Source organism: Apium graveolens, chromosome 5 (genome assembly GCF_009905375.1).
Source record: "Apium graveolens cultivar Ventura chromosome 5, ASM990537v1, whole genome shotgun sequence".
NCBI classification, from domain to species: domain Eukaryota; kingdom Viridiplantae; phylum Streptophyta; class Magnoliopsida; order Apiales; family Apiaceae; genus Apium; species Apium graveolens.
Window position 1 is genome coordinate 237136929 of NC_133651.1, and position 60948 is coordinate 237197876.

At 35.0% G+C, this 60948-nt stretch overlaps 2 protein-coding genes across 2 annotated transcripts in view; both read right to left on the minus strand.

Annotated features, from left to right (window-relative positions):
* The window catches only part of LOC141660809 (magnesium protoporphyrin IX methyltransferase, chloroplastic-like), a 16027-nt gene extending 5410 nt beyond the window's left edge, over positions 1-10617 (minus strand). Inside the window, exon 1 of the mRNA XM_074467792.1 lies at positions 10574-10617. Within this exon, the coding sequence (XP_074323893.1) occupies positions 10574-10617 (44 nt within the window). The remainder of the gene's footprint in view (positions 1-10573) is intronic.
* A 25300-nt stretch (positions 10618-35917) lies between these two features.
* Positions 35918-36283, minus strand: LOC141660810 (uncharacterized). The gene has a single exon (XM_074467794.1). It carries the CDS (start codon positions 36281-36283, stop codon positions 35918-35920), a length of 366 nt encoding a protein of 121 aa, XP_074323895.1.
* Positions 36284-60948: the final 24665 nt, after the last annotated feature.

Sequence of the window (60948 nt, forward strand, 5' to 3'; positions counted from 1 at the left end):
ATATATATATATATATAATTCATAAATAGGAAGGGAGCAGATAAAACTTGCATTGTCTCCAACAATTAGCGCACAAGCAGCAATATTCACCCTCCCGTGTTATATAATCTCACTTCGGATATTTTCTAAAATAGTAAATCACATCAAAATCATTTTAGTATAAAAAATTGAAAATATCGTCTCTCATAAATCATAACTCGCATTATTTATCTCGAGAAATTATTTAGTATTAAAATGTCACATCCCGAAAATTAACCTAAAATATAACAACTGAAAAATATAACTTATTACAAACGGTTGTTTACAACAAATCTAAGATCGCAAAAGGTTCAGTATTTGAAAAGTCCAACACTAACAACTAATACCACTATTACATAACTACCGGTCCTCACACAGACGCCAACTATACTACCTGAGCTCTCACATAAGCCTCAGCATCTCCAGTGGACTTACGAGCAGTCTGCTTGAATCTAACCATACTTGCTAGCTGAAATAACATGGATAAATAGCAAGAAGTGAGCCAAACGCTCAGCAAGATATATCATAAGACAGGAATTAACATCATAGAAATTCATAATTCGAAATTGGGGTAGATGGCATCATTATTCAAGTCAAAATATTTTTAACCAAATCATTGCTCAAAATCATTTTATGACGCTACGGATTACAACCGGTGATCAGCTGCGAACTAATCACAAACCTCACTGGGTTCTAAAAACTTTTAATTCGGATCCCTAGGCAACTTATAAGCCTAATATAATAAGTGTGAAAGAAACTTGTGTCTTATTCCAATCCACTAATCTAAAGAAAACATTCTTTTGTTTGTATAGAAATTATTTTTTTTAATACTGATGCTAGGGATAAATTACAAGGATTCCAAACAATAGAGTTTAAATTATAAGTCAAGGATTGGAGTTATGGAACTCTTATCATAAATGATTTATCTTCTCACTAGCAGGGTCATCAAAGATGAGTATCAATGGTTTAACGACTAAGGAAGAAATCATTGAAAAGAGTCGTAACGATAATCAACAAAGGTAGGGATCTTCAAATTTGGAGTGTAGTATGTTAGGAATATGTTGTGAACTTGATGACAAATTAAACAAAACACCTTAGTAGATTTAACTTAGTGAATTTTGTAGCACTCGACGGATTATCAAATATAGTCTCGACGAATGATTTAATATAGTCCCGACGGATGACAATTTGACATCCACCGGGTGAGTAGCTTATGTAACAAATAAGTATTGTAGCACAATTCTGCAAACAACTTTGTGTAGATTTTGTAGGAGTATATGAGTCATGTTGACTACTAGTGAATATGCAGAATAGGTTGATTAATTGTAAATATAGGATGTCTTGTAATTCTGTATAAGTGAAATGAAGTCAAGTGACAAATAGCTACCCGACGGATGATCAACAAAGCTACTTGACGGATGATCAACAAAGCCACCCGACGGATGACAAACATGTATCCGACGGATGATCAAATTCAAATATCTATTGACAGTGACAACACAGTCATATGTGTTGGGTGTTTGCAAAAGGAATATGGCAGCCTGTTAAGCATGAATTTGAGAACAAAGAAGCATTACCATTTCCATGCAATTGTGAAGATATTCAAAGATGCTGGAATAGAGTAGTGAAGCAACATGGAGTTAGACTAGATATGTTTTGTTTTATTATCTTGTCTTATTGTCACGTAAACTTGGTGATATATAAACCAAGTGTAGCTAGTAGAACATTCAACTAAGCAAATATATTTCAAAGAGAGATAGATAAAGCTGTACTTGTCAAGAATTTCTCTGTAGTTTGTTTGTTCTACTTGTAAGCAGTTGTAAGCTAGTCAAGCTTCACATGATTCTCATTCAATATATATATATATCCGGTGGATACTTTCAAATCCACCAGAAAGTTTTAAAAGCTTATGTTTTTATTACTTTGTGTTTTGATTTATATAACTACTTCATTCCGTAATCTGCAAATCAAATAGTTATATATTTTTGTATTGTTAGGGAATAACAATTGGTATCAGAGCAAGCTCTTGAAGTACAAAGAGTGTAAAGATCACAACAAACAGCAAGATGAACAAGAAGGATGTTGGAGTCAAAATTCCATTTCTGGACAAAGATAATTATCATAACTTAAAGCTAAGAAATGCTCTGAAGTTGCATGGAAGAGTATATCAAACAAAAGACTCTAACCTCAAGTTCCTGAGATCTCTTCCAAAGGAGTGGAAACTAATGACAGTCTCATTGAGAAATTCTCAGGATTACAAGGACACTACACCAAATATGGCCTATCACAACCCCCTCCAAAGATATGTTACCCAAATATGTTTCATTAGCTATGCTATAGATGGTCTAATGTAACATTGTGATTTTTGTGTTACCTTAGCCAAAAATGTGATGTTACATTAGGTAGAAAGTGTTGCATCTTGCAATATTTTTGTGAAAGTGTTACCTTAAAGTATCAAAATTTAAATATATAAATTTTAAAATTAAATATTAATATGAATTTAATCTTACAAGAGTGTTGTATGAATACTCATATATATGTTTCAAAAATATATAATAAGAAATATTATAAATATTTAAATTATAAAGATAATTATATTTTTATTTTTTCTAACAAATTTTATGATTAAAATTTATAAAAATAAAAATAAAAATAAAAATTTAATTTGGGACTTGCACAGCTGGACAATATATTGGGCTCCAACCCAAAATTTGGGCTCCAAATTTCAGTCTTAAAATTTTAGGACAAAAATTCCCTCCCTCCCCGCTCTTTCCATATCTGATGACTTCACTTTCCTCTGACCTCTCTCACCTCTCTCGCCCCTCTCACCCCTCTCACCCCTCTATCTGCTTAATTTCGCCGCCACTCTTACCAATCTCAACATAGTAGTTAAGGTGTTCATTCAATTAGGGCTTCCAGTGAAGGTGTTCATTCAATTAGGGCTTCCAGTGAAGGTGTTCATTCAATTAGGGCTTCCAGTGAAGGTGTTCATTGCATTTAGGGCTTCCAGTATGGCACCCTCCAAACCCGGGTCAGAAGTTTGGGGTCCACACATACACACATCTTATTTATAACATGCTTATAACAATAATAAAGATAATAATAATATGCAGTGACCCTACTTACCAACTACCACGGACCGCAACAGGTTAAAGTATGCACACAATCCAGACACACACATATATTACAAACCGTTTAAATCCCAACTATCCAAACTCAAGACTGAGTATTAAACATTATTACAAACTTTTACAAACTTAAATTACTCCAAAAGGTGCCTACTCGCTTAACTTGATCAACCTGAACCCCTAGCTCTTGTGTTGGACTGGGAATCCTCGTTATGAACCGGTTCCTTCTTAACTGGTAAAGAACATAAACAATATCGCAAAAATGAGCTAACTAGCTCAGCAAGTCACAATGACAAAACTGAGAATAATGATCATCAAGTGAAAAGGGTTATGGTACCAAGTGAACAATGAATTATGATTTAGAATTGGATATTATATTTTTCATTAATAAAAAACCAAAGTTAGGCTGCTGATCAGTCACGCACTAACCCCGAGCAAAGCACACAGCACTGCTCTAACTACTGGATCCAAGGCACACATTGGCCTAACTTGACCATTAATCTGGTCTGACCACGAATCTGGTCCATAATTTTATAAAAACAATCCAATTCTAACATAATAACAGAATAAACAATGTAAAGCAATAAACAGAATCATTAACAACATTGGGCGTTCAATAATGAAATAGTTTCAATCGTCATAAGGATCAATATGGCATTTTCAAAGCTTGGATGTTAGGTAATGAAAGAATTGGATAACAAATGAATCAATGTTTCAGGGTTACCAGGAATTGGTCTTTCAAATCATATGGTACAATGGTTTGAGTATATAAGTAATTCGGTTCAGTGTTTTGTATTTAGTTTGTATGTATTTGTGGAGTAGTATCGTATATTTATGGTTCGTATCTGGGTGTACAATAATCAATGGTTTAGAAATAATAAGGTTTACGGCTCAAGATCAATAACTGAAATCAGGGTTTAGGGTTCAGTGCTTCAAAGCACTTGCAATATAGAACAGGACTATCAATCCACTACAATATATCTTGAGAAAGTTCAGAACACTTGCCTGGTACTAGCTTGTTATAATGCACTCACTTTCAATCACAACTATCTTACTCCTCGACTATCTGTTTCCCTTTCCTACGCCTTTCCTTTTCTGCTCACATATCACAAGTATCTATCAATATTTAACTCATACGATTCTATTCGAAACACACTTCTATCTACCCTTCGTTTCACCCAAATCCGATTAACGGATTGAGAGTTATACTATAAACAAGTAAACATCGAATATATAGACCGACAATTAAACAAAAAGTCACATATTAAACATAACACATCAAATAATCAATGATATATCATTTATAAAGAAGTCACGGGTCATAAACAGGCTTTCGGGTATTTAAAATGATTTTTAAAACATTTTTTGGAATTAAAACGGGTCATTGGATCAATTTCGGAGTAATAAACAGGGTTCGGTTGGCCAATTCTAGCTTTAAAACAATTTTATAATAATTATCGAGCCTTGAAAACAATTTAAAATAATATTTTAAAGCTCGAAACTATTTTTCGGAATTTTTAAATCATTTTTAAATAATTAAATCTAATTAAATAATTAATTAAAATCAATTAATAATTAATTAAATCAATTAATCAATTAATTTTCGAATTAATTGACCAGTTAATCAATTAAATATTAACTGAAATTAATTAACTAATTAATTCAGATTTATTTTTGATTTAAAAATAATTTTTGGAATTAAAATAATAATTTTCGGAATATTCAGAAATTAAAAACGAATTTTTATAATTAAAATAAATAGAAAATATGATTTTTAAATAATTTATAAACAGGAATCCAAAATATGCAAACTCTAGAAACCTGGAGGACTAAACTGTTTCTTCCCCAAAAGTCCAGGGGCCTATTTGCAATTTTGCAAACCCCTGCCGTCGACTCGCCGGAGTGTGGCCGGAGAACACGATTTCGGCCACCTCAGGCCACCAAACTATCCAGAATTAAACTACAGGCTACCAGCAACTTGTACATGCAATCAAAACACATCAATCATCCCTGTCCTGGCCGGAAAATGGCCAAAAACATCGCCGGTTTCCGGCGAACCTACGAAAACTTCAAACTATAACTCCCTTTGATTCAGACATCCTCTGTTAACGAGCTATATACCAATCGATTGTAAATTTTATAAGGAACACAACCCACTATAAATCAACATCTACTAACCCCTAAATCAAAAAGCCCCAAATTTCAATTAAAAACATTCATACGGGTTATAAACCCTCATTTTGAAATTCGAAAATCAAACTCAATTTTGAGCATGTTATTGAACTCCAAATCAGACATATGACATATGAAAATCATCAAGAAAATAAGCTCTACAGCATGCAATCATCAAATAATTCAAACAATCATCCGAACAAAAATTCATATTTTTAATAAAAATAATTCGAAAATAAACCTTGATTTATGCAGGTATATGGTTCACAGAATCTGATAGTACACCTCAAGACCTTCATTTTGAGTACTCGAGCTTTTCAAACGGACTCCAGTAACACCTCCGGTTGTTGGTTTGATTCTCAGAAGTTTTTAAGAATATAAGAATTTTCTCTGGAAATTTATATAATTACTGACTGCAAATGATTTTTGATACGGAATAACATACGCTAAAGGCTATTTATAATTACGGAAAATTAGTATCCCGTTTGATCATCCCGGATATAAAATGGTACGTTTATTTATAAAAACTGATCCAAACGATACCGGTTTTCGAGATAATTATCCAAATCAGTACAATTTGTACTGCGGTCTTGGTCTCAGCGCCTGGTTACACGTATTACGAGGTTATAATTGTGATAGTTTAATAAAAAGATCCCGTTTATCGAAAATACGAGTTTTATTGATTTACCGAAACAAATAATGTATCGAATATATTGCGCCGGGACCCGCGCAGGACAAACCGTACGCCGGATTAAAAAGTCGAAACATGGAAAATGCTCGAAATATTGCAATTAGGTTAGGAAGGAGTTCTCGGAAGAGTTTCGGGTTATAAAAACGTAAAAACGGATGACGTCGGTTGGTTCCCGATTGTATAAAATAGTTTTTAGATACTCGGAAAAAGATTTTATAAAATCCATATATTTCTTATAAAATCATAAATCAACATAAAATAATTAGGAAGATATGACAATTATCTATATTTTATTTTGGACATATAAAAATTAAAATACTCAATTAATATTATTTTTAAACATCCAAACACATTTAACGCTTAACAAATAATCCATAGAGTAAATACTGAACACATATAATAATTATTTATTATTAGCAAAAATAATTACACGATATATCCCGGATATTACATCCTTCCCCCTTAAAAGAATTTTGTCCTCAGAATCTCCTAAGAAAATAAATGAGGGTACTTTTCTTTCGTATCACTTTCAAACTCCCAGGTTGACTATTCAACCTTTGGGTTTCTCTACAATACTCTTACTAACTTTACCACTTTATTTCTTAATACTTTCTCTCTTTCCTCTAGAATCTCTATTGGACTCTCTACATATGACAAATCTGCCTGAAGCTTTATTGGCTCATATTCTATTACATGTCTGGAGTCTGGATTATACTTCTTAAGCATCGATACGTGAAGAACATTGTGAATGTGTTCCATGTGCGGAGGTAACACCAACTCGTAAGCTACTTTGCCAACGCGCTTTCGAATCTCAAAAGGTCCGACATATCTTGGGCTCAGCTTTCCTTTCTTTCCAAACCTCATTAGTCCCTTCCACGGTAATACTTTCAGTAATACCAAATTCCCTTCTTCGAATTTCATGCCTTTCCTTGACTGATCTGCATATTTCCTTTGACGGTCCTGTGCGGCTATCAATCTCTTCTGGATAACTTCAACAACTTCCTTTGTCTGCTGCACTAATTCAGGTCCAAGTATTTTGCGTTCTCCTACTTCGTCCCAACACACTGGAGATCTGCATTTGCGTCCATAAAGGGCTTCATAGGGTGGCATCCCAATACTGGCGTGATAACTGTTGTTGTAAGCAAATTCTACCAGAGGTAAATGCTCGTCCCAACTCCCTTTGAAGTCAATAGCACAAACACGTAACATATCTTCAATTATCTGGATCGTTCTTTCACTCTGACCGTCCGTGTGTGGATGGTAAGTTGTACTCATATTCAGTCTTGTTCCTAAACATTCTTGAAAACTCTTCCAAAATCTTGAATTAAATCTTGGATCTCGATCAGATACAATAGACATAGGAACTCCATGACGTACTACAATTTCCTTCAGGTACATATGGACTAACTTGTCGAACGAAACTCTTTCATTTATAGGCAGAAAATGAGCTGACTTGGTAAGTCTATCCACTATAACCCAAATGGCATCATAATTAGCCCTTGTCCTTGGTAATCCAACTATGAAATCCATGGTAATATGTTCCCACTTCCATTCTGGAATCTACAATGGCTGTAGCAATCCACTTGGTCTTTGATGCTCTACTTTAACTCTCTGACATGTATAACATCTGCTAACCCATTCCGCAATTTCCCTCTTCATATCTGGCCATCAATAATTTTCTTTTAAATATCTGTACATCTTGGTACTCCCTGGATGGATTGAATACCTTGAATTATGAGCTTCCTGTAAAATTTCATTCTTCAGCTCTGTCACCGGTGGAATCTAAATTCTAGAAGAAAACCTAAGAATACCTTGATCGTCCTTTTGCGTACACAATTCTTCACCTACCAAACGATTTATATCTTGATCCATTACATATTTGTGACACTTCTTTATCTTCTCTAACAACTCCGGCTGGAAAGTCATACTATGCATTTTTGCTTCATCAGGCTTGAAAACTCTAATCTCCAATTCCAGTTTCTGAAATTCTTTATATATTTCTTCGGGTACTGATAACACATTTAACTTTTCTTTCCGACTCAACACGTCTGCTACAACGTTCGCTTTACCAAGATGATAATTAATCATGCAGTCGTAATGCTTGATCAATTCTAACCATCTCTTTTGCCTCATATTAAGCTCCTCCTGTGTGAATATGTACCTCAAGCTTTTGTGATCCGTGTAAATCTCGCATTTTTTCTCCGTATAGATAATGTCTCCAAATTTTCAAAGCGAAAACTATGGCTGCTAGCTCCAAATCATGAGTAGGATATTTCTGTTCGTCTGGTTTCAATTGCCTTGACGCATACGCAATCACCTTATCGTGCTGCATCAGAACACATCTGATTCCTTTATGAGAAGCATCACTATAGATTATGAAATTCCCTTGATCGTTTGGTAGTGACAAAACAGGTTCCGTGATTAATCTTCGCTTCAATTCCTGAAAATTTTCTTCGTATTTATCGTTCCATATAAACTTTTCATTCGTTCGTGTAAGCTTTGTCAATGGTGTTGCAATCCTTGAGAAATTTTGAACGAATCGTCGATAATATTCCACTAATCCCAAAAAACTTCTTACCTCTATTGGTATTCTCGGTCTTTCCCAATTTGTAATTGCCTCAATCTTTGCTAGGTCCACTTTGATCCCTTCATTACTGACTATGTGTCCTAAGAACTGAACTTCCTGTAGCCAAAACTCACACTTTGAGAATTTAGCATATAACTTCTTTTTCCTTAAAATCTCCAAAGTTGTTCTCAAATGTACTGCATGATCCTCTTCCGTCTTTGAATAAATCAAAATGTCGTCTATAAACACAATAACGAACTTGTCCAAGTATTCCTTGAAAATTCTGTTCATTAGGTTCATAAACGTTGTCGGGGCATTGGTTAATCCAAAAGATATCACTAAAAATTCATAATGTCCATACCTTGTCCTGAAAGCTGTTTTTGGTATATCTTCTGGCTTAATCTTCAGTTGATGATATCCCGATCTTAAATCAATCTTGGAGAAGTACTTGGCTCCTTTCAATTGGTCGAACTAATCATCAATTCTGGGTAACAAATACTTGTTCTTGATTGTAATCTTGTTGAGCTCCCTATAGTCGATGCACAGTCTCATGCTTCCATCCTTCTTTTTAACAAATAGTATCGGTGCACCCCACGGGGATACACTGGGTCTGATTACTCCTTTCTCTAATAACTCTTGCAATTACTTTGCTAGTTCCTTTATTTCAACGGGCGCCATTCTGTACGGGGCCTTGGATACTGGTTCTGTTCCAGGTGCTAAGTCGATTGCAAACTCAATTTCTCTATCTGGGGGAATTCCTGGTAACTCATCGGGAAACACATCTGGAAATTCATTGATGACTGGAATATCTTCAAGTTTTGCTGGCTCCTGACTTTTATCAATCACATATGCAACGAAATGCTCGCATCCTTGCCGTAGTAACTTCTTAGCTTGAATCATCGTTAAGAACTTCTTTACTTGCTTCTGGCCCTTGAACGGTACTATCCTCTCATCTGGCGTCTTCACCATTACCTTCTTATTTTGACAATCTATCTGGGCATCGTGCTTAGATAACCAATCCATGCCTAAGATAACGTCAAATTCTTCTAACTTAAATGGTATCAAATCTACACAAAACTTACTACCAGAAATCTCAACCTCATAATTCCCAAAAACTTAATTAACAGATATACGTTCTTGATTTACTAATTCCACGGTCATTATTTCATTTAAATACTTAACTGGACAATTAAGCTTACTAAAAAATCCTTGTGAAACAAACGATTGAGTTGCTCCCGAATCTATTTACACTTTGGCACATACAGAATTCACATTAAGCGTACCTGCCAGGACATCCGTATCCTGGATAGCATCCTTCACAGACATCTCAAAAACTCTAGCCCTTGGAGTCTCATTCACTGCTGGGGTAGATCCCATAATCCTCAATGCATTACTGACTGGGGCTGGTATCTTGCAATCCCTGGCTATATGTCCTGGCTTTCCATATTTTAAGCACGTAAATCCAATGGCTGAAACCTTCACTGCTGGATTTCGGATAGGCTGATCCTTATTTGCTGGCTCTTTTGCTGGCTGATTTCGGCACTCCCTTGAATAGTGCCCTTTCTGCTTGCACTTGAAATAAACCACATTTAACTTATTACAAACTCCTCCATGTTTCTTCCCACATACCTGACAATCTGGAAAATTAACCTTAACTGATTTGGCTGATTCGTATTAACTAGACAGTTGCCCTGGCCTCCGTCGCCTGCATTTTGTATCCTGAAATTAGAATTTCTCCCTGGCTGAAACTTGCCCTTCTTAAAATTTGGAAGCTTCCTTGGTTGTGACTAACCTTCATTTCCCTCAAATTTCCTTTTCTTGCTTTCTTTCTCCTTCTATGACATCTCGCTCTTTGTCTCTGCGATCATGGCCTTCTGTACAACTCTTGCATAGGTATCCAACTCAAAAATGGCTACCTTCCCTCTAATCCATGGCTTTAGACCTTGTTGGAATCTTTTAGCCTTCTTTCTGTCAGTATCCAAATATGACGGTACATACCTTGACAACTCTTCAAACTTGCTTTCGTAATCCGCCACCGACATATTTCCTTACTTTAATTCTAAAAACTTCAGCTCTATCTGATCCTGGAAAAACTGGGGAAAATAATTTTCAAAAAACAATTCCTTAAACCTCTCCCAAGTAATAACATATGTACCTTCCAATGTCTTCACCATCTCCCACCAATAGGTAGCCTCATTCTTCAAATAATAGCTCGCAAACTCAACTTCTTGTTCTTCCTTTACCTTCACTAAGGCAAATGCCTTCTCTATTTCCTTTAACCAAACATTTGTTTCAATCGGTTCTAAGGAACCCTTAAATTCTGGTGGGTTTACTGCCTGAAAAGTTTTGAAAGTTACATGGGGATTGGTCTGTCTTTGTTGTTGTTGTTGTGCCAGGTGAACTGTTTGTTGGGCCAAGATTTGGGGAATCTGGGCTATTGCTGGGTCTATGGGTCCTGGGTTTGCATTCTGGTTTGTATCATCTTGGTTGTTATTTTTTTTGTTGTTGGTTTCTTCATTCTGGGTGTTGGTGCGGGTATTTCTTCTGGGAGGCGTTTTTCTGTAAAGAATCAAACAACTTATTTAGCTTTTAAATCAAATCCTTTCCATAAAAGAAAAGTTTTGTAAAACAGAATTATCTCTTTTTGAAAGTAGTTGTAACAGTTGAACTAAGTAAATTGCATGCTTCTTTACAGAATATAAACAGTTAAGGGAACAGGGTACATGGTATCACAGGGGTATAACTGGTGCAATAAATAAGGTGAAGTAAAACAGGTGCAGTAAAGTAAATGACAATGCTGGAAAGGGAAAAGGTACTAATATATATAGATCAAAACTATTAGGTAGTACAAGTGTAAAGACGCTTCACAAGTAAAAGTAAAAGGGTACAATAACCTACTCATTAGTCAGCATAGCTAGTCTATAAATACAACTCAAAAGTCTACTGATACACACTACACACTACTGTACATACTACACAACCATAACAACTCTAATCAGCATCTCCATCTTTGGATCTCTGACTCATGGCAAGTCTGGACCTCCAATCTCCTCAAGCTCCTCTAGAACCCACTTAGCCCACTCCACTAGGAAATCAGGGGTGATGTCCTCATGTATAGCCTCAGCAATCCTCACAGCAGCTGTTCTACGAAACACCTGGAGCCTCTCTCTAAGTCGCCTCTCACCACTCCCAACCTCTCTGGTACGCATGATATGCAATAACTCCTGAATCTGACCCTGTAGGAATCGCTGCTCCATAAGGTAAGCCTCAAACTGATGATATGGGACAGGATAAGAAGAGAACTGGAAAGGTACTCCTGTAACTGAATGACCTGTAAATCCTGAATCAGCAGGTGGGGGTCCTCTGATAGGTGGCCTCATGCCTGGGGGTGGAATAGCCAGCAGTGGTACGGGCTGCAACACCAGTGGAGGTAGAATAGCCAATACTGGTGGAACAACAGGACGTGGATCTGAAGATGGTACTCCAACTGAAGGCGCTAAGTGATCAGCTGATACGGGGATGAAAGAGTCGGTCATCTCTGCTATCTGAAATCATATCACCATATAAGAATGTCGAACCACGACGCGAATCATACTAGTACCGGTTATACCGTAGCACTCAACCTCTTAACGTTCTATCTTTCTATTCCTTACTTCTAATCCTAACCCTCCACCCATTCCTGTCAACCTAGGCTTGTGTCAGTGACTTATAACCTGTAGCTCTGATACCAAACCTGTGGCGCCCTCCAAACCCGGGTCAGAAGTTTGGGGTCCACACATACACACATCTTATTTATAACCTGCTTATAACAATAATAAAGATAATAATAATATGCAGTGACCCTACTTACCAACTACCACGGACCGCAACAGGTTAAATTATGCAAACAAGCCAAACACACACTTATATTACAAACCGTTCAAATCCCAACTATCCAAACTCAGAATTGAGTATTAAACATTATTACAAACTTTTACAAACTTAAATTACTCCAAGGACTAGGGATCCTCGTTACCAACTGGTTCCTTCTTAATTGGAAAAGAACATAAACAACATCACACAAATGAGCTAACTAGCTCAGCAAGTCACAATGACATAAATAAGAATAATGATCATCAAGTGAAAAGGGCTATGATACCAAGTGAACAATGAATTATGATTTAGAATTGGATATTATATTTTTCATTTAAAAAAAACCAAGGTTAGGCTGCTGATCAGTCACGCACTAACCCCACGCAAAGCACACAACACTGCTCTAACTACTGGATCCAAGACACACATTGGCCTAACTTGACCATTAATCTGGTATGACCACGAATCTGGTCCACAATTTTATAAAAAAAATCCAATTCTAGCATAATAATAGAATAAACAATATAAAGCAACAAACAGAATCATTAACAACATTGGACGTTCAATAATGAAATGGTTTCAATCGTCATAAGGATCAATAAGCTTGGATGTCAGGTAATGAAAGAATTGGATAACAAAGGAATCAATGTTTCAGGGTTACCAGGAATTGGTCTTTCAAATCATAAGGTACAATGGTTTAAGTATATAAGTAATTCGGTTTAGTGTTTGGTATTTAGTTTGTATGTATTTGTGGAGTAGTATCGTATGTTTATGGTTCGTATCTGGGTGTACAACAATCAATGGTTTAGAAAGAATAAGGTTTACGGCTCAAGATCAATAACTGGAATCAGGGTTTAGCGTTCAGTGCTTCAAAGCACTTGCAATATAGAACAGGACTATCAATCCACTACAATATATCTTGAGAAAGTTCAGAACACTTTCCCGGTACTAGCTTGCTATACTGCACTCACTTTCAATCACAACTGTCTTACTCCTCGACTATCTGTTTCCCTTTCCTACGCCTTTCCTTTTCTGCTCACATATCACAAGCATCTATCAATATTTAACTCATATGATTCTATTCGAAACACACTTCTATCTACCCTTCATTTCACCCAAATCCGATTAACGGATTGAAAGTTATACTATAAACAAGTAAACATCGAATATATAGACCGACAATTAACCAACAAGTCACATATAACACATAACACGTCAAATAATCAATGATATATCATTTATAAAGAAGTCTCGGGTCATAAACAAGCTTTCGGGTACTTAAAATGATTTTTAAAACATTTTTCGGAATTAAAACGAGTCATTGGATCAATTTTGGAGTAATAAAAAGGGTTCGGTTGGCCAATTCTGGATTTAAAACAATTTTATAATAATTATCGAGCCTTGAAAACAATTTAAAATAATATTTTAAAGCTCGAAACTATTTTTCAGAATTTTTAAATTATTTTTAAATAATTAATCTAATTAAATAATTAATTAAATCAATTAATAATTAATTAAATCAATTAATCAATTAATTTTTGAATTAATTGACCAATTAATCAATTAAATATTACCTGAATTTAATTAACTAATTAATTCAGATTTATTTTTGATTTAAAAATAATTTTTGGAATTAAAATAATAATTTTTTGAATTTTCAGAAATTAAAAACGAATTTTTATAATTAAAATAAATAGAAAATATAATTTTTAAATAATTTATAAACAGGAATCCAAAATATGCAAACTCTGGAAACCTGGAGGACTAAACTGTTTCTTCCCCAAAAGTCCAGGGGCCTGTTTGCAATTTTGCAAACCCCCGCCGTCGACTCGCCGGAGTGTGGCCGGAGAACACGTTTTCGGCCACCTCAGGCCACCAAGCTATCCAGAATTAAACTACAGGCTACCAACAACTTGTACATGCAATCAAAACACATCAATCATTCATGTCCTGGCCGGAAAATGGCCAAGAACATCGCCGGTTTCCGGCGAACCTACGAAAACTTCAAACTACAACTCCCTTCGATTCAGACATCCTCTGTTAACGAGCTATATACCAATCGATTGCAAATTTCATAAGGAACACAACCCACTATAAATCAACAGCTAATAACCCCTAAATCAAAAAGCCCCAAATTTCAATTGAAAACATTCATACGGGTTATAAACCCTAATTTTGAAATTCGAAAATCAAACTCAATTTTGAGCATGTTATTGAACTCCAAAGCAGACATATGACATATGAAAATCATCAGGAAAACAAGCTCTACAACTTACAATCATCAAATCATACAAACAATCATCCGACCAAAAATTCATATTTTTAATAAAAATAATTCAAAAATAAACAAATTTCCAGAAAATAAACCTTGATTTATGCAGGTATATGGTTCACAGAATCTGATAGTACACCTCAAGACCTTCGTTTTGAGTACTCGAGCTTTTCAAACGGACTCCGGTAACACCTCTGATTGTTGGTTTGATTCTCAGAAGGGTTTATGAATATAAGAATTTTCTCTGGAAATTTATTTAATTACTGACTGCAAATGATTTTTGATACAGAATAATATACGGTAAAGGCTATTTATAATTACGGAAAATTAGTATCCCGTTGGATCATTCCGGATATAAAATGGTACGTTTATTTATAAAAACTGATCCAGACGGTACCGGTTTTCGTGATAATTATCCTAATCAGTACAATTTGTAATACGGTCTTGGTCTCAGCGTCTGGTTACACGTATTACGAGGTGATAATTGTGATAGTTTAATAAAAAAATCCCATTTATCGAAAATACGAGTTTTATTGATTTACCGAAACAAATAACGTATCGAAAATGTTGCGCCGGGACCCGCGCAGGACAAACCGTACGCCAGATCGAAAAAGTCGAAACATGGAAAATACTCGGAATATTGCAATTAGGTTAGGAAGGAGTTCTCGGAAGAGTTTCGGGTTATAAAAACGTAAAAACGGATGAGTCGGTTGGTTCCCGATTGTATAAAATAGTTTTTAGATACTCAGAAAAAGATTTTATAAAATCCATATATTTCCTATAAAATCATAAATCAACATAAAAATAATTAGGAAGATATGACAATTATCTATATTTTATTTTGGACATATAAAAATTAAAATACTCAATTAATGTTATTTTTAAACATCCAAACACATTTTACACTTAACAAATAATCCATAGAATAAATACTAAACACATATAATAAATATTTTTATTAGTAAAAATAATTACACGATATATCCCGGATATTACATCCATCCTTCATTTAGTTAAGGTATTTTTCAATTTGCCCTCTCTCCGTGTGCCTTCTCTCTCTTTGTCTTTGTGTGTATGTGTGTGTTTGCATGTTTGCGGTTGTGATTATGGTGCATGTTTGGGTATGAAAATTATCTATTGTGTTTGGATTTAATTGATGAAAATTATCTATTGTGTTGTCCTAGTTGTTTTCCTAATTTTCTATTGGATTTATTTGATGAAAATTATCTCAATTTCTTTCCTAATTTCTTGTAGATATTTGGTTGTATGCGTTTTGACCGAGTATTATTTTTGCACAAATAGGTCCATGATCTATACTTTAGGAAATGTTAGTGTTTGGATGCTTTGGGTAGAGTTTAGGACTGTTAAAATGGTGTTTGGATGCTTTCGGTAGAGTTTAAGACTATTAAAATAGAAATAAACAAATAGGTCCTAGATCTGTTTTTGTATCCACTCTACGTTTTGACCGAGTACTATTTAAATAAAGCAGGTTTATATTTACTACAGGGAGAACTACCTAATTCTTATAAATAAAAAAGTATAAACTCAAATGTACTAGGTTTAAATGAGTATGCATAAAATAAATGTTGTCCATTATGACATTCTGAACTTTCTTAATTGTAGTGATGGACGACATGCATGAAATTTGGATAAACCTTCCAAAGTTGAGTGAAGGGTATATCAAGGGGATCAAGGCATTTATTAAGCATGCCTTCCCCAAAATGGCTGTAGGCGATGAAATGACATGCCCTTGCAAAAATTGTAAGAACATCAAGTGGCATTGTCAAGATGTTGTCTACGATCATCTTATCTACAGTGGTCCTGATCCATTGTATGCAAACTGGATCGTAGAAATTTCACGAGTCGGCATCCCAAATTCTATAAGTACTGAGGATAGTGGTCGTAACTTAGGTAACGATATATATTTCAAAGATAATCTAGAAGAGATGTTGCATCGTGCTAATGGACCAAATGCAGATGCTAGGAAATTTTATAGCCATCTGGAAGAGGGAAAACTTCCCTTGTATCCAGGTAGTAAAAACTTTTCTAGATTAAGTTTTATTGTCCGACTATATTCCTTGAAGTGTGTTCATGGAATTACGGAGTCAGGGTTTGGGGAAATATTAGAGCTGATCAAAGAAGCATTTCTAGAGGCAAATATTCCCTTATCTTTTAGTGCTGTGAAGAATATAATTAGAGATTTAGGTCTCGATTATAAAAAGATTTACGCCTGTCCAAACGGTTGTATGCTATATTGGGGTGAAACTGAAAAGGAAGAAAAATGTAGAACTTGTGGTCTTTCAAGGTGGGTTGTAGTTGAAAAGTCAAACACGAATGATGATAAAGCGCAGAAGATACCGCGCAAAGTCCCGGAAAATGTGATGCGATATTTCCCACTACGGCCAAGGTTACATAGATTATTCATGTGCAAAGATTATTCAAAACTGATGGTATGGCATGCACTACAGCTACAACAGCAGCATAACAAAAAAATGAAGTTGGTTTCAAATAAGAAAGGGCCACTAGAAGCAACTCGAAAGTCACCATGACTTCATAAATTGGGAGAATGCAATGAGAGACCTGTGACTTGTAAGCCTTCAGCTGCCAAAAGGAAATTGGATTTATGCAAACCACATGTAACAGAAACAATGGGAGAAAATGAGGTTCCGGTTAGATATGTTCCTATAGTAAATTCTCAATAACATATAAAATAGTACTTTCCGAATAAAAATATGTGACAAAACTTTTAATTTTTATATGCAGAGTGAGAGGACCATTCTACCCCCTCCACCACCTCTAACAGACTATGAAAGAGACAGGGCAGTCAGAGTGAAGATGAATAATGAAGTTCTATATGCTCTGAAGTTGCCTACACTGTCAGCGGGATTAAAAAGATGCAAGGGAAATGAGAAATCCCAAGATGGAAGTGAAGATTATGATCCAAGAAAGGATGCAGGACACGATGCGGTTAGTGAGGGTGAAGCATCAGTGACTCCACCAAAGGTTTATCGTAGCCATAGTTCTTTATTTTTAAGTTTCTGCATTATTATTCGATTATTGGGACGTAATAAATTTTATTTTGCAGGGTAAAAAGAAGACAAACAAGAAAAGCTGTTAATGGGACGTGGACTAACAACACGTTCCCAAGCCAATTCAGCCAAGCCTGCAACTCAGGACGCAAGTGAGAAGGAGGACACATGTCGATCTGTACCTGTAACATCTCCAGCTCCTATAGTTGACTTACCAGAAGCAGATGACGGAAAAGGTTCAATGGCCGCTTTTTGGGCTATGCGAAAATGACAAAAGGAACAGGATGAAAAGGGAAAAGCTCAACAAGAAATAACTGAAAAGGAAAAAGTAGCGTTAGTGCAAGTAAGAATATTGTCGAGGAAAATATAATCCCTGATATTGATTTTCAGGAAGGCGCTGAGAAATTCATCGTTCTCATAGGCTGTAAAATGACCTGCCTTAATTCGACTCTTGTACGTCTTCCAACATGAATGAATTATCTCGATCACCCAATTTTCTAACTCATCGGGAATTATATATCGGGCCTTGTAAACATTAATGAGAATAAATTAAAAAAATAGTCCTCCCTAATTAGTTTTTCATAAATTATCCTTATAATTATAAATGATAATAGACCTATGAAACTAATTATAAATGATAATTAAAACTGAACATAATTTGTCCCTACCTTGACAGAAATAAAAAGTAAAGATAAATAATGATATATAGTCATAAATACCTTGACGTAATTCCACAAAGTCTCCCTCAACTATATCGGGACATGGTGCCAAGTAACATAAGTTAGTGACACACATCGCTTATCAAGCATTCCAATGAAGCTACTTAATTCTGATAATATTTTATCATTTTCTGCAATAGGCTGGTAATCATCATTCATCCCGATGACAATTCTCTGCTCCAAGCTTCTCATATGAACTTTGTCCATCCTAGTTTTTCCTCTCATCCTTTGAGAAATTACAACTGCATTTTTTAAAATTTTTGTATAATAACAGGAAGGTAGGACAAAATTTGAAATTTAAAATGAAAAGAAAGAGAATAGGCTAACCTTGCTCATCACCTTCCTAACCGCCGATCTTTAAGGTTAAGGTATGAAGACACGAACACAACACTACTTTTATTACATTCTCAAATTCATAATCTTTCAAAAATCTATTTATTACAAACCAACTAACGAAACATGTTTTAAAAACTAAGTTCATTTTATTCAAACACACACAACATCTATCCACACCAAACCTATTCTGGTAGCTCAAAGCTCTCTTCCTGAATGGGGATTAGCATCCTTCGTGCTAGAGGGTCCCTCCTCTTCACTCGCTTCTTTACTACCCTGGTGTGGATAGGCTTCATTCTCAGCTTTTACTGAAAGACAAAGTGAATTACAACAAAAAAGTGAGCCAAAATTGCTCAGCAAGTCCATAATATGTATATAGTATCATAAGAAAGCCAAGTGAACCTGGTATGAATAGATAATCAGATATTATATGTATCTATATATTTCTGTAAAAGATAAAGAAGGCCACTGTCGACGATTATCAATAAGCTATACTGGACACAAAAACCAACATATGCACTATAACCTCCTAATCAGTCAGGAGATAATGGTTTTTGCATAAGACAACGTTTTTGCAATTTCCCATTATAAGAACATGCCTTTTATATAGAAACCATTGTCTCATTACATCCATAATCCACTACTAGAAATAGTAGATAAGACATCGGTGTTTAGACATCGGCACGTAATGCACCCGATGTTAAAAGTTTTTTTAACATTGGTTTTTAATTAAGTGATGTTGAATAAGAATTGACATCGGTTTCTTATACTAGCCGTTGTTTATGTTTGAAAATAAAAACTGCCAAATATATGTTTTTAACTTTGACATCGTTCATTTTTACACACCGTTGTCTATGACCAATATTAAAAAATTTAAATTAACTTGTCCTTTTCCCCCATTTCTGTGCCAAAATTGCCCCCCCTTTTTACAGAAAAAATTATTGCCCCCCTTTATACATATTTTTTCCCTCTGTCCGAAACTATATCCCCTCTTTTGCTCACACCCCCGATTCTCTCTTTCAGATGGCAAATCTCTCTCCCTCTCTGTGAAACCTCAACTTCATCTCAAACCCTCTGATTCTCTCCCTCGTCTCTATGATCTTTCTCTCCTTTCTCGCCATTCCTTTTTATAAACCCTAATTTAGAACTAGTACAAAAACCCTCCTCTCTCATCGTTCTCTCCTTTCTCACCAATCTCTCTTACAAACCCTAATTTAAAACTACAAAAACGACACTGAAATTTGACATAATTAAGCATCAAATCCAGCATCAAATTGGTAAGCTTAGTCCTTGATAACAGCTTTAGACTTGAAAGGAGCCCTGGGTTTCGTCCGATTAAGTTCCAATTTTAAAATTATTTTAGTAAATTTTAATTTTATAGATGTCTATATATATATATAGTTGGTTAATTTATATGTTTACCCCCACTCTTACCTTCTTTCTCCCTCGTTCTTTTTTATTATTTTTTACTCTGTCTCTCGATTGTTGCAGGGAACTCTCTTCTATATGGTTTCGAGAAGCTGTCATATGGCTCTGACAAGTTAGAAAGAATAAGTCTATACGGGTCAGGTGTTTTAACTTTTTTTGTGTAAATCTGAAAATTTTGTATGTTTATTGGAGATATTGATGCATGATTTATTCACTTGATATTCATAGTGTTGCTGATAAGAGGAAAGAGGCGGTCGAAAGTACTCTTAATGTTTACAAGGCTGCTTAGTAAATATGTTTTATGTTGTGTATTTGAATTTTTATGTATATGTTTAAATCATTAGTCTTTAGGATCTCTAGTTATTTATAATGTTGTTAATATTGTGACACTAATTATTTTGAGGTCACAGATGAGGAAACGACAATGTAAGTACAATATTTTACCGATATAGCTGAAACAATATTTCTATACTTGCTGTTTTTATCTCCATTTTGGTCTGTATACTGGAGCTACATATATATATATAAATTGAAACTAAGAGTAAACTAGAAGTCTATTTCCACATTACTATTAAATCCTCTCTCAGAGCAAAATTCATAGTTGTTCAACTTCAAAAGGTATAATCCACATGCAATGTTTTTATTAGATTTTTTCATGTCACTTCAATTACTAAACTATAGTTTAATCTTGCGTGGTTCAATTTTATATGATCTGTTTGTGGGCTAAGGTCTATGTGCAAGTTTTGTTAGTTATGGAGTTACTAATAGACTTTGCATGTGTTAAATCCTGATTAAGTACTGTGCAACATGTTGTTTTTTGTATTATTTGTTAAAAATTACTTTGCCTTTTCAGATTCTATAAGTATGTTATGTTTCTTTTATCCAGCACACATTCAAAAATGTTAGGAATTAGCATATACAAAAAGGGAACCAGTTATGTGGTTTTGTAAAATTTGGTTTGTAGGGGTAAAAATAGCCTCCCCTTTATGCAATGGAGGAATATTTGGTAACTATTAGAGTTAATGAGATTGGCAGTGTGAGATGGATTATAATGCATGAGTTGTGTTTTTTTTCTTTTGTCCAATGAAATCTTCGTGTTCGTAGTTGAGTGATTTTGTTCGCAAAAGTGCATGAAAGGCAGACTCCTTTCACTTTAGGTGGTTTCCGGCTAGCCTAACTTCAAATTTGTTGCAATTATTTTATTAGATAACTTTCATTAGGAATCATGACCCTCCCTGTTGTGAACCTTAAAATGAATCAGAAATTGCACAAGTTTTTAGTCCTCTGTTGTTATACTTATGTTCTCAACATTGAAATCTTGTTCTTCATTTCCCTGGATTATTTTTTCTTTGTATAAATTTGTGGATCTGACTTGACTTTGTGTTGTAATTTTTTTGTTTCAGGTAGTTTTTTTCTTAAAATGGGTGGAATTTCAGTTGATGACGAACGAACCTGGTATTAGTTGGATACACTGGCAATAGGAAAGTGCAACAGGCAACAATATATTGCAGGAGGATGCATTTGTATCTGATGCTGACTCATCTGGTGTTACTCGCACCTATGAGATGCGTACAACTGTCTTAGAAAACGGCCAGACTTTTAATGTTATTGACACGCCCAGTATAGTTTCTTTCTAGTTGTCTAGTTGGACTTCCATAGTTCTCTACTACAACAAACAGATAGTTTCCTTTAAGCCTAATTTGATCTAATAAATCTTACACAATACATATGGCAGTTTTATTTGATTGTTCTACAGAAATAGAATCCACTCTAAAAGCGATTGCTAAATATAGATGGTTCGGGATGGTATTCATGTTGTTCTTGTTGTTCTTTCGGCCAAGAGTTGTTTCTCATAAGGAGAAGAGACAGTCATAAATAGCCTGAGGACTCTGTTGCAATAGGTGGAAACAAGACAAAGTCTCCTAGTGCTACATATATATATATATATTGCAACAGGTGGAAACAAGACAAAGTCTCCTGCTGCTCAGTCTGCACTTCGTGCACTTGCTCGTTTAGGAATAAAAATTGGTCGCATTGGTAATTCTTTTTTCCCGATTTGCTTATGAACTTGGAAATGAGTAGAATATAGACATATAAGGAGTAGATTATTGACTTTGTATTTGCCTTTTTACAGAGGATGTTACTCCAATCCCCACTGATAGCACTCGCAGAAAGGGTTATCGAAGAGGAAGGAGGCTGTGAGTTCTGGTACAGCAGCACAGAGCAAGTTGCTTTTGCTTTTAGTACTTAAAAATTAGTATAGTCTGAGTTGGCTAATGGAATGCTTGTATTTTATTTGAAATGTATGTCTAGTATGGTATGAGTAATATTTTGGTATTAGACTTGTAATTTGGATGAGTACCTTTATGTTTCCGTTTAAATGTTTTTTGTTGGGATGTTGCATTGTTTTGGTTCCCTGTGGCTGTAAATATTACCAGGATGGCATGCAATTTACAGAATATTAACATCACAATGGTACATATAAATAGATGTAAAAATATAAAAGACATCATACAAAATAATATTAAAAGAAAAAGATCTAAAAAACCCAATGTGAAATAGTCATTTGTCATCGGTTCTGAAAAAAACTCAATGTATTTTAAGTAAAATAACATCGGTTACAGAAATTGGCTGATGTTAAATAAAAAGATTTAACATCAGTTTCATGAAGAACACTCATGTTTTATCCATCATTCACATCGGGGGGCTAATTTAACCGATGTCTGATCAAACATTTCACATCGGGCAACTAATCTAACCGATGTCTGATCTAGCATTTCACATCGGTTTGTTCGAAAGAATTTTAATAAATGGCTTTTAGAGCATGTAGGTTTCATGTTTTAATGGATAAATACCTCATAATATACTCATATTCACCTAGAAATACTATAATATAAGCTAAAATTTATTGCAAAGACATCACATTTAATCTTAAAACCGATGTATAGCACTGTAATAGACATCGGCTGTTAACCGATGTCAAAGGCCGATGACATTTAACATCACACGCGAAGACATCGGTTCAGATTGTTTTTAACATCGGTTCTGAACCGATGTCTGATCCCATATTTCTAGTAGTGATCGTTATCTTATGGATGTAATACAATGATTTTATCGTTTACCCATTGTAATAACACGTTTTATTCAGAAACCATTGACTTATTACCTCCAAAATCGTTAGATGAATGTAAGACAACGGTTTTCGTATTTTACCATTGTAAGAACTTGTAAAAACAAGACTTTTATACAGAAACCCTTGTCTTATTACATGTAATATTTTCACAAATACACTTTTAATATGAATTAATTTATATTGAAATTATTTAGAAAAAAATTCAAAATATTATTTCAAAATTTTCCAAATCGTTAGATTAATGATGGATTTAATAGTAACCGTTGTTTAAAAAATATTTAATTTTCTCTTCTTTTAAATTAATTTCTTAAAATTATGATTAATACATTAATAAATCAATTGAAATACACCATTGGATTGGTAAAACACAATTCAGGCCGTTGGTTTATTCCTTAAAATTATTTCACTCCCCCCTCTTTTCATTTTCATTCCCCCTTTTGTTCCCCCCTTTGTGATTTTTCTTTTCTTACCGATAACACTTCATTCCCCTCTTTTATTTCTCTTCCATTTTCTTCTCTCAGTTTCTAATCGACGCAAATCTAAGAAAGGCACTTTCCTATTCTAATCTGTCTAGTTCTTACTTGTTGGTGCATGTTACTTGATTAAGCTTGTTATGTTCAGTTCTTGTTTATTCTTGCTTGTTCTTGATTGTTATGTTCAGTTCTTGCTTGTTCTTGATTTGTAATATTTTTATTTGTTTTTTTATTCTTATGCTCTTTTTCTGTGATTCTTTTATATTTTGGTTCGATTATTGAGAAACCCTCGTATGTTATGTAGTTCTTGTTGGATTTTTATAAAACTCTCATATGACTTGTTTCTTTGGTATTTTTTTAATGGTTGTTACTTGCTACTGATTTAAATGGTTCACTTTGATGATTTCTTGGTTAGTTATTGGATTTTGTTTCTCATAAAACCCACATTATTGGGGATTTTTTTGTGGTTGGATTTTGTTTCTCATAAAACCCATATTATTGGGGATTTTTTGGTGGTTGGATTTTGTTTCTCATAAAACCCGTATAATTTCTTAGGTTGGTAAATCCTTTTTTTAATGGTTTTTCTATGCATGTTATTAGTGGTACACAGATTATGGCTCCTCCAAAGAAGAAGACACAAGCTTCTCATAAAAAAGCAAAGTCTTACCTAAACCGAACAGCGATGAGAGTTGTGAAGGCTATAAGAAAAACACAATCATTGAACATAGTTAGCCCCTCTTGTTCTTCTCCCATATCTGTCAAGAAGAATCCGAAATCTGAAAATTTAAAGAAGAAGTTGTCAAAGAAGAAAAAGCAAGTGGATTGTAAGAAAAAGCAAGTGGGTTCTAAGAAAAATCCAGAAATACCGGAAGGACTAAAACTGTTGAAACGTGGTTGTGTCACAATGCACAGAATTCTGAGATGAAAGATAATGAATCAGAAGCATATTGTGACCTTCAATGCAAAAGGGAAGCCGTATGGTGATGAAGCTGGAGGGATGCAGTCATACATTGGGGTTTTGACAAGGACCAAAGTCCCCATTTGGCATTATAGTTGGAAGCAAGTTCCTGAGTAGACAAAGAATAAAATTTGGGACTGTGTGCAGGTATAGTAAATTGTCTACACTCACTTGCATATATTTCTCTTTGATATTGGTTTCTGTCTTTTCTTTTTGTAGATTTTATTCATTCGTTAACTTGCATATCTGATTTTTTTTTTGTTTCTTATGTACGTAGATGGCTTTATTGTACCTCCGATAACAAGGAAACTGGTATGGGAATCCGTTTGTCAAAAGTGGAGAGGTTTCAAATCCCGGCTCACGACTGAGTACATCCTTCCACACCGGAATCAACCAGAAAAGCTCACTTTTCCTCCGGCTGACTACACGTTCATAGAAAAGTCGCACTGGGACATGTTTGTTGTTGATCGTCTAGGAGATGATTTTAAGGTAAACTTTTTATTAGTTTTATTAATGTATCAAATTCAATGATTGAATAGGTATTTAGCGTGATGTTTTAACCTTGTTGATGCTTTTTTCTACAGAAAATTCATGAAGAACAGGTGAAAAGAAGCCGAATGAATGAGTATCATCATCTAATGTCTCGAAAATGTTATGCCAACCTGGAAATAGAATGGATTAGTGATGACAACCAAAGTCTACCTAGCCTTTTTATATAATTTTTGTGGTCAATATGAATTTGTATCTTTGAATCATCAATAAAACATGTCATACATGCAGTTAAAAAAATATCCAGAGGAACCGATAGATCGATGGAATGCTTGGGTCCTTTCAAGGAAAGTGAGAACGTTAAAGAAAAAACTGAGAACATAGTAAGTTATTCATTTATATTTCAACTGAAAAAATTCATCATACTTCTAATTTGTTTTATAATTTCTTATACGCTGTGGTCTTTTTGGGAGTTGCTCAAGAAGAAGGTTAAAGAAGGGGAATTGGTAGAAGAAGGTAGAAATTATGTGTTAACCATGGCGTTTGGTAAGCCTGAGCATGGAGGAAGAGTACATGGTCAGGGGAGCCACGTGAAGCAGTCTATCTATTTTGATCTACCGAGACAGAAAAAATCAAGGACTATTGATGAGAGGATACGTGAGGAGGTTAAAAACTTTATGGGTGAGGAGACACCGAAAATTATAAAATAGAGAGATGCATTCTGGACTGCCAAAATTGAAAAGATCATAGCATAATTGAAAATGGCGAAAGGTATTGGTCAAAGGGTAGCTCAATCATTGATTCCCAACAAGTAAGCTTCTTAGATTTAAAGGGTGTGCCTCAGTTCGTAAACGAGAATGATATGAATGATATTGTGAGGAAAAAGCTGAACGTGGAATCTTGTGATGAAGGTTCGGATCATGGTGATAAGGAGAATGTAGATTTTTTTCTAAGGACAATGTTGGATATGAAAATATTGATGAGGAGAATGAGTAGAATATTTTTTTCAAATGTGAGGAGGCCTTTATAGTTGACGCTGATAATGAGTTTATTAAAACTGAGAACCATCCTAAAGGGTTGAAGTTGGATGGTTTATCCGGTGTTTGTCAACTGGAAATAGGATCAGTAAGAAACATCATAGCATATGGCCGGGTTGATGAAATCCCTGTTGCTGAAGGATGTGAGCCGACTCGTCATGAAATGCGCCTTTTGAAGGAATATGCAAGAGTGTCCATTTCTTATACAATTCAGGAGAATGCTAAGATCCCATTTTCCGTAGGAGATGAAATTTTAACTGTGAAACAAGCAATAGGTCTTTTATTGCATGTCCAAGGGATCTCGTGGTGGGGAACACAAGCAGTACCCCAATTTTGTCTTCTCCAGAGGTAAAGATTTTTGTGATGATAGTGTGTATAATTGATATATTTTGTTATGTTTTTACTGTGTTGACGTGCATATTTTTATTTTCAGAATGTCAAAAAGCATGGTACGAAGAAAGTTGGTTCCAAGAAAACAAAGAAGCCTGTGTGATAGAAACTAATGATATGGAGTATGAGCTTCATGTAGAGATGGGTGTAAATTATCCATCATCTTTAAAACGGTTGTGGATGTGGGAAAATGATTCGTTAAGAGATGGAAGAACCGTAAGTTTTCAATTAAATGAACAAGCTTTTGCTGTCACAAAGAAGCAGGTGACCTTTTTTACAAGATATACATTCCCTGTGTGGTAGAGGTGAAATGTCCGGATCTATCATTACCATATTCATTCAGTAAGTTTCCAAGTACGTTAACTTTTTCAATTTTTTGTCAATTGTCTTGAATTAAAAATGAGTGCATTCTTGTTTTAATTGTTCTCTAAATAAAATGAGATTAGATTCCAACTATTGTTTAGTTTGTTTACAGCTTCTTGTATGATTTTGTAAGAAAGAATAAAATGACGAATTTGATTGCTTTTGTGGATCCGGGTATGATTGGAACCATTTGTTGTGGCAATGCAGGGGAGAGATCACGTGCGCTTGCCAACCGTTTTATGAATGCTAGGGAAGGACAATGATTTCTTATTCCTTTCAATAACGTGTAAGCATTTCTCACTTTATAAGTACACTTCATATTTTATGATCTCATTAAGATGTTTAAGTACTTGTAATTTAATTTTCATTTTTTTTATATTTTTATTGAATTTTAGAAATTTATAGAATATATGTGTATGGCTGGAACTTTAAATTTCGTAACTTGTAAATTAATTTGGTAACTTATAAATTGTTAAATATATAATTAAATGATATATAAGTAATTTATTTAATTATTTTTGCAAGTTACCTTTGGTTATTTTTGAGGTTTACATTTAACTGCATAATTGAATTTCTCAATGACACATCTTCTCATGTTTTGGTAGGAATCACTGGTCATTGATCGTTGTTGTTCCAACGACGGAGGTAGTATACCACATGGATCCTCTTAAGCGTCGTATTGCAAGCGATGAATAGGTAGAAGTTATTGACAAGTGAGTCAATATTTTTAATCTATTAAATACTCTTCTTCAGGTAATTCATGAAAAATGTTTTTTGTGGACTTGTACTATTTTCTAACAGTTCGATAAAGATGTATAAAGAGAGGCTAAATGTGACAGACCCACAATACTAACTAGCAGAAATATGCATAATATAGATTAAATAGTAAAGTACTATAAGAGATATATTATTAAGGCTACAACCCTTAACCACAATCCCCGAATCTATAAGAATGAGTTTGAACAACATCTAACATCTTAATTATTACAGACCAAAAACATCTTAAGCCAAACTACTACCAAATTTTAAACCCAAAGTTTACAACCCTTAGGGAATTACTAGTTTCCTACCTGCTCCAACATCTGATGGTAGGCATACCCTGAGTCCCCAAAAGTCTTACGCGCGGTTTACTTGAAACGAACCATCTTCGGGTTTCACTGAAGGGATAATATGAATAACAATATTAATGAGCAAAACGCTCAGCAAGTGAATAATAGGGTATAACAGTTCATCTATGCTCAATAATATAATAACAGAAGGTAAATCAACAATATGAAATTTCAAGTAAAAGTTCAAGATTTTAATAAGTGAATGGAATTGAAATCACACAGCGCTATGAGCAATGAGGGGTGATCAGCCCACATGAAAGCTCCGAACCACATAACAAGTGATTCACAACCTTTGAGGATCCTCAACACACATTGGCCATATAAACTATCAGGACCCCCGCTACTGAGGTTTTAAAACTATAACAATGACTGGCACCTCGGTCTTATCAAACCATATGATTCAATTCCTTTTTAATAACTCATTTTAATTCTTAATCAAGGACAAGATAACAAGGGTTGATATTGATAAAGTTCAAATGAGAGGATGATAACAGCGTTTGGGTTTCCAAAGGAAATGAATCTAACATATGAGGGTTTTAGGTTTCACTTGATATATTGAGGAATTATTGTAGGATATTCATATGGGTACGAGGTAATATCTGATGAAAAGGGATCAATTCAAGTATGAAATGGATTAAATAAATTCAAGATCTAATCATTGAGTGATGTCAGGGACTAATCAATCTTATTGAAAATGTAGTTATGCATTCACAAGGTAATCAATCACATGAAACAGAATTATTGAAGTAAGTTGAGAGTTCACTTTCCTGGACTACGCTTACTGAGTACTTGAATGGAATCGTCTAAGGGCTCCTTTCCTGGCCTCCTACTTGAACCTATAATAAATAGTATCCTCATTACAACTCTTGCTAACTACCCTTTCGTGTATACTGTAAATATATATACATATATACACACATATATATATATATATACATTTAAACACAATTAATTTCAAGTAATATATGCTTCACATAATCCACATGACACATAGAAAGGAATGGCATGGCAATTGTACAATTGGATCCTAATCACTCAATCAATTATCCATTTAACAAATAATTATCAAGACTATTACTCCTAATCCTCCTTTACAGACCTTAAAACAACCTATATTTAGTAAGGCACACTTGTGCTTCACCTCACAAGACTTACAAATGCAATGCACCCTACTTAGCCTACCTGAATGCATACCTTGGCACCAATTGTGTGCCTTGGTAAAAATATGAATTTCTACCTTGGGCATTTTCTATATTCTGACTCCTATGACTTCTTATGACCTTAATCTAACTTTTAAAATTGGTTTGACATCAAGGCCTCACTTAAAAGACACACAAATGCAATGCACTTCTCTAATATCCCCAAAGGCAACTCTAATGGTGACTCTCGGGTGCTTTGGTGGAAATAATATATCTCCACCTTGGGCCTTCACTCCAAACCAACTATCAAGGGTTACTAAGAGTCTAAACTGACTCTCAAATTTATAATGACTCAAAGGCCTCACTCAGGCCTCCCTAGGCCTCGAATGGAAGTTGATACAAAACCGCCTTCCCTGATTTCCAAACTCCCTTATTTTTACCAAATTAAAACTCATTTATCTAGTTCAATTACTGGTTTTAATGAATTGTTAAGCTTCCTAAGACTTAATTCTATCTATTTAGACCAAGGCCCCATGAATTCCTAACCTATGACATGATAATAATAAACCAAAAGTGAAGCATTCTTAAATCTGCCATGTTCTGAGTTGCTCTTGCGTGTGTGTGTGTGTGCCAAACCAAATGCAAGTTTTTATGCAATCTAAAACTACTGGACTCAAGTATGAACCATTCCCAACTCTGTTGAACTCAGGCCTACCAAGGCCTTGCTAAAACTCACCTAAAATGACCCAAACTTCTAGTACAAAAATCTGACCAATTATAAACAATGCAACTCCTTCCACCTTAACTTTCTTTACTACACCAAACCCAAATAACATTCAACAACCAACCAAGGAAAGTCCTAACATACACTAATACCTACTGACTATCAACATATAAGGCTCATTTTCAAATTTATTTAGCATGAAGATCTCTTATAAAAATAAGTAAGGTAACACATCACAAGACAAACCATCACTTAGCATTTAAAAGCAAAAATTCGAAGTAAACATGCATGATAACAACATGACACGTACTGAACTTAAGCTCCTATCATAATATACATTCTAAGATAGCATTTTATCAAAAGAATAATGGCATGCAACTCACAAAAATCAAGTATCAAGAGGTTAAAAGAACAACTATATTAGCAATATCATGTCCTCGAGTTTTAAGCAAAAATTCGAACTATATATCCAAAACAATCACTTGATATCTACTGAATATAATCACTTATCATCATGGAGTACTTCATCTAGCATTTTATAACCAAAAACCACAGCATGCATTTCACACAACTCAAGTACCAAAACACAAAATCAACAAGTATGGTTTCTACTTTGAAAATCACTTGTAAATCAACATGCAAGCACTATATCCAACATGTAAGTGCAAAAATTGACATGAAAGTACTAAAATTAAGGTATATTGAAGGAAAAATAGCATGCAAGAGTTTAAACTTAATTAAAAAACATTTTTAAACAAAAATATTTTCAAAATCAACATGCATGATCATTCTTTATAAGAATTATCCAAAATTAACACTTTAAATATTCGGCTCTTAAGAAATAATTGCCAAATATTTATGAACAAGATTATGACTTGGAAAAAATAGAAGTTTAACACCTCTCCAAGATCATATCTTCCTCACTTCTATAAGCCACCAAGGTTGCAACCTTGAGTTCATAAGAACTAAGGCCTCAACCTCGGTTTCAATAACATGCACACACAAAACTCACCTTAAAATGATGCTACTCCACTAAATGATGAAGATATTGGATTGACTAACTTGAGAAGTGAAAGAAGATGAAGAAAAAGTGAAGAAAATGGCAAGAATGGGGGTGGGGAGGGAGTTCGGCTGAGAGGGAGAGAGAAGAGGAGAGGAGAGGGAATTTGAGTGAGTGTGATGAAAAATGAGGCACTCACTTGGTTTTTGTCTCTTTAATTGGATTAAAAAGATAGTGGAATGAGGAATGTACATGAATGCCCTTCTTGCTAGTTGTAACAAAATTGCATGAAAGGTTAAAGAGGTAAATTTTCAAGTTAGTGGGGTTGGAATGGACAATACTAGCCTTTGACTCTCTTATAAGCTTAAATGCATGCAAGGGTATACTAGTGATTCAATAATTAATAAAAGTATGATTAAAAAGAATGAATTTTAGTAAATAAATATAGCTTCATAAATCACAAAATTAATACCATAAATACTATGAAATTTTAGATGTTTTATAAAAGTGTTTTCAAAAATTTTGAATAGGAATATATTTTAAAAGAATTTTTCTAAGGTTAATACTCTATTAAAAAAACAATAATAAATATTCTAATCCACATCAGAAAATGCAAATAATTTGATTCTAAGCTAAATAATAATCTATCGCTTAATCACAACTACAACAACTCGCTTATTGAAATTTGCTTGCGTTTATTTAATTATATGCTTACAAGATAATCTAACTGTATTCGTAATGCCATACAATGAACATTATACATGAACATATTGAATTCACATAATTTCTGACATCTAATACATAAAATTTTATAGTACAAAACAGAATATCATATTACACTCATATCAAATATTTACAGGCGTTACAACCTTCCCCCTTTTAAGGACTCTGTCCCCAGAATCTAAGAAAATAGATGAGGATACTTATCTAATATATCAGTTTCTAATTCCCATGTTGACTCTTCAACTTTGGGATTCCTCCACAATACTTTCACTATATGAACTACTCTATTCCTTAGTACTTAATCCTTTCTATCTAGAATGCTAACCTGCTGTTCGACATAAGATAAATCTGGCTCAACCTCCACTGGTTCATTCTCTATGATACATTTGGTGTCGGGGTTGAACTTCTTAAGAAATGATACGTGAAAAACGTTGTGAATGTGTTGCATTTGAGGCGGTAAGGCCAACTCATATGCCATTTTTCCAACTTTACCCAAAATCTCAAAAGGTCCGACAAATCTTGGACTCAACTTTCCTTTCTTTCCAAATCTAGCTATCCCTTTCCAGGGCGACACTTTCAACATAACAGTTTCTCCTATTTCATACTCTACGTCCTTTGTGCGTGGATCAGCATACTTTTGTTGTCTATCATGATCCACGATCAATCGATTTCGAATCAAATCTACCGCTTCTTTCGTTTGTTGAAACAGTTCGCGGCCAATTACCTTTCGCTCTCCAACTTCATTCCAATAAATAGGTGATCTACACTTTCTTCCATAAAGATCTTCGTACAGGGGCATTCTAATACTGGCATGAAAGCTATTGTTATACAAAAACTCTACTAGGGGCAAATGTTCATCCCAATTCCCTTTTGAAGTCCAAAGCACAAGATCTCAACATGTCTTCTATGGTCTGAATCGTGCGCTCACTTTGTCCATCTGTCTGTGGGTGATAGGAAGTGCTCATCTTGAGTCGAGTTCCCAAATGTTCATGAAATTGCTTCCAAAATCTGGAGTTGAAACGAGGGTCTCTATCTGATACAATAGATACTGGAACTCCATGGTGAGTAAAAATTTCCTTTAAATATATATGAATCAGCTTGTCCATTGAGAATCTCTCGTTGATCGGTAGAAAATGAGCCGACTTAGTCAATCGATCAATTATTACCGAAATAGCGTCGTGATTAGATTTTGTCCTTGGTAATCCAACTATAAAGTCCATTGCAATGTGCTCCCACTTCCATTCAGGTATTTCTAAGGGTTGAATCCGTCTACTCGATTTCTGATGTTCGGCTTTTACCCTTTGACAAATGTAGCATCTACTAATCCATTGAGCAATCTCTTTCTTCATATCCGGCCACCAAAAGTTCTGTTTCAATTCTTGATACATTTTTGTGCTTCCCGGGTAAATAGAAAATTTTGAGTTGTGAGCATCCTTCAAAATATCATTATTCAATTCTTCCACATTCGGTATCCAAATTCTTGATGAGAATCTTAGAATTCCTTGGTTGTCTTTTTGAGTGCAAATCTCTTCTCTGGTCAACTCATTCATCCTTTGATTCATTACTTCTTCTTGGCACTTCTTAATCTTTCCTAATACTTCTGGTTGAAAAGTCACACAAATCATTTCTATAGGCGCACTTGAAGCTCGAATCTCAATTTACATCTTCTCAAATTCCTTTGATAACTCTTGGGCCATAGTCAATATATTCAATCTCTCCTTACGACTTAAAGCATCCGCTACCACGTTCGCTTTCCCAGAATGATAATTGATCGTGCAATCGTAGTCCTTAATCCACTCTAACCATCTTCGTTGCCCCATGTTTAATTCTTTTTGAGTGAAAATGTACTTCAGGCTCTTGTGCACCGTATATATCTCACATTTCTCTCCGTATAGATAATGTATCCACAACTTCAAAGAAATTACAATTGCAGCCAATTCCAAGTCATGAGTTGGGTACCTTTGCTCGTGAGGCTTAAGTTGTCTTGACGCGTAGGCTATCACCTTTCCGTGTTGCATTAAAACACAACCCAATCCTTTGCGTGATGCATCACTAAATATTACAAAGTCTCCTTGATCATCTGGTAGGGATAATACTGGAGCGGTGACTAACTTCTGCTTCAACTCTCGAAAACTCTTTTCACATTTCTCCGTCCATTCAAACTTCTCACTCTTTCGAATCAATTTTATCAATGGTACTACAATCTTTGAGAAATCTTTCACAAATCTTTGATAATATCCGGCCAATCCCATGAAACTTCTAACTTCAGTCGGGGTTTTTGGCCTTTCCCAATTCATTACAGCTTCTATCTTCGCTGGATCAACTCGAATACCTTCACTTGCGACAATATGTCCTAAAAATTAAACTTCTCGCAGCCATAACTCACACTTCGAAAACTTTGCATATAACTTCTCCTTTCTTAAAGTCTCCAACGTTATTCTCAGATGTTCAACATGTTCTTCCTCGGTCTTTAAGTATATTAAAATGTCGTCGATAAACACAATGAAAAACTTGTCTAAATACTTCTTGAATACTCAGTTCATCAAATCCATAAAGGCGGCTAGCGCATTTATAAATTCGAATGCCATAACTAGAAACTCGCAATGTTTGTATCTGGTTTTGAAAGCATTCTTTGGTATGTCTTCCGGCTTAATCTTCAACTGATGGTATCCAGATCGTAAGTCAATATTCGAGAAATAAGTCACTTCCTTAAGTTGATCAAACAAGTCATCAATACGAGGTAACGGGTACCTATTCTTGATGGTCAATTTGTTCAACTCTCTATAGTCGATACACAGTCTCATGCTTCCATCTTTCTTTTTCACAAACAGAACTGGAGCACCCCACGGAGATACACTCGGCCTTATAACTCGTTTATCCAATAACTCTTGTAGTTGCTTGGCCAATTCCTTCATTTTTGCTGGTGCCATACGATAAGGTGCCTTCGATACAGGTTCCATGTCGGGCGCTAAGTCGATAGAAAACTCGATTTGACGGTCAGGCGGCAATCCAGGAAGTTCATCCGAAAATACATCGGGAAATTCGCTAACGATCAGGATATTTTATATATTCGGCGTCTCCTTAGATCTATCAATTACATGGGCCAAATACCCTTCACACCTTTGTCTTAACAATCTTTTAGTTTGAATCAGTGTTAAAAATGCTTTAACTTATTTCTATCCTTTGAACTCTACTTTCTTTCCTTGAGGGGACATAAAAACCATTTTCTTCTTCTTATAATCTATTTGAGCACCATGCTATGCTAGCCAATCCATTCCTAATATAACATCAAATTCTCCTAGTCAAAAAGGTATAAGGGAAGCAGGGAAACTATAGCCTGAAATCTCTACTTTACACCGGGGGAAAATACTTTTAACAGATACTTGCTCTTGATTAGCCAAAAAGATAGATAAGGGTTCTACTAACAGTTCAATTTCATAATTTAAATTGCAAACAAAAGATTCAAATATGAAAATCTAGTGGCTCTGGAATCAAGTAGCACTTTAGCATTGATGTTGTTGACAGAAAGCGTATCTGCCACAACTTCAGAACTCTGAACAGCATCCTTGATATTCATGTTGAATGTTCAGGCCTGAGAAGGATAGGAGGGAGGAAACACTGGAGTTGCAGATTCAGAAGGTTGATTTGAAGGAAGTTGAAGAATTGGAACAGAAAATGTCATTGTTTGATTGTAAGGTGTGGCCGTCAATTGCATCAACTTGTTGTTTCCAGGGGTCTTGCAATCCCTTGACATGTGACCAGTCTTTCCACACTTGAAGGATGTGACAGGAGGCTTCGGGTTTCGACACTCATTCGTATAATGACCTTTCAAATTGCAATTGTAACAAATGATGTCAGCCTTATTGTAGTTACCCGTGTGTCTCTTGTGGCAGAATTTACACTCCGGATTTGTTGCTTGTTGGAATCTCTGACCACTGGGCCCTTGAATCCTATTCCTATGAATCTTATTATCACCTTTCTTAAAGCTTCGGGGTCCTCCTTGATTCTGGAATCCAAACTTCTTGAAATTCTTTCCACTTTGGCTTCTTTGAGCCGATCCTTCTCCATTACTTCCAAACTTCATTTTCTTACTCTCTTTCTCCTTTAAGTTTTGTTCACTTTCTCTTTCGATCACCATCGCCTTTTGGACCACTTCAGCATATGTGGCCAATTAAAAAGCAAATACTCTGCTTCGTAGCCAAGGCTTCAATCCTTGTTGAAATCTCTTCGCTCTCTTTTCATCTATGTCCACATAATCTCCAACAAACCTTGCCAATTTAGTGAATTTCTTCTCATACTCTCCTACAGTCATTCCTTCTTTCTTCAATTCAAAGAACTTCAATTCCATCTGAGTCTGCATATACCTCAGAAAATACATGTCTAGGAAAATCTTCTTGCTATCCCCAGTGATAGCTTTTTCTTCTTCTAAAGCACGGGCTGACTCCCACCAATAGTTCGCTTCACCTTTTACAAAATATGACACATAATCGACCTTCATTTCTTCCCTAACAACAACTAGCGTGAAAGCTTTCTCCATCTCTTTAAGCTAAGATTGGGCTTCTACAGGGTCTTGAGATCCACAGAACTCCGGTGGTTTTATAGCTTGGAATGATTTGAAAGTTGTAGAGGTTGGTGGTGGTGGAGGTGGTTGTTGAAGTTGTTGCTGAAGGAGTTGTTGTTGAGCAAGGGTAACAAATTGTTGGTGAAGTATTTGCATAAGTTGAGCCAAGTTGGGTGGTGGATCTTCATGATCTCCGGTATTGGTGTTGCGGGCACTACGAGGAGGCATGATTCTGAATTTAGACAAGAAAGGTTTATTCATAGTTCAATATTTGCATGGACAAGTTATAACAAGGGTAAATATTAAGTACTGAGGTTTTATTCAAGAGATATCTTAGGAGAAGATTATACATGATCAAGTTTTAAAGGGGTCAACAGAATTTAAACAACAGTTTTTATCTAAGCAAGTATATAGCAGGGTAATGAGATGGCAATATCATAGAGATAATCAAAGTGCGAATTTAATATTAGTTCCAATAAAAAGTGCGAATAGAGTACCAACAGGAAATAAAGTGCAAATAAAGTCTTCCCGAAACAATCCAGGTACAAGGCACAAATGGAAATCAAAGTACTAATCAACAACAATGCTGGAAACAAGTGGAGTATATGATAATCTAAGAGGATAGTGGTGGGGGAACAGGGGCGCGTAGATGGCTAATCACTCGACGAAGCTGGCCGGAAATGGCGGTAAGTGTGATCTGACTCTCTCTCTCACGGTGTGGAATCATCAATGCCAATCGGTCCTCAGCCATCTGGATGATCTCCTCAAGTTTGGATACCAGTCGGGGTCAGTTGGGCTTGTCATCAATGTTCTCGCAGTACAACTGGTCCACCCTATGCTGAAGATTCGCGTTCTCGCCTTCCATTCAATCAACCATAATTACCATCTGCTCATAAAGGGAGAATGGCACATTAGAAGGGAATCCGGGAGTCGATGAGGATGATGCCTGTCAATAGTTATATATATACGCGGTTATAAATAAAAGGGTTATAAACTTATAGATTCTAACTCCCTAAAACCCAAATGATCTAAGTTCATCCTATTCTCTAAATTCCTATCTTATATTCATTTATCCTATGTTGTTCAGTGACTCAAACCTGTAGCTCTGATACCAACCTGTGACGAACCCACAATACTAACAAGCAGAAATATTTATGATATAGATTAAATAGTAAAGTACTATAAAAGATAGATTATTAAGGCTACAACCCTTAACCACAATCCACGAATCCACAGGAATGAGTTCGAACAACATCTAACATCTTAATTATTACAGACCAAAAACATCTTAAGCCAAATTACTACCAAATTTTAAACCCAAAGTTTACAACCCTTAGGGAACTACTAGTTCCCTACCTGCTCCAATATTTGACAGTAGGCATACCCCGAGTCCCCAGAAGGCTTTCGCGCGGTTTGCTTGAAACGAACCATCTTCGGGTTTCACTGAAGGGATAACATCAATAACAATGTTAATGAGCAAAACGCTCAGCAAGTGAATAATAGGGTATAACAGTTCATCATATGATCAATAAAACAATAATAGAAGGTAAATTAATAATATAAAATTTCAAGTAAAAGTTCAAGATTTTAATAAGTGAGTGGAATTGAAATCACACAGCTCTATGAGCAATGAGGGGTGATCAGCCCACATGAAAGCTCTGAACCACATAACAAGTGATTCACAACCTAATTTGAGGATCCTCGGCACACATTGGCCATATAAACCATCAGGCTCCCCGCTACTGAGATTTTAAAACTATAACAAAGACTGGCGCCTTATTCTTATCATAACATATAATTCCATTCCTTTTTAATAAATCATTTTAATTTAAAAGGGTTCTTGATCAAGGACAAGATAACAAGGGTTGATATTGACAAAGTTCAAATGAGAGGATGATATCAGTGTTTGGGTTTCCAAAGGAAATGAATCTAACGTATGAGGGTTTTAGGTTTCACTTGATATATTGAGGAATTATTGTAGGATATTCATATGGGTACGAGGTAATATATGATGAAAAGGGATCAATTTAAGTATGAAAGTGATTAACCAAATTCAAGATCTAATCATTGAGTGATGTCAGGGACTAATCAATCTTATTGAATCTGTAGTTATTCATTCACGAGTAATAAATCACAAGAAACAGAATTATTGAAGTAAGTTGAGAGTTCACTTTCCTGGCCTCCTACTTGAACCTATAATAAATAATATCCTCATTACAACTCTTGCTAACTACCCTTTCGCGTATACTATAAATATATATAAACACACACACACACACATATATATATATATACATTTAAACACAATTAATTTCAAGTGATATATGCTTCACATAATCCACATAACACATAGAAAGGAATGGCATGGCAATAGTACATTTGGATCCTAATCACTCAAGAAATTATCCATTTAACAAATAATTATCAAGACTATTACTCCTAATCATCCTTTACAGACCTCAACACAACCTATACCTAGTAAGGCACACTTTTGCCTCACCTCACAAAACTTACAAATGTAATGCACCCTACTTAGCCTACCTGAATGCATACCTTGGTACCAATTGTGTGCCTTGGAAAAAATAAGAATCTCTACCTTGGGAATTTGGTATATTTTGACTCCTATGTCTTCTTATGACCTTAATCTAACTTTAGAAATTGGTTTGACATCAAGGCCACACTTAAAAGACACACAAATGCAATGCACTTCTCTAATGTCCCCAAAGGCAACTCTAATGGTGACTTTCGGGTGCTTTGGTGAAAATAAGGTATCTTAACCTTGGGCCTTCACTCCAAACCAACTATCAAGGATTATTAAGACTCTAAACTGACTCTCAAAGTTGGAATAACTCAAAGGCCTCACTCAGGCCTCGAGAGGAAGTTGACACAAAACTACCTTCCCTGATTTCCAAATGCCTTGTTTTTACCAACCTAAAACTCATTTATCTAGTCCAATTACTGGTTTTAATGAATTTTTAAGCTTCCTAAGACTTAATTCTATCTATTTATACCAATGCCCCATGAAGTCCTAACCTATGACATGATAATAATCAACCAAAAGTGAAGCTTTCTCAAATCTGCCCTGTTCTAAGTTGCTCTCGGGTTTGTGTGTGTGTGCCAAACCAAATGCAAGTTTTTATGCAATCTAAAGCTACTGGACTCAAGTATGAACCAATTACCAACTCTCTTGAACTAAGGCCTACCTAGGCCTTGCTAAAACTCACCTAAAATAACCCAAACTTCTAGTACACAAATCTGACCAATTATAACCAATACAACTCCTTCCACCTTAACTCCCTTCACTACACCAAAACCAAATAACATTTAACAACCAACCAAGGAAAGTCCTAAAATACACTAATACCTAATTACTATCAACATATAAGGCTCATTTTCAAATTTATTTAGCATGAAGATCTCTTATAAAAATAAGTAAGGTAACACATCACAAGACAAACCATCACTTAGCATTTCAAAGGTAAAATTCGAAGTAAATATGCATGATAACAACATGAAACCTACTGAACTTAAGCTCCTATCATAATATACATTCTAAACTATCATTTTATTAAAAGAAACATGACATGCAACTCACAAAAATCAAGTATCAAGAGGTTAAAAGAACAACTATATTAGCAATATCATGTCCTCGAGTTTTAAGCAAAAATTCGAACTATATATCCAAAACAATCACTTGATATCTACTGAATATAATCACTTATCATCATGGAGTACTTCATCTAGCATTTTATAATCAAAAACCGCAACATGCATCTCACACAACTCAAGTACCAAAACACAAAATCAACAAGTATGGTTTCTACTTTGAAAATCACTTGTAAATCGACATGCAAGCATTATATCCAACATGCAAATGCGAAAATTGACATGAAAGTACTAAACTTAAGGTATATTGAAGGAAAAATAGCATGCACGAGTTTAAAGTCAATAGAATAACTTTTTTAAAGAACAATATTTTTAAAATCAACATGCATGATCATTCTTTATAAGAACTATCCAAGATCAACACTCTAAATATTCGGCTCTTAAGAAATCATTGCCAAATATTTATGAACAAGATTATGACTTGGCAAAAATAGAAGTTTAACACCTCTCCAAGATCATATATTTCTCACTTCAATAAGCCACCATGGTTGCAACCTTAAGTTCATAAGAACTAAGGCCTCAACTTCGACTTTAACAACATGCACACACAAAACTCACCTTAAAATGATGCTACTCCACTAAATGATGAAGATATTGGCTTGAATAACTTGAGAAGTGAAAGAAGATGAAGAAAAAGTGAAGAAAATGGCAAGAATAGGGGTGGGGGGGAGTTTGGCCGAGAGGGAGAGAGAAGAGGAGATGAGAGGGAGTTTGAGTGGGTGTGTATGATGAAAAATGAGGCACTCACTTGGTTTTGTCTCTTTAATTTGATTAAAGATATAGTAGAATGAGGAATGTACATGAATGCCCTTCTTGGTAGTTGTAACAAAATTGCATGCAAGGTTAAAGAGGTAAATTTGCAAGTTAGTGGGGTTGGAATTGACAATACTTTCCTTGGACTCTCTTATAAGATTAAATGCATGCTAGGGTATACTAGTAATTCAATAATTAATAAAAGTATGATTAAAAAGAATGAATTTTAGTAAATAAAATATAGCTTCATAAATCACAAAATTAATACCATAAATACTATAAAATTTTAGAAGTTTTATAAAAGTGTTTTCAAAAATTTTGAAGAGGAATATATTTTAAAAGATTTTTTCTAAGGTCAATACACTATTTAAAAAAATATAATAAATATTCTAATCCACATAAGAAAATGCAAATAATTTGATTCTAAGCTGAATAATAATCTATCGCTTAATCGCAACTACAACAACTTAAATATTATTTGCTCGCGTATTGAAATTTTCTTACGTTCATTTAATTATACGCTTATAAATAATCTAACGATATTCGTAATGCCATACAACGAAGAATATACACGAATACATTGAATTCACATAATTTCTGATATCTAATATATAAAATTTTATAGCATAAAACAAAATATCATATTACAATCATATCAAATATTTACAAGCGTTACAACCTTCCCCCCTTTAAGGATTCTGTCCCCAGAATCTGAGCAAACAGATGATGATACTTATCTAACATATCACTTTCTAATTCCCATATTGACTTTTCAACTTTAAGATTCCTCCACAAAACTTTCACTAAAGGAACTACTCTATTCCTTAGCACTTTATCCGTTCTATCTAGAATGCTAACCGGTTGCTCGACATAAGACAAATCTGGCTCAATCTCCACTGGTTAATTCTCTATGATACAATTGGTGTCGGGGTTGAACTTCTTAAGAAATGATATGTGAAAAACATTGTGAATGTGCTGCATTTGAGGCGGTAATAATATTTACAGGTGTTACACTGAATAAAGTTTCCAGGAAGAAACTTTGTTGGGAGAATATGGTGGTAATAGTATAATTTTATAATTTATCATCTATGCAAGTAAACTATGTGATTAATTGTATTTTCTATTTTTTTCAGGGAGTTCCTTTGTAGACAGGGTTCCGGGTCTGTGGAATTTTTGTCATGGGATATATGAAAGAAATTTGTTATGATAAAGAGCTTCAATTTGCAACTAAGGTATGATTTTTGCTTGTTATGAATTTTAGATTAAAACTTTATGTCAGCTGCTACTTTGTGTTCACTGTCAACATAATGGCTTACAAAACTACCAAAACTTAGTTTGTTTTTCAGTGGATTCGTAGAGGCAATCTGGCTTACAATGAGGATAACTTAAATGTGATCAAGATGGACTTCGCCAAATTTTTCATGAAGTTTTATTCATTTTAGTTAGTTTCGTGAATATTTTATATGTAATTTGTGATGGTAAGATGAACTAGTTTAAATTATTGACATTGTTGGTATGGTGTTTAAGTGGAGTTTTTCTGAACTTTGTATGGTTGTTGAAGTTTGGTGGATGTATGTACTTATGGTTGAAGTGGATCTTTGGTGTAGTTGGTGAATTATGAAGTTTATCGGATATATGTTATGGTATTTATCGCATGGTACATTTGGTTTTTGAATGGTTTGGTATTTGGTTTTACAATTTGTATTTGTAAAGGCTTTATGTATAATTAGAATAGGTATAGAACCATTGCTATATTTAACCGAAAAATGTTTAGTAAAATAAAAGTACCTATTATGCTATGATATACTAGACAAAAGTTGGTACAAAAGTAAACCATTGTGCTAAGCTATATTAGACTATATTTGGCAGAAAAATAAACCATTGTGCTAAAGATATTCGACAATGATTTTTTAAAAGGCATACACTTGTATGAAACAAACTTATACAACTGATTAAAATAACTTAAACATTGTGCCTCAATGATTTGCACAATAGATCAAATGATTAACACCATTATATGTACAAATCCTAACAACACTCTGGGATCACTACAAACCATTACTATATTAACTTCTAACAATATCTTGGTCATTACAAAAGCTGTTGTGAACATAACTAAAACACAATACCAAAAAAATAAAAAACCGTTGCCTAAAGTATCTCATACATTTGTTTTCTTAATAAAAACCATTATGTAACTAGATGAAATAAATACATAAACTGTTGTAGCAGTCAATTCACATAACACTATTTTTAACAATTGTGCCTCTAAATTGTTACAACGGCTAAGAAACTGTTGTTGGTAGAATATTATAAAGGGTCATATACGTTGTGTGAGAATGAAATGAGACAAAGGATTTATATTCATTTATGTGATGTATTTGTTATAATGGTGCGTAACCATTGTATGAGTACCAAACACATTGCCCCCGGATAGACAACGAAAAATTCATCTTTCAGACAATGGTGGAAAACTATTGTTTTATTCAATATTTCTTGTAGTGTATGAGTGTGATCCTTTCAGGTAAATACATATGTATGATTTCATATATATATGTGCAATATATATATAAATCCCTAATCTTTTTGTACATTGTAACTTTTTTGTGAGCTTATGGTGAAACAAATTGAGATATCTACCTGCGTATACAAAGAAAACAGCCCTATTTGATTTTGGAGATGTTAAGGCAAAGACACAATTGTTGATGCATTTTGTTCTATAGTCTTTTTGTATTTCATAACAGGTTTCAGAGTTGAATTCAAGGTCTCAACATATGAACTATAATCCTGAAAAAAATTACAAAAAATATAGCAACTTGGTAGATGCAGATAACTACAAAAAACTAACATTTCAGACTCAAATTCAATCTAGTATCCTGTAATATTTTTCTTTTCAAATTACAGCTACTTTCTCTTTGTCGTAAGGCTGGAACTAGTTGTCAGTCAATAGTTTCATTCTCTATTCTGTAATTACAGGAAATCGTAGATAGCTTCAGCAAGACATAGTTCTGGTATATCGATCAAAAGATCGTAGCCAGTGATGCTGATGGATCAACCATTCTTTGTTAATCAATGAAATGCCAAGAGATGAAATACCATAAGGAAGCCCTTTCTAGTTTTAGTCATATTTTTATGGATCAATATTTTGACAATTTGATTTTGATAGAATAGACTTATGCAAGTCATATTGGTTTTTACACACTAATGTGAGAATGAGAATATTGGATTTTTATGGTTAATATAAAATTCATTATTGATTAGTTTTTTTTGGCTCAAAAGTAATTTTTTATAGTATTGTATAAGTAATATAATAATTAAATATAAAAATTACTATTTTTTATCAAAACCTAATGTCCAAGAGCTAAATCGACATCAGGAAAAATTGAAATCTAATAGATAAATTTACACTATAAGAAAAACGTCAATAGACATCGGTTATTCACTGATGTAAAAAATGCAAAAAACCGATGTCTACGTGGGTGTACTAAAACGTCCCTATTTTTCACATCGGTTCTACACTGATGTGAAAGACAATATGTTACGTCATTTTTATATAGATAACCGATGTATTAGACATACCAGCACCTCAGTTAGTAACCGATGTGAAGATTACGAAATGATGTTAATTAAATTATACAACAACGCTTCTTTAAATAAAAATGATGTATTAGAAATACTAAAATAAGAGTGAGCAACTGATGTCTATGGCTACATATTTGACAATTCTATAAAAATATATAAATATATATACCATAAAAAACACATCAATCACATATAAATAAATAAAACCTTGATTATTATTATCAAACTAATACAAAGTATTCCAATATACAAATTTGAAATAATTAAAAAATATATAATTCTTAAATCTACAACATATATTATCTAGCCACGTACTTCCTCAGGATCGGTGCTTGTGAAACCAAGTAGAATCGGAGAGAACAGGAGAGGCAGTGCCCTATCAAATCAAAAAAATGCAACTCAGTGTCCAAATATAATATCAACCACCTTCTGAGCTTGATCATCAACACCTTCATCTTCACCACCACCCTCAGCAGAAGGGTTTGCACCAATGTTCACATCAACTGCTCCTTGCACAACCCCTTACAATATTCAAGAAATCCCAGTAAACACAATTTGTCATCATAGTAACACGCTACCATAAACAATATTCAGGCATTAAAAAAACAATCTTATCTCCTAACCTTTGTTACAAAAACACCTCATAAATCTAACAACTTTTATAATTGATCAATTGATCTTCATATTTATCAAACAATTAAATAGAAAAAAGTGGTACTTCAATCATCAAAAGCAATAAAGCAGGGGAGAATGGGCTATACCTTGTATCAGCAACTTTTGATTCAACACCAAGTGCAACTTGCCAGTCCCCAAATAGGTTTAGATACTCTTCAGGATCAGCCAAAGGCTCTACAGCATTGTATTTAACCTGATGTTAATAGCTTAGCAGGTCAAAATCATAATTCTTTTTAAAACATAAATTCAAATACAAGGGCACACGAAAATTAGATGTTGCAAGACATACTGCTGAAAATTTTAAAAAAAATCTTTATTTCTTTTTTCCATACTAAGTCCAGTAATTATCACTAACGTAATGTTTAAATCATTATTTTTTTGCCATACTAAGTCCAATAATTATTTTAAGTGAATCAAATAAATAGAAGAAGGTCAAAGAAACTTACTTTAAATGTGATGTTCTTGTCTATAAAATAAGGGGAATTGACAGCAAAGCTAGCAGAGGCAAATGTCCCTAGAGGCTGCCCTCTTGAACCAAGTGTATAGTCGTATCTCCCCATTGCATTATTGTTTTATTTGATCCTGCTCCTTGTTAGTTATAAATGTTGGAATATAGTCTAAACTAAGTTAGAATAAATATGTTGCTGTCAAGTTTTGTGGCTGTCAACACGTGTTATTTGCTTTTGAATGGGTCGTGTTCAGTTTTAAAAATAGTAGGAGTGTTTTGAATAAGTGAAGTAGTGGTAGAGTCTTTGTAGGAGTAAGTTGCTATTTTTTAGCAGTAAGGGGGTTATCTTTATATTCTCTTTTTTGTAACTCAGTTCTTTTCTATGTTCAGAAATATATCAGTAGGATTTTATTTTCCTTTTAACGTATTACTCAAACAGGTGTTATATATATATATATCGTGTGTGTTAAGAACATCAGCCTGAAACCAACATTTGGTATCAGAGCTACGTTAAGTGTATGACAAAAGAGAAGATGATGGAGACAACTAAAAGTAAGGAGAATGCAGTAGGTCTGAATTACCCGATGCTAACAAGAAGTAATTACACAACATGGTCATTAAAGATGAAAGTCTTTATGCAAGCTCATGGGGTGTGGAGTGCAGGAGAGCCTAAAGGTGCTAAGGTTACGATTGAGGAGATGACAGACAAAACGGCACTAACTGCAATTTATCAGAGTATTCCAGATGACATGTTGCTCACAATTGCAGACAAGCAAATGGCCAAAGAAGCCTGGGATACGCTGAAAACATTATGTCTGGGAGCAGACCGGGTTAAAAAGGCACAAATTCATACGTTCAAGGCTGAATTTGAGTCCTTGACTATGAAGGACACGGAACTGATAGATGATTTATGCATGAGGTTAAATGGCCTAGTTACTAATATTCGTACCTTGGGTGAGACAGTAAAAGAAGATTATGTGGTGAAGAAACTTTTACGAGCTGTCCCTTCAAAGTTTCTACAAATTACATCGGCGATTGAACAATTTGGTGACATAGAAAAGATGACTGTGGAGGAGACAATTGGGTCTTTAAAGGCTCATGAAGAGAGGTTACGGGGATAAACTGAGGCTAGTGGTGGAAAACTCCTATCAACTGAAGATGAGTGGTTGAAACGGGAGAACAACGAGGGTCAGCTATTGCTCACTAAGGAGGAATGGGCAATGGGATCAAAGAAAATGGGGACAGAAGTGTCTCAAGGTCAGAGAAATAGAGGAAGTAGCTCGTATAATCCAAGGGAAGGAGGACGTGGATGACGAGATAGAAATAAAGTACGATGTTTTAATTGTAATATACTGGGTCACTATGCTGCGGAGTGTCATAAATCACGACGTGATAAGGAACAAGGACCAGAAGCAAACCTAACACAAACTCATGATGATGAGCCCGCATTGCTTATGTTAGTATGTGAAAATAAGGAGAAACCTCAGCTGCTGCTAAATGAGGGAGATGTAGTACCAAGACTGGATCAAAGTGAAGGTAAGAAGGTCGAATCAAATGTTTGGTATTTGGACAACGGAGCTAGCAACCATATGACGGGCCAGCACTCAAAATTTCTGGAATTGGATGAAAACATAATGGGGCAAGTCAGGTTTGGCGACGGATCGACAGTGGACATCAAAGGGAAAGGGTCAATAATGTTCAGATGTAAGAATGGGGAGGAGCTAGTCTTTCGAGATGTATATTACATCCCCACTCTCTATAATAATATCATAAGTATTGGGCAATTATCAGAGAATGGAAATAAAATTGTGTTGAAGGGTGACTACCTATGGGTTTATGATGCGCAACAAAGGCTACTCATAAAAATCAAGAGATCTGCAAATAGGCTCCATAAGATTATTCTGGAAACAGGAAAATCAAAGTGTTTAATGACAAAAAACGAAGAAATAACATGGTTATGGCATGCACGTCTTGGGCATATAAACTTTCAAGCGATGAGGCTGATGTCTGCAAACAAGATGGCATATGGTTTTCCACAGATAGTCGAACCTAAAGGAGTGTATACTGGGTGATTGCTGGCTAAACAAACAAGAAAATTATTTCCAAATCAGACAGATTTTCACGCGAAATATGCTTTGGAATTGATCCATGGGGACCTATGTGGTCCTATAACACCCGCCACACTAGCCAAAAACAGATATTTTCTTCTCTTGGTAGACGATTTTAGTAGAATTATGTGGATATTCATGTTGACCGGCAAAGATGAAGCGTTGGATGCATTTATTAAATTTTGAGTTGAAGTTGAAAAGAACTCGAAACGAAAATATAGGTCTTGAGAACTGATCAGGGAGGGGAATTTTGTTCAAAAAAATCAATTCTTACTGCAATGACTAGGGCATCTCTCGACATTACACTACTCCATACTCCCCAAAGCAGAACGGGGTAGTCGAGCGTCGGAACAGGACAGTCGTGGCAATGATAAGGAGTCTCTTAAACGAACGACAAATGCCATCAAAACTATGGGGTAAAGCTGCTCGACATGTTGTTTAATACTCAACCGACTGCCAACACGAGCTCTATCCGGAAAGACTCCTTACGAAGTATGGACTGAGAAGAGACCAGACCTTGGGCACATACGGGTTTTTGGTTGTGTGGCACATATGAAAATACCTAGTGCACACACCACAAAACTTGATAATCGTAGCAAAGCAGTGATACATCTTGGAAAAGAACCAAGAACTAAGGCATACCGAATCTACGCCCCGGATACTAACACTGTTCATATCAGTAGGGATGTAATATTTGAAGAGGGAAAAGGCTGGTCATGGGATGCTCAAAAGGAGGCACAAGATGAACGAGGACCATTTATTGTTCTCGGAACTCAGAGTACGGAAGAAAGGGACATAACAAATGGGGATGATCCATCTACACCAAGAAATGGCAGTATGAACAGCATGGATGGGTACCACACAAATTCTGCAATATCAAATGAGTTTCATTCAAATACGATGTCACCAAGAGATACAAGTGATGAAACTGAGCCCATAAAATTTCGCTCATTAAGCGCAGTGTATGATGAAACTGAGAAGACTGAACTTGCAGATGAATTGATGTTACTGGGTGTGGAAGAACCAACTAATTATAGAGAGGCATCAACAGAGAAAGCATGGAAGGAAGCTATGAAAATGGAGATTGACGCTATCGAAAGAAACAATACCTGTAAACTTGTAGAATTACCAGCAGGTCATAAAGCAATAGGATTAAAATGGGTATTTAAGTTAAAGCGTGATTCCAGTGGTCAGGTAATCAAGCATAAAGCTAGGTTGGTCGCGAAGGGTTATGTCTAGAAGCAGGGGATTGATTTTGAAGAGGTATTCGCTCCGGTAACGCGTTTGGAGACAGTGAGATTGTTATTGGTGTTTGCAACTAAAAATGGGTAGGAAGTCCATCACTTGGACGTTAAATCAGCATTCCTTAATGGTGATTTGCTGGTGTGGCGCCCTCCAAACCCGGGTCAGAAGTTTGGGGTCCACACACACACACCTTATTTATAACCTGCTTATAACAATAATAAAAATAATAATAATATGCAGTGACCCTACTTACCAACTACCACGGACCGCAACAGGTTAAACTATGCACACAAGCCAAACACACACTTATATTACAAACCGTTCAAATCCCAACTATCCGAACTCAGAACTGAGTATTAAACATTATTAGAAACTTTTACAAACTTAAATTACTCCAAAAGGTGCCTACTAGCTTAACTCGATCAACTTGAACCCCTAGCTCTCGCGCTGGACTGGGGATCCTCGGTACCAACAGGTTCCTTCTTCACTGGAAAAGAACATAAACAACATCGCATAAATGAGCTAACTATCTCAGCAAGTCACAATGAAAAAACTGAGAATAATGATCATCAAGTGAAAAAGGTTTATGATATTGAGTGAACAATGAATTATAATTTAGAATTGGATATTATATTTTCATTTTAAAAACCAAAGTTAGGCTGCTGATCAGTCACGCACTAACCCCGAGCAAAGCACACAACACTGCTCTAACTACTGGATCCAAGGCACACATTGGTCTAACTTGACCATTATATGGTCTGACCACGAATCTGGTCCATAATTTTATAAAAACAATCCAATTTTAACATAATAACAGGATAAACAATAATAAGCAATAAATAGAATTATTAACAACATTGGACATTCAATAATGAAATGGTTTCAATCTTTATAAGGATCAATATGGCATTTTCAAAGCTTGGCTGTTAGGTAATGAAAGAATTGGATAACAAAGGAATCAGTGTTTCAGGGTTACCAGGAATTCGTCTTTCAAATCATAAGTTACAATGGTTTGAGTATATAAGTAATTCGGTCCAGTGTTTGGTATTTAGTTTGTATGTATTGGTGGAGTAGTATCGTATATTAGTGGTTCGTATTTGGGTGTACAACAATCAATGGTTTAGAAAGAATAAGGTTTACGGCTCAAGATCAATAACTGGAATCAGGGTTTTGGGTTTAGTGTTTCAAACACTTGCAATATAGAACATGACTATCAGTCCACTACACTATATCTCGAGAAAGTTCAGAGCACTTGCCTGGTATTAGCTTGCTATACTGCGCTCACTTTCAATCACAACTGTCTTACTCCTCAACTATCTGTTTCCCTTTCCTACGCCTTGTCTCTTCTGTTCACATATTATAAGTATCAATCAATATTCAACTCATACGATCTTATTTGACATGTACTTCTATCTACCCTTCGTTTCACCCAAATTCGATTAACGGATTGAAAGTTATACTATAAACAAGTAGATACCGAATATATAGACTGACAGTTAATCAACAGGTCACATATAGCACATAACACATCAAATAATCAAGGATGTATCATTTATAAAAAAGTCTCGGGTCATAAACAGGCTTTCGGGTATTTAAAATGATTTTTAAAATATTTTACGAAATTAAAACGGGTCGTTGGATCAATTTCGGAGTAATAAACATAATCGGTTGGCCAAATCTGGCTTCAAAACAATTTTATAATCATTATCGAGCCTTGAAAACAATTTAAAATAATATTTTAAAGCTCGAAACTATTTTTCGGAATTTTTAAATCATTTTGAAATAATTAAATCTAATTAAATAATTAATTAAAATCAATTAATAATTAATTAAATCAATTAATCAATTAATTTTCGAATTAATTGATCAATTAATCAATTAATTATTAACTAAAATTAATTAACTAATTAATTCAGATTTATTTTTGAATTAAAAATAATTTTTTGGAATTAAAATAATAATTTTTGGAATTTTCAGAAATTAAAAACGAATTTTTATAATTAAAATAAATAGGAAATATGATTTTTAAATAATTTATAAACAGGAATCCTATTTCTACAAGTTTTGGAAACCTGGGGGACTAAACTTCACAATTTTTAATAGTTCAGGGACTAAATTGCAATTTTGTAGTTTAATCGCCGGAAAAACGACGGGCTCGCCGGAGAACTCGTCTCCGACACCATCACCCCTCCATCTCCTCCAGATCACTTTTACTCATCACCAGGAATCTATTTATGCAATCAAAATATTTCAATAACCCTAGACTTGGACGGAAATTGGCCAAGAACATCGTCGATTTCCGACGAAACATCGAAAATTTAAAAACACAACTCCCTTCGATTCACTAATCCTCTGTTAACGAGCTATATACCAATCGATTGCAAATTTTACAAGGAACACAACCCATTATAAATCAACAGCTAATAACCCCTAAATCAAAAAGCCCCAAATTTCAATTGAAAACATTCATACGGGTTATAAACCCTAATTTTGAAATTTGAAAATTAAACTCAATTTTGAACATGTTATTGAACTCCAAATCAGACATATGACATATGAAAGTCATCAGGAAAACAAGCTCTACAACATACAATCATCGAATCCTCCAAACAATCATCCGTACAAAAATTCATATTTTTAATAAAAATAATTCGAAAATAATTAAAAATATAGAAATTAAACCTTGATTTCTGCAGTAAAACCAGTCCTGGAATCTGAAAGTACACTCCAAATCCTTCGTTTTGGTTACTCCAACTTTCCAAACGGATTTCACTAACACCTTAAAACTGTGGTTTGATTCTCAGAAGGTTTTATGAAATTAGGGTTTTTCTCTAGAAAATTATATATTAAGCTGACTGCAAATGATTTTTGATACGAAATAAAATACGGTAAAGGCTATTTATAATTACGAAAAATTAGTATCCCTTTGGATCATTCCGGATATGAAATGGTACGTTTATTTATAAAAACTGATGCAGACGGTACCAGTTTTCGGGATAAATATCCAAATCAGTATAATTTGTACTGCGGTCTTGGTCTCAGCGCCTGGTTACACGTATTACGAGGTGATAATTGTGATAGTTTAATAAAAAGATTCCGTTTATCGAAAATACGAGTTTTATTGATTTACCAAAACAAATAATATATCGAAAATGTTGCGCCGGGACCCGCGCAGGACAAACCGTATGCCGGATCGAAAAAGTCGAAACATGGAAAATGCTCGGAATATTGCAATTCGATTAGGAAGGAGTTCTCGGAAGAGTTTCGGGTTATAAAAACGTAAAAACGGATGACGTCGATTGGTTCCTGATTAAATAAAATAGTTTTTAAATACTCGAAAAAAGATTTTATAAAATCCATATATTTCCTATAAAATCATAAATCATCATAAAAATAAATAAGAAGATATGACAATTATCTATATTTAATTTTGGATATATAAAAATTAAAATACTCAATTAATATTATTTTTAAACATCCAAACACATTTAACACTTAACAAATAATTCATAGAATAAATACTGAACATATATAATAATTGTTTATTAGCAAAAATAATTACACAATATATCCCGGATATTATATCCTTCCCCCCTTAAAAGGATCCTGTCCTCGGAATCTCCTAAGAAAACAAATGAGGGTACTTTTCTTTCATATCACTTTCTAATTCCGAGGTTGACTCTTCAACCTTTGGGTTTCTCCACAATACTCTTACTAACTTTACCACTTTATTTCTCAATACTTTCTCTCTTTCCCCTAAAATCTCTATCGGACTCTCTACATATGACAAATCTGCGTGAAGCTCTATTGGCTCATATTCTATTACATGCCTGGAGTCTGGATTATATTTCTTAAGCATCGATACGTGAAAAACATTGTGAATGTGCTCCATGTGCGGAGGTAACGCCAACTCGTAAGCTACTTTTCCAATGCATTTTAGAATTTCAAAACATCTGATATATCTTGGGCTCAGCTTTCCTTTCTTTCCAAATCTCGTCAATCCCTTCCATGGTGATACTTTCAGTAATACCACATTCCCTTCTTCGAATTCAATGTCTTTTGTTGACTGATCTGCATATTTCCTTTGACGGTCCTGTGCGGCTATCAATCTCTTCTGGATAACTTCAAAAACTTCCTTTGTCTGTTGTACTAATTCAAGTCCAAGTATTTTGCGTTCTCCTACTTTGTCCCAATACACTGGAGATCTGCATTTACGTCCATAAAGGGCTTCATAAGGTGGCATCCCAATACTGGCATGATAACTGTTGTTCTAAGCAAATTCTACCAGAGGTAAATGCTCGTCCCAACTCCCTTTAAAATCAATAGCACAAACACGTAACATATCTTCAATCGTCTGGATCGTTCTTTCACTCTGGCCGTCCATCTGTGGGTGGTAAGCTGTACTCATATTCAGTCTTGTTCCCAAACATTCTTGAAAACTTTTCCAAAATCTTGAATTAAATCTTGGATCTCGATCAGATACGATAGACACAGGAACTCCATGACGAACTACAATTTCCTTCAAGTACATATGAACTAACTTATCGAGCGAAAATCTTTCATTTATAAGCAGAAAATGAGCTGACTTGGTAAGTCTATCCACTATAACCCAAATGGCATCATGATTAGCCCTTATCCTTGGTAATCCAACTATGAAATCCATGGCAATATGTTCCCACTTCCACTCTGGAATTTCCAATGGCTGTAGCAATCCATTTGGTCTCTGATGCTCTGCTTTAACTCTCTGACATGTATAACATCTGCTAACCCATTCCGCAATTTCCCTCTTCATATCTGGCCAACAATAATTTTCTTTTAAATCTCTGTACATCTTGGTTCTCCCTGGATGGATTGAATACCTTGAATTATGAGCTTCCTTTGTAAAATTTCATTCTTCAGCTCTGTCACCGGTGGATCCAAATTCTAGAAGAAAACCTAAGAATACCTTGATCGACCTTTTGCGTACACAATTCTTCACATACCAAATGATTTATATCTTGATCCATTACATCTTCCTGACACTTCTTTATCTTCTCTAACAACTCTGGCTGGAAAGTCATACTATACAATTTTGCTTCATCAGGCTTGCAAACTCTAATTTCCAATTCCAATTTCTGAAATTCCTTATACATTTCTTTGGGCACTGATAATGCATTTAACTTTTCCTTCTGACTCAACGCATCTGCTACAACGTTTGCTTTACCGGGATGATAATTAATCATGCAGTCGTAATCCTTGATTAATTCTAACCATCTCCTTTGCCTTATATTAAGCTCCTTCTGTGTGAATATGTACTTCAAGCTTTTGTGATCCGTGTAAATCTCGTATTTTTCTCCTTATAGATAATGTCTCCAAATTTTCAAAGCAAAAACTATGGCTGCTAGCTCCAAATCATAAGTAGGATATTTCTGTTCGTGTGGTTTCAATTGCCTTAACGCATACGCAATCACCTTATCATGCTGCATCAGAACACATCCTAGTCCTTTATGAGAAGCATCGCTATAAATTACGAAATTCCCTTGATCATATGAAAGTGACAAAACAGGTGCCGTGATTAATCTTCGCTTTAATTCCTGAAAACTTTCTTCATATTTATCATTCCACATAAACTTTTCATTCTTCCGCGTAAGCTTTGTCAATGGTGTTGCAATCCTTGAGAAATTTTGAACGAATCGACGATAATATCCCGCTAATCCCAAGAAACTTCTTACCTCTTTGGGTGTTCTCGGTCTTTCCTAATTTGTAATGGCCTCAATCTTTGCTGGGTCCACTTTGATCCCTTCATTACAGACTATGTATCTAAGAACTGAACTTCCTATAGCCAAAATTCACACTTCGAGAATTTAGCATATAAATTCTTTTTCCTTAAAATCTCCAAAGTTGTTCTTAAATGTTCCACATGATCCTCTTCCGTCTTTGAATAAATCAAAATATCGCCTATAAACACAATAACGAACTTGTCCAAATATTTTTTGAAAATCCTGTTCATCAAGTCCATAAACGCTGCCGGGGCATTGGTCAATCCAAAAGATATAACAAAAATTTAATAATGTCCATACCTTGTCCTGAAAGCTGTCTTTGGTATATCCTCTGTCTTAACCTTTAGTTGATGATATCCCGATCTTAAGTCAATCTTGGAGAAGTACTTGGCTCCCTTCAACTGGTCAAATAGATCGTCAATTCTGGGTAACGGATATTTGTTCTTGATTGTAAGCTTATTGAGCTCCCTATAGTCGATGCACAGTCTCATGCTTCCGTCTTTCTTCTTGAAAAACAATACCGGTGCACCCCATGGGGATACACTGGGTCTGATTACTCCTTTCTCTAATAACTCTTGTAATTGCTTCGCTAGCTCCTTCATTTCAACGGGCACCATTCTGTACGGGGCCTTGGATACTGGTTCCGTTCCAGATGCTAAGTCGATTGCAAACTCAATTTCTCTGTCTGGAGGAAGTCCTGGTACCTCATCGGGAAACACGTCTGGAAATTTATTGACGACTGAAATATCTTCAAGTTTTGCTAGCTCCTGACTTCTGTCAATCACATATGCCATGAAATGTTCGCATCCTTGCCGTAGTAACTTCTTGGCTTGAATCATTTTTAAAAACTTCTTTACTTGCTTCTGGCCCTTGAACATTACTATCCTTTCATTTGGTGTCTTCACCATTACCTTCTTATTTCGACAATCTATCTGGGCATCGTGCTTAGATAACAAATCCATTCCTAAGATAACGTCAAATTCTCCTAACTTAAATGGTATCAAATCTACACAAAACTTACTACCAGAAATCTCAATCTCACAATTCCCACAAACTTGATTAACAGATACACATTCTTGATTTGCTAACTCCACAGTCATTATTTCATTTAAACACTCAACTGAAGAATTTAACTTACTAACAAAATCTTGTGAAACAAACGATCGAGTTGCTCCCGAATCTATTAACACTTTGGCACTTAAAGAATTCACATTAAGCGTACTTGCCACGACATCAGTATCCTGGATAGCGTCCTTCACAGACATATCAAAAACTCTAGCCCTTGGAGTCTCGTTCACTGTTGGGGTAGATCCCATAATCCTCAATACATTACTGACTTGGGCTGGTGTCTTGCAATCCCTTGCTATATGTCCTGGCTTCCCACATTTGAAGCATGTAAATCCAATAACTGGAACCTTAACTGCTGGATTTCGAATAGGCTGATCCTTATTTGCTGGCTCTTTTACTGGCTGATTTCGGAACTCCCTTGAATAGTGTCCTTTCTGATTGCACTTGAAACAAACTACATTCAACTTATTACAAACTCCTCCATGCTTCTTCCTACATACCTGAAAATCTAGAAAAGTTAATCTCAACAGATTCGGCTGTTTCACATTAACTGGACGGTTGCCCTGGCCTCCGTCGCCTGTATTTTGTCTCCTGAAATTAGAATTTCTCCCTGGCTCAAACTTGCCCTTCTTAAAATTTGGAAACTTCCCTGGTTGTGACTGACCTTCGTTTCCCTCAAATTTTCTTTTCTTACTTTCTTTCTCCTTCTGTGATATCTCGCTCTCTGTCTCTGCGATCATGGCCTTCTGTACAACTCCTGCATAGGTATCCAACTCAAAAATGGCTACCTTCCCTCTAATCCATGGTTTTAGACCTTGCTGGAATCTTTTAGCCTTCTTCCTGTCAGTATCCACATATGACGGCACATACCTTTATAATTCTTTAAACTTGCTTTCATAATCTGCCACCGACATATTTCCTTGCTTCAACTCTAAAAACTGCAACTCCATCTGATCCTGGACAAACTGGGGAAAACACTTTTCTAAAAACAATTCCTTAAACCTCTCCAAGTAATAACATCAGTACCTTCCAATGTCTTATCCATTTCCCACCAATAGGTGGCCTCATTTTTCAAATAATAGCTGGCAAACTCAACCTTCTGTTCTACCTTCACTTTCACTAAGGCAAATGCCTTCTCTATTTCCTTTAACCAAACATTTGCTTCAATCAGCTCTAAGGAACCCTTAAATTTTGGTGGGTTTACTGCCTGAAAAGTTTTGAAAGTTACTTGGGGATTGGTCTGTCTTTGCTGTTGTTGTGCCAGGTGAACTGTTTGTTGGGCCAAGATTTGAAGAATCTAGGCTATTGCTGGATCTATGGGTCCTGGGTTCACATTCTGGTTTGTATCATCTTGGTTGTTATTGTTGTTGTTGGTTTCTTCATTTTGGGTGTTGGTGCGGGTATTTCTTCTGGGAGGCATTTTCTGTAAAGAATCAAACAACTTATTTAGCTTTTAAATCAAATCTTTGCATAAAAGAAAAGTTTTATAGAACATAAATATCTCTTTTTAAAAACAGTTGTAACAGTTGGACTAAGTAAATTGCATGCTTCTTTACAGAATATAAACAGTTAAGGGAACAGGGTACATGGTATCACAGGGGTATAACTGGTGCAATAAATAAGGTAAAGTAGAACAGGTGCAGTAAAGTAAATGACAATGCTGAAAAGGAAAAGGTACTGATATATATATAGATCAAAAGTTTTGGGTGGTACAAGCGTAAAAATGCTTCGAAAGTAAAAGCAAAAGGGTACAACAACCTACTCATTAGTCAGCATATTTAGTCTATAAATACAACTCAAAAGTCTACTGATACATACTACACACTACTGTACATACTACACAACCATAACAACTCTAATCAGCATCTCCATTTCTCGATCTCTGACTCATGGCATGTCTAGACCTCCAATCTCCTCAAGCTCCTCTAGAACCCACTTAGCCCATTCCACTAGGAAATTAGGGGTGATGTCCTTATGTGTAGCCTCAGCAATCCTCACAGCAGTTGCTCTACGAAACACCTGAAGCCTCTCTCTAAGTCGCCTCTCACCACTCCCAACCTCTCTGGTACGCATGATATGCAATAACTCCCGAATCTGACCCTGTAGGAATCGCTGCTCCATAAGGCAAGCCTCAAACTGGTGACATGGAACAGGATAAGAAGAGAACTGGAAAGGTACTCCTGTAACTGAATGACCAGTAAAGCCTGAATCAGCAGGTGGGGGTCCTCTGATAGGTGGCGTCATGCCTGGGGGTAGAATAGCCTGTAATTGTACGGGCTGCAACACAGGTGGAGGTTGAATAACAAACACTGGTGGAACGACAGGACGTAGATCTGAAGATGGTACTCCAACGGAAGGCTCTGAGTGATCAGCTGATACGGGGATGAAAGAGTCGACCATCGCTGCTATCTGAAATCATATCGCTGTATAAGAATCTCGAACCACGATGCGAATTATACTAATACCTATTATACTATAGCACTCAACCTCTCAACATTCTATCTTTCTATTTCTTACTTCTAATTCTAACCCTCTACCCATTCCCGTCAACCTAGGCTTATGTCAGTGACTTATAACCTGTAGCTCTAATATTAAACATATGGCGCCCTCCAAACCCGGGTCAGAAGTTTGGGGTCCACACACACACACCTTATTTATAACATGCTTATAACAATAATAAAGATAATAATAATATACAGTGACCCTACTTACCAACTACCACGGACCGCAACAGGTTAAAGTATGCACACAAGCTAAACACACACTTATATTACAAACCGTTCAAATCACAACTATCGAAACTCAGAACTGAGTATTAAACATTATTACAAACTTTTACAAACTTAAATTACTCCAAAAGGTGCCTACTAGCTTAATTCGATCAACTTGAACCCCTAGCTCTCGCGCTGGACTGGGAATCCTCGGTACCAACAGGTTCCTTCATCACTGGAGAAGAACATAAACAACATTGCACAAATGAGCTAACTAGCTCAGCAAGTCACAATGACAAAACTGAGAACAATGATCATCAAGTGAAAAATGTTTATGATATTGAGTGAACAATGAATTATGATTTAGAATTGGATATTATATTTTTATTTTAAAAACCAAAGTTAGGCTGCTGATCAGTCACGCACTAACCCCGAGCAAAGCACACAGCACTACTCTAATTACTGGATCCAAGGCACACATTGGCCTAACTTGACCATTATATGGTCTGACCACGAATCTGGTCCACAATTTTATAAAAACAATCCAATTCTAACATAATAACAGGATAAACAATAATAAGCAATAAATAGAATCATTAACAACATTGGACATTCAATAATGAAATGGTTTCAATCTTTATGAGGATCAATATGGCATTTTCAAAGCTTGGCTGTTAGGTAATGAAAGAATTGGATAACAAAGGAATCAGTGTTTCAGAGTTACCAGGAATTGGTCTTTCAAATCATAAGGTACAATGGTTTGAGAATTTAAGTAATTCGGTTCAGTGTTTGGTATTTAGTTTGTATGTATTTGTGGAGTGATATCGTATATTGGTGGTTCGTATTTGGGTGTACAACAATCAATGTTTTAGAAAGAATAAGGTTTACGGCTCAAGATCAATAACTGGAATCAGGGTTTTGGGTTCAGTGCTTCAAAGCACTTGCAATATAGAACAGAAATATCAATCCACTACACTATATCTTGAGAAAGTTCAGAACACTTGCCTGGTATTAGCTTGCTATATTACGCTCACTTTCAATCACAACTGTCTTACTCCTCAACTATCTGTTTCTCTTTCCTACGCCTTGTCTCTTCTGTTCACATATTATAAGCATCGATCAATATTCAACTCATACAATCTTATTTGACATGTACTTCTATCTACCCTTCGTTTCACCCAAATCCGATTAACGGATTGAAAGTTATACTATAAACAAGTAGATACCGAACATATAGACCGACAGTTAACCAACAGGTCACATATAGCACATAACACGTCAAATAATCAAGGATATATCATTTATAAAGAAGTCTCGGGTCATAAACAGGCTTTCGGGTATTTAAAATGATTTTTAAAATATTTTACGGAATTAAAACGGGTCGTTGGATCAATTTCAGAGTAATAAACATGGTTCGGTTGACCAAATCTGGCTTCAAAACAATTTTATAATCATTATCGAGCCTTGAAAACAATTTACAATAATATTTTAAAGCTCGAAACTATTTTTCGGAATTTTTAAATCATTTTTAAATAATTAAATCTAATTAAATAATTAATTAAAATCAATTTATAATTAATTAAATCAATTAATCAATTAATTTTTGAATTAATTGACCAATTCATCAATTAATTATTAACTAAAATTAATTAACTAATTAGTTCAGATTTATTTTTGAATTAAAAATAATTTTTTGGAATTAAAATAATAATTTTTGGAATTTTCAGAAATTAAAAACGAATTTTTATAATTAAGATAAATAGGAAATATGATTTTTAAATAATTTATAAACAGGAATCCTATTTCTGCATGTTTTGGAAACCTGGGGGACTAAACTTCACCATCTTTAATAGTTCAGGGACTAAACTGCAATTTTGCAGTAATAGTTGCCGGAAAAACGACTGGCTCGCCGGAGAACTCGTCTCCAGCACCGTCACCCCTTCATCACCTCCAGATCACTTCTACTCATCACCAGAAATCTATTTATGCAATCAAAACATTTCAATAACCCCAGACTTGGCCGGAAATTGGCCAAGAACATCGCCGGTTTCCGGCGAAACATCGAAAATTTAAAAACACAACTCCCTTTGATTCACTAATCCTCTGTTAACGAGCTATATACCAATCGATTGCAAATTTCATTAGGAACACAACCCATTATAAATCAACAGCTAATAACCCCTAAATCAAAAAGGCCCAAATTTCAATTGAAAACATTCATACGGGTTATAAATCTTAATTTTGAAATTCGAAAATTAAACTCAATTTTGAACATGTTATTGAACTCCAAATCAGACATATGACATATGAAAATCATCAGGAAAACAAGCTCTACAACATACAATCATCAAATCCTCCCAACAATCATTCGTACAAAAATTCAAATTTTTAATAAAAATAATTAAAAATATAGAAATTAAACCTTGATTTCTGTATTAAAATGAGTCCTGGAATCTGAAAGTACACTCCAAATCCTTCGTTTTGGTTACTCCAACTTTCCAAACGAATTTCACTAACACCTCGAAACTGTGGTTTGATTCTCAGAAGGTTTTATGAAATTAAGGTTTTTCTCTGGAAAATTATATATTTAGCTGACTGCAAATGATTTTTGATACGAAATAAAATA

Excerpts from the sequence above, each read along its gene's own strand:
- LOC141660810 (XM_074467794.1), bottom strand. The coding sequence starts at position 36,283 with ATGGAGAAAGCTTTCACGCTAGTTGTTGTTAGGGAAGAAATGAAGGTC.